Genomic DNA, 70,433 nt, shown 5'->3' with positions numbered 1-70,433 from the left:
TCTGCTGGACCACTCCCAACATAAATGTGCTACACAGCCGGGGGGAAAAATGTCCTTTGTGTTGTAGCAGTTATACAGTACAGTATATGAACCTACTGAGGTTTTTTCTTTACACAAAAGTACATTCAATTGTTTGGTACAAGTTGTTCCACTTCACAGACTGCAGGATGTTAATCAGCTCTGTTCCTGCTCTGCTCTCCATGCTACACAAAATGCTCTTGTTATGTAATTTATATAACTGTATCCTAAGTTTATATTTCCATAACATAAGATTGTTGCGAGAATTTTCTATAGTCATGTCTCGTTTTTACCTCCAGTGGGTACGTGACGTTTTCAGGCCTGTTTGTCTGGTGGTTATCAGTTATCAGGGTTTGTCAAAAACCTGTTGATTGATTGGATGGAAAATTGAGCCAAAGAACAAATGATTTGTGTTTAGTGTAGAGCCAGAATTTCTCAACAGTGAAAACCAGGATGTTTGCTAGTTTCCCACTAACTACTGCAGTTTTAGGAATTGGCAGATATATGGTGTATTCCCTACAGATCAGACTTCAGATGAACATTTCTAAAGATTCGGTTCATCTGTTTCTGAGTGTTTAGGTTTTTTTAAACCTCACAAAAAGGACACTGAAAAAAAAATCTAAGCACAGAAAGTGTGATGAAACATGATAGTATGTCACCTCACAAGAGAAATACAATGCTGTAAAAAGATACTCAACACCCTCCTGATTTCTTCTCTTTCTGTGTGTACCTCAAACCGATCTTCTAAGATCTTCAAGCAAAAACAAAGACGACAACCTGAGCAAACACAAAATACAAGCTTTTAATGATAATAGTTTTTACAGAGGCAAAGAAACTTTAATCGGATTCTTCTGAGCCATTCTGTAGTGGACTTTTTTATGTTTGGGATCATTGTTTTGAGCTTAAAGCCACAGACTGATGAGCTAAAGTTCTCCTCCAGGATTCTCTGGTAGAAAGCAAATCATCCCCAAATCATCACACTGCCACCTCGGTGACATTTGTGCGGAACTCTGTGTTAGGACCACTGTCCTCAAAACTGTTTAACGTTTGCCTCATTAGTCTGAAGGAGATTCCCAAAAAAGGTTTAAGGATCATCTCTGATGTGATGTTGCAGTATTCAGATGAGTCTTTAAAAGTTTCTCCTCACCACTTTCCCAGGATGCCATTTCTACCCTGTGTCTTTCAGATAGTGGAGCCATGAACACTGTCTTTTATTAAGAGGGAAGAGGCCAGCGGCCCCTTGGATGTTTTCCTTGAATCGTTTGGGACGTCCTGGATGAGTCATCATTGTGCTCTTGGCCAAATTTTGGAAAGTTGGCCAGTTTTGGGAAGGTTCCCTATTGTTCCATGTCTTCTCCATTTGAAGATAGTGTCTCTCACTGTGGAATTACAGAGTCCCAGAGCTTTAAAAATGCTTTGTACCTCTGACCAGGCTGATGGATTTAAGTGTGGTAGTTTTTTGACAGTGGTAGTTTAAAAAGAAGGATACTTTTTCCCACAGGTCTAGTTACATCACACTTTTCATTCAGTCAATACAATTTTCAGTTAAACTAATAAAATAACATATTATGTGTTTGCTGCCAATGTATTTTGTTAAATTCAGTTTGAACATCTGAAACAATTTAGTATGAGATAAAAACAAAAAGAGAAGAAATCAGAAAAGGGGTTGAATAATTTTGCACAGCACAGAATGTCCTGAGAGCTGCATAACTTTTTAAGAGGTTGGAGTTTTATTATGTTCCACAATTGTTTTTCTAAGTGTGCCGCTCATGCTGCGGTGAATAATAGCACCTTATCCAACGTCACAATAATGCTCATTTCTGATTGGCTGACAGATGTACTCAGTACTTATGAATTTATATGTATAAGTAATGTCATTTTCATTGTTCCTCGCAGAGTCATCATTTCCTGTACAATGCCAGGGCATTAGATGTGATTATTTAGAGAAAAGCTGATGGATGCAGGCTTTTCAGCATCACTGACTGTGTTTTCTACTCTGTTTTATTAAAACTACACTAGACTACACTACACTGTGGATTCTGTCAGCCCACTTTTTGCCTGTTAGAGACAGATTCTGATTCTGTGGCTCCAAATGGCCCCAGTGGTTATGTATCATTTGAGTGGGACTCAGGAACTTGTAATATTAAAAGGCACTTGGAGTCACTATGTGAAATATTAGAAACAGTGTTCAAATTTCATCAGGTACTCACTCACTTATTGTCACTGTCCACAACTGAATCACACCTGCAGTACAAGAGGTGAGGCACAATCAGTCCTTCATAAACGTAATAATAATGCTCATGTTATGTTTTCATCTACACTGGAGAGAAGATCAAGACAATAACATAAATAGACAATAAAGCTGCTAGAGCAGCATTCAAGTAACTTTCACATTTATTTAAGATAAATCCGGGCATCCCATTATGAAATTCTTGAACAACAAATTAAGATTTACGCTGTTCTTATCATACAGGCAGGGGCTGGTTTAGAGCTCTGTACAATCAGTTTTGAACCTACAATCCTCAAGCTGGGAGGCGAGTACTAACCGTCGGGCCACCAACTATGACAGCTGTGCAGCTGTGACAGTATTGATCAGACTAAAATATCATATCATAAACTATTGCCTTGAAATGCTATACAAACATTCACGTTGCCCAGTTGAAGACAATGTTTAATTCTAGTGATCCCCGACTTTTCCTCTGACACCACCGTGAGCTTGATCGTTGTGGTTTTGTCAACCATAGCATGAATTGCCATAAAGTTTGCCTGAACTATTCAATCTCAGTGACTGCAGTGGTTCACTGACATTTCCTCCAGAACTACTGATCGGCCAAAAGGAATTTAGTGAAATATCTCAACACCTACTAGATGAATCGGGACATAATCTGATAAACATAATCTAACTTTTGCCTCTATAGACATTAGCAGTTCAAAATGTTTCAAGTATTTGTCCACTCCCTGGAAAACTAATGGCGTCCCAACCATTTACTTTAGTACCAATGAACTAATATGACAGACATCAAAGACATCAAGCACTGCTGTACCTGCAGCATCACAAGTCCACTATAGTGGACATAGTACATATATAATGTTTAATGACCCTTTTGACCAATAATGATGGATTTAACTAAAATGTTTGTCAATTTCACTACGTGTCTACACTTTGAAATGATTAGAAATACAATTTTGCAAATTTCCTTTTAAAGTTATACTTCTATAACGTTACACTGTTTTGTCTGATATAAAGCACATTGGGAAGACAAAATGTTACAAACACCACTCGTGTAGCACAGCAGAGCTTAACACCAGCACATACAACAGCCCCCAAAATGACCAAAAGGGTTGGAAACCAATAAATAGTTTAGAAATAAATAAATAATGAAGCTGTTGGAAAAATCACTGAAGGTGATGTATTCTTCATTTTGTTCATTAGTGCACACAGTCACTTGGATGCACTAGTCCAAAATAAAAGATTATATGTGTGCACACTCTGCCGCAAACGAAACAAATCATAAACCTGCATAGTTGTAACATATATTTTCATAATTTAACCAAATTTGATTTTGAATTACACAGTGCAAATTGGAATTTTTTTCCCCTTGATGCCTCCACAGATAATTTATCTGCAAGTGCACAAACAGAAAGTAAAGCGGTTTGCTACACTTGCATGTTTGTGTCGCCTTCTTTATTGGATTATGCTGGATTTTCTTACATGACCATCATGTTTGTCTTGTAGATCAAACTTGTTCAAAGAATATTATGCTCAGGATCTTTGTCTTTTCACACTCTAGTCAGTCTGCGGGTCTTTTACGACTCTGTTGTAAAAAGATGATGTGTAGCTCTGCATCTGTGGCATTCCTTTGTGTAGACAACTTTGCAAACTCAATCCATTAAAGCTAGATATAGTTCATCAAAACCTTCTACTATTGTTGCATCTTGAGAGTGTTTTTAACAGGACACAGAATTACTGTAACAGCGCGACACCACCTGAGCTTTATTGTGCAGAGATTCCCTTTTCATCACTCATCAGGAGCTATGAGCCAATGGGACATTACTCAAAAAAAGCCTGATGTGTTCTTCCACTCACACCACCAAAATCTTCCCTCTTGTGTGCCATTAATGGACTGAAAAGCATCAAGGCAAGAGTGTCACAGGGCAGTGCAATGGGAGCTGGAATAGATTCACAATGTTCCGACTGCTGCTTTCATCTCATGCTGCACCAGACCTCCAAACCTTTACTTGCAGGGTCAGTTCACCCAGATTACATAAATAAAACAGCAGTATCACACACACACACTTTAGATCCATCTCTGAGATTTTCACGTCCATCACAATATAATGCAGGTGCATGGCATTTTCAATTTAACAGAAGCATGTCTTTCCAGAAACAGTGCCTGTGTGTTCTCATATGAGATGAGTTATTTTGTAATTTGGGTGAGTTAACCCTTTAAGGAAAACTATTTCATTACAAGCCTTTCACAGGCGTAAAAGTAAGTATCAGCAGTAAAATGTTCTCTAGTTCGAGTAGTAGCCTCTGTTCCTCAAAATGTGAATAAGACTATGTGGTTTCTTCCCACATCTGTATTTTCCAGGTATTAAAATGAGGAATTTGGGGAATTAGACTTGGTGGCGGTAGAGAGTTTAATTCTGGAACCATGTGCGATGACTTGGTCAGCTGTCAAAGCTGCAGTGATGTGTGGCTTCACACTAAAAGATCTAGTTTTCCTTTGTAACGGGGACTTAGCCTTTTGAATGACTTAGATGACTCTACAGAGCTTATAACCAAGATATATCTGTACACTATCTGTCTAGAGTGAGCGGAATGCTAAACCAAGACAAGCCCTGACAAAATCATCAGCTTCTGTGACTTCTAGCTCACTGCGCCTGCTCCATAATTCATCTGGTATATGTGAAGGTTCGGTGGCTTGCACCTTTCACCTCTTCCCCTATTGGCTGCACCGCCCTTTAATTACCTTTACTCTGTGTTTATTCCATTATTTGTTGACACTGTTACTGTAACAACAGATTAAGATGTTTAAAACTTTAAAACTTGGTTTGTTTTACGGTGCCAGAAACCATAATTCTCTACAATTCACTGGTTGGAAGCAGATTTTGCTCGGAGATGTTGAGATAGTTCCAAACCTGATTCCCTCCAAATCCCTCCAAATTCCCATGAGGCAGATAAATATTTGTACTATACATAAATGCTCAGATCAGCTAAAAATGTGTTTCAGAATGGTGAATGTAAATAACACAAGCATTCAAACTGAGTGTCAGGCTACAGCCAACAAATGCTCAAACTGTCTATTAGTATAAATTTAAGGCATTTGTACTTTGAAGGGTCACAGAAATTTGAACCGTTAGTATCTCTGAGAACTACCTCAATCTGTCAATTTCCCCCAACCTAAAGGAAAAATCTATTATTTGTGACTGTGTTTTCTTATGTGACACCAGGTGAAAATTAAACAAAATCATAAAAAACATTGTTAGTATTTCTGATGCTGAAGGTTTGGGTAGTCTCAGTTAAGAGAATTTTCATTTTCCTAACACTGTGACTGGCTCCACTAATTTGTGTGGACCATTATTTCAGTAATTACAAGTAAACATACTTTTGTTGTGCTATTATTTTTTTGTGTTTGTTTCTGCAAATAATTTTAGGATCCTGAGGATTTAGGAAGAAAGGAACAACTTCCTCATAAGGAGTACGTTATGAAATATTTTATAAAGATGTACTTTATAAAACTTTTAAACTGTACCTAATCAACGTATTCATTGTTATAGTTAATTTATCACTCGCTTTATATATCAGTTGTAAACATTAGAATTTTCAGTTGCAAATTCGTTTTACCAATAAGAATGTTAAATTATAGATAAATAATCTACTACAAACTCTCTCTCTGTGCTTCATACTACAAAGGGGATGTCACGGTGTCATTGGCCAAGCTTATTAATAGAAACACAGGGAAATTGCTTCCATGGCCCCTTTAACGATGCACTGTAGGCTAGTTATGATAGTCATGCTCCCATTCTTTATGCTAAGCTAGATGCGCTCTGATTGCAGCTTAAGGCACAGATATAATACAAATAAACATAATTTATATTATTCTTATTTGACTTAATAACATGTAAATGGCCATTCACATAGCGCTTTTATGCAAAGAAATCTTGGTTAACAAAGTTGATTCCCATTCACCCATTGACACACACACCGCCATGCAAGGTGCTCACCTGACCCACCGGGAGCAACTTGGGGTTCAGTGTCCCGACACGTAGCCGGGACCAGGGATCGAACCACTGACGCTGTGGACAACTGCCTTACCAAGTGAGTTACAGCCACCATACATGCATTACCGGGCTGCAGTAACTTTACAACTGACAAAGCCATTGATTCCAGCTATGGGGGGATACAAGGATGTGTCATTTTGCACACTTTGCTTATGCATTCAATCAATGCTGCGATCATGCACTTGGTTTTCTCACTGTCTGTCTCTCCTCATGCACAACCAGACTGTGCGCCTGCACAAGCCACACTCCCCACTCTTTATCACACAGTTCATTTTTCACAGCAGCACAACTGCCTCACAATGTTTCCAGTTTATCCAGCACTTGAAATTAACGCTTGATCATAAAAATTGTTCTTTTTGTGACAAAAACCGAATGACTGTTCCACAACTTGAGGAAACGTTTATTAATATATTATCATTGCTCCTAAAGTTGGAGAGAAAGCATGATATTCCATGCTGCTCACAACATTAGGCTGCAGCTCTTCTTTTCTCTGTGTGATGCTTCCACGGAGTGAAAAACACTAACTCTATGTTTTTGTGGCTTTAACATTCCAAAGAAAATACTTTACATGTCTTGTGCATAATTTTACACACATGTCCCTCACTTTCCACCTGATCCCCTGCTGTCTTTGGAAGCTTTAGGATCTCCACCAAAATTCAAAATAAACTTCTCCCCATTTGAACAAACCCCGGCTGCACAGCACAAATTGTTGTTGCACAGACAAAACTCTTTTGGATGTTCAGTACAAGAGAACTGCAGGGGCAAGTAAACTACACATACGAGGTCTGTTTGGACTGAGAGGGCAGCCATTTGCTCTTGACCTCTGTGCCCCTCTCTCTCTCTCTCTCTCTCTCTCTTTTTAAAAAACGCAGGTGGTGGTCTTCCGCAGGCAATAAAGCAGCAGCAGACTGCCCACAGCCTAAACATTCCTCACTAACTACACCGGAATAAACAGGTTTTCCCTGCACCTTTTCCAGACTACCCGTGTTTATACCTACTCTGACCTCGTCCTAAAATAGAGGAGTCTCCTATTGCAGCACTTAGCAGAACAGCTTTCATTAAAGTTCCCAATAAAAACAGACGCATTTGATTCTTTTCCCGTTAAAACAGAGGTGTACATCTGATTGTAGATCTTAAACAATGTAACCAATTTGTTTTCATCCAATTAAGGGAATTTCCTTCTGCATCCACAGGAATTTGTGTTAGTTGCCTGTGATGTGCTTTAATTTGAGATAATGTCACAAAAAGAAATCAACTGAAAGTTGTTTGAGGGTGATCTGGCTCGCGTTTGGATTTACCTGACCACCCAAGGCCTTCATTTTTCTAGGATTCAACACTTTCAATCACACTTTCAACCACTTCTTCTGCAGCATGAACTTACTTCTCCCGCGCCCCTTTATGAAAGTAAGGAGCATTTTGTAGTCCTTCATGTCGTCCTCGTACGGCTGGGCCTCCACCGTGATGTTCATCTCCTCCTTCAGGTTCAGGAAGATCCCCTCCGAGAGGAAGTAGTGCGGCCGGTCGTCGTGCCGCACATCGTGGAAGATTACCAAAGCCCGGGACGTCCAGTTAAAGTGCGTGTGGAGGACGTTGGCGAAGTCCCCCAGCTTGGTGGTGGAGGGCCCGCTGCGCACGATGGTCTGGTACTCCTCCTGCTTGTCGAAGCCGTACGCGGGTCCACCGGCTGTGATAAGCGGGAGTTTCCAGTGGGATGCGAAACGCCCCACAGAGGCAAGGGGGTACACGCAACCGGGTCCGAAGAAAGCGTCCGGGCGCATATAAAGCTTGGCATCCACGGCCACCACCTGCGCACGGCTCTCGGCGCACGAGCCCACGGCAGGGTCCTCGGTGCTGTAGTTGAGGATGTTGATGAAACTGCCGAGCAGCAACCCGTGCTTGACGTGCAGGTCCTCGTGCGCCATGAGGATAGCTGGGAGGACGCGCGGCAGAGCCCACGGGTACTTATGGTGGTTGTCCGGGAGCATCACAGCCACGGTTATGTTACCTCTGCAGCCCGGGAGGAGACAGCAGGACAACACCGCAAGCATACACCATCCCAGTAAGACTCTGCTTCCCATTTTGCGTCCCAGCCGCTTGGAAGTCCCAGACAGCAAAGTACGGCCAGTGAGAGCGCACCGTTTGGAGAGGAGACACGGCCGGCTGTGGCACACCGACACCAAACCATACGTATCTGCTTTCCACTCTTTCTGTGAGTCTATTTCACTGTCTCTCAAAACTCAAAAAAAGTCGCTAAAGGCATGATTTCTCATGTGCCAGCCCGGCTGTGCCATGCGTCCGCGCTGCTTAAATCCACGTCAAACAAAGTTCCCGTACTTCCCTAAGCGAGTGCTCCAGCGCACCGCGGCCCTTCCACTAAATGAAAATCTCCATCCAGATGACTGCAACTTAAATCAGAGCAGCCCTCTGCTCGGCCCCCGCACGTCACACACTGCAAGAAATGTCCGCTACTGGGGAATCACCGGCGATTTATGGATGGTGCAAGAAACACACGGTGAGTCCAAGAATATTTCGCTTACTTGAAGGTTTCCAAAGGGCCAACAGGATTTTGGTAAAGGTTTAGCAGCATTTCCTGATAGATCCGTCTCCATCCAAAATAATCAAATTAAAAGTGATATTTGTTTTAAGATAAAACAGCCACAATTTGAAACTACAATAAAAGCTAGACAAACACAAATGTTTTTTTTTTAAATAATAAGATTATAAAGCGAAGTTAGACAGCTCTATTACTTTTTAAAATGTCTGGCATTTTTTGCAGTGTAATCAAGTTTTTATCACAGGTGTGAGTCTCCCCCTGGCGGTCATGTGACAACCATGACAGTTTTACAGGGTATATAACCAGCTGCTGAGGCCTCTAGTGCATCACTATTGCTGAGCAATTAGGACTTTTTCTAGAGTTTCAAGAACGTGCAGTTATTTGATGCAGTTTATTTTTACCAGTTTTTGGGTTGGAGTTTATGGTTTTATAGCAGGCTTTTAAGAAACCTTAGGTGTCAGCTGCTACTGATGAAAGTGAGCAGTAGTTGAGTAGTTGACAACACTGTACACTGGTGAATTGATAAAGGTGATAATCAACTCACTGCTTGTGAGTTGGGTGTGATTGATTTTGACAAAGTGCCAGCCTTCACCAGCATGTCATCAGGGTTAATAATGGTAAATGTAATAGCATTTTTTAAACCAATCCACTGATGTAACAACTATATGAGCTTTTGTTGATTAATTGTATTTATCTGTTCTCTTCTTAGTATTTCTTTTTGACTGTATGATCAGCTCAGTACACCTTTTTCTAGAGCAGATCATTTGGCTTGTCAAAGCACATGTATGACTGACAACTTAAATACTACTACTTTTTGTTTCAGTGAGCTAGTTCCTGTACCATGACCCTGAGCATGTTGGTTTGCTTTATACATTTACTGGGACACTAAATATACTCCAACAAAACAGAGTCATCATTAATAAATTTGTTTCACCCATGCGTTTGCCTGTATTGGGGGAAAAAAGGCTTCCAAAGAGGGTAAAATGTTTCCTGCTGTCATCTCACTCACCTCCTCCATGGATCCACTTCACCATAAACCCTTTTTTTATTTAATCCAATCTGAAGGTAAGTCAGTAACAGCCAGAAGCTGCATGGTCTCCTGTTCAATCCTGCTGTTAGTTATTGTTCACTTCATTGTGACTTGTGATTTACTTGTAGCTTAATTAAATATTTTTGTTATGGACCAAATGGCTAATTTAATAGGCCTGTCTGTGGTGAACTGGTCTCTAGAATTTGCAAAACATTGAGCATCAGAGTTCAAAATGGTGTTAAAAAACACACTTTCCTCAGCAGGTGATGTGTCACACTAAGCACAGGTGTTGTTATTTAACAATGACTCTATGTCACAGTGAGCAAACATGAACAACACCAGGACCCCGAAATTGTAGCAGCCAAACACACTTCATCTTGAATTTTGTTACTTACACTTGTGTTTTTACTATTGTGGTATTAGAAATGCTTATTAATCTTATTATTATACAAATAAGAACTCACTGTTTACATAGATGTTACATTAAGTCAGCGATTGTATACAACTTGTTAAACATACAAAGGTTCTTTTTTTTTTCAGAAATGTTAGAAGTCACTTCTTCCTCCAGAACATCCCTTAAACCCTTTATCATCGGAATTTACTTTTAACTTGACTGCAATAGTTGTAACAGGTTACAAAAGTTTTTCCACTCAACTATAACCTGCTCTCGTAATTTCTGTGCACAGAAATGTGAAAATATATGACTTGACATGTAGCTGTTCAATGTGGAACTGTGTTTGCTTGGGTGCAGTTGATTGCTGGTTGTAGCTCTATGTTTTGTTTTTGGTTTTTTTGTTGTTTTTTTTAATCCAGTTGCAATGGCCTCCACCCACACAGCAACTTAAATTAGAGATTCATGATTCATTGTTATACAGCTTTTCTAGACCCGCTCAGAAGCTGGCAGTTAGGTCTGTACACACTGCAAAAACATCCACCTGATAATTAAAGTTAGCATCAAGCTATTTAACTGTCATCACAACAGAACTTCTAACAGATGAAGTTCTGTTACATGTCTACGGGAAAAAATATATATATATACACATATATCCTCTTAAAACCCAAGCTCTAATTTGTGTAAGAAGAATTAACTACTGTGGAAATATAACCCAAAATTTGATGTAAACGCATGTGGACGCCAGGTTCTAAGAGGATATATATATTTAAAGATATTTAATACAGGACTGCTCATGTTATGATATCTGATGCTAAACATAAAGAGGCCCATGGTGGCTTATTAAGCAACACACATCAACAATAAACACACTTAGCTCTGACTGAATAATTTTATGAGCTTCTTAGGGAAGTACAGTGATTGAACTAATGCAGCGGAATGACTTAATTTAATGCAAATCCCAGTGATACACAAGAAACACGTCCTGTTAAATTCTCATTGTTCAGCACAATATTAACCCTTCAATCAATCACCTAAAAAGAAACAGAGTGGAAACAGAAGTCCCTTTAATCACAGCTGCTTATTAACCAATAAATGGAGAGTTACATGAATCCCACTACTGAAACTGTTCAGAACACAAATAAAGGTCTAAACACTGACTGATGGCGTCTATTCATATTCCTATTTGGCTTAGTGCTCTTTGTTAGCATGGCTTGTAGTTTTATACAGACCTAAAGGTCTGTTCATCCTCAGATCTTCTTTCTTTACTCCTTCAGCCAGGTAAGCAGTTCAGGTGTGTAGTAAGTGATAATGATGTCAGCACCTGCAACAGAGAGCAGTGAAATACAATTTAATTGTCTTTTTTTTTAAATTATTATTATGTTTTAAAGTTGTCCATCCATCTGTAACATTGTCATGAATACATTAACTGAGGTAGGTCTGGAGGTAAAAATGATAAGAATACAACTCTAAACAGACATGCATGTACACAGCAACAGGGCAGTCATTCTAGTTTTATCACTGTCATCAAATGACTGAACATAAAATAGCAAGTTCTCTGTGGGTCATGCAAACTACTGTACCCATTAACCCAGCAAGTAACACCTTCAGTCCAGCACATTAACATCTATTTAAATATGAGTTAATGACACACTGTGCTGTTTGCTCCGAATGCTCAATTTCGCAGCACAAACCTGCAAACTTTGAACCCCCCAAAACAATCAATGTGTAAATCAGACAATCTGCTGTGGCAACCCCAAGCATGTTTGATAGGCCAAAAGGAAAGAAATTCAAAGCCAGACTGACTTTTGAACCTTTACCTGCTTGGATTTTAGGTGGAAAAATAGGTTAGTGTGTACACAGTCTACATTCAGAAGAACAGAGCACTGACTCCCTGCACCTCTTACCTGCTCTGCGGAAGGCCGTCATGGCCTCCATTACAGCAGCCCGCAGGTCAAACGCCCCAGCCTTCGCTCCGTGCCACATCATGGCAAACTCTCCTGATACATTGTACACAGCCAGGGGGTGAGTGGGGAACTGAAGAGAGAAAGAAATTATATTTTAAAATGTTTTAAAAGGCCATCCATCTTACATTTTGCTAAATGTGCTCTGGACTTTTTTGTAAGTCCCTGAGTTTTACCAATTAATCAAAATGTCCACAATGAACAACAGCACTATTTTTTTATTGACCTGGATTCATATAAGCTGATTTAGTTACAGACCTTGTCCTTGACTTCTCGCACTATGTCCAGATATGGCAGACCTGGTTTCACCATCAGCATATCAGCTCCTTCTCTCACATCTCGCTCCTGTAGCAAAAAACAATGCTGAGGTCACCTACAGTACCGATGCTTTAATTAGTACCTGAACACACACACACACACATCTACTAACCACAGCTCGAATGGCAAGTCCTCTTGCTCCAGGAGGCAGCTGATAGCAGCGTCTGTCCCCAAACGCAGGTTTAGACTGTGCAGCATCTCTACATACAAACACAATGCGAGCTTCAGACTAATGTCAAATCAAGGAAGCCCGTCACTGACCTGTCAACACCTAAACCTTAAGTGCTTACTCACCTGAAAGGACCATAATAGCAAGAAGCAAACTTGGCACTGTAGCTCAGCACTGAAACCTGGAGCAGCAAACACAGGTAAAAATTAAGAGAAACTACTTTTTAAAAACATTGTCTTTATCAATGAACATGCTGTGCCTTATTTTGTCAATCCAAAATACATAATGCAATCATCCACAGATAGAACAAGTCCATATAGCTCCTTCTGTAAATAGAAACTACAATGGAGAGCAGTGGTCCTAATACTAAGTAGGCATGGAGCTAAGAGCCAAAGACATGGTTGGAAAGCCAGAACATATGAGACAGACTAACACAGGATTTTATTTCCACGGTTTCCAACATTTTCTATCACTTACCTTGTTTCCCAAACCATTGGATATCAGCGCCTGTTTTATAGCTCTGACTCTCCCATCCATCATATCAGAGGGAGCAATGATATGACAGCCTGCATAGCAACACATAAGGCAGAGCAGCTTTTAAGGAGAATGACAGAAACCCGTTTTTCATTTTTCATTTGCACAAACCTTACATAAATTAGAAATAATCATGAAAAAAAAAAAAAAAACACCAGCTCACCAGCCTGGGCATAGGCCAACGCCACTTCTGCCAAGCGCAGGCAGCTGGCGTCGTTGTTCAGAGTACCATCATCGTTCAGGATACCTGGGAGCCAAAGCCCAAATAAGTGCTGCATGTTATTTCTATCTTTTTGCACTGCTCTGCTGATTATGTGAAATAAACAGAAGGGAAATAGACTGACCACAGTGTCCATGTGATGTATAAGGACATAAGCAGACGTCGCATGCCACCAGCAACTCTGGAAACAAAGATCTGATTTTCTTCACTGCCAGTATAGCCGGGGTATCTTCTGTATCAGCACCTGAAGCCCTGTCATCCTAATGACAGTACACACAGGATGTTAGTGTGTGTTAGAGTGGAAGGAAATTGATTTACAGCCATTTGGTGTAACTCATTCCAAAATCTTGAGCATTTATCTGCGGCTCCAACACTCTAGATACTTCCAGTTTGAGGCTCTCCGCAAAATTCTCTAACACTCTGTAACGCTGCAACAAATTGCTCCCACTCAGCCTCAACAGCCTTAGTGAAGTCAAACACTGATGTTGGATGATACACACTCAACCTAAAGGTGTTGAGTGAGGCTAAAGTGAAAGTTCTGCGCAGACTGGTCAAATTAATTGGGACATTGTCGAGTAAAAACATGAAAAACAGCCCCAAGCACTTCCAAAGTCCAAATATTTATGGCCAAACAGCAAATCTTCATAATACATATAAAAAGTTTGGGTTATAAGTTGGATATCATATACTATGCTATATTTAGTTGAATATACAGACTGTGTAAATTAGAAAACAACACATTTGCTCATTTTCAAAAATGCACGTACTAGATATATAGATAGGTATAGTTGTAAAAACCATTGATGTCTGAGGGAAGAAAACATGGCAGCTAGAGTGGATTATATGTAATTTCCCCCTCTCTTAGTAGTACATACCTTGGCTATTTTTGCCGGAACACCAAAAATCAGCACACACTTCAAGCCTTTCTCTACAAGGGGCCGCAGCATTTCCTCCAGCTTGTTCACCCCATATCTATTAACAGGAACACATTTAATATAAATGTATTATTAAACTATACAAGGACCGTTAAGACAATGTCTGAAGTTATGATGAAAACTATCACCTTTGTCTATTTTCACTTAAGGAACATTTTCTCAGGGAAATTATACTCCTTGTTTTTACAAATCTTGACACAATGTTTGGCATGTTAAATTGGAATTTAATTGTCTGTGTTTTTATAATTAAGTAGCAAACAAACTTTAAAAACAAGTAGCATTTTAGTTTTCCTTTGTGAGGAACATAAAGGTCTAACGGATTCTCTTCTTATCTGAGTCCTTGCACAGTGTTTGTCCCTGGGTCCACCCTGCCTGACTGCTTTTATCAGCAGGCAACACCCCCAGAAGGTTCACAGCTGCAGGGTGACACTGTGTGTATGAGACATGTGATTTTTGTTTAAGATCAACACTATTCCTCCTCCCTCTGAACCTGTGCAGTCATGGGATTTATATGATCGCATGAGGATGCCGCTCTAACCTGGCCTGTCCCGGCAGGCTGCCGATAGGTTCCACTGCATCTGCGCTGTCTCTGTAGGAGAGAGTGACAAAGAAGCAGAGGTGAGAAGGTAGAGGTCCACAGAAGAAAGACGATGTCAAAAACACTTGCTTTACTGTATAATTTACGTGATGAAGATTGGGTAGATGAGATTGTCAGGTCTTAAATCAGTGATGCAGGTCTGCCAGTATCTGAGGGTCGGGTGGAAATATCCACTGTGGATGATCGACTCTGCAGGTGTCTGCATCTTAACACTAGAGACAGTGACCAGTATTAATAAAAGAATAACACAGTGTAGAGCTCTATTTTGTCTTCGGTTAACATGCAAAGCAAAAATACCACTCTCACTCTCGTGATTCATCTAAATTCAGTCACCGTTAAATGTGACCAAGCATGCGTGAAACTCCTTATCTAAACTGAATCTTGGCTCAGTCTCACTGCAGAACCTTTTATATTCATAGACAATGTTTGGCAATTGTTTTTCTCCGTGCACATATGCCACATTGTCTGAGTGGCCCGAGAAAGACAAAGACAATTCTGAATAAAAAATGAAGGCATTTTTTGGAAGGGGCAGTGAAGCTATGGCTACATACCATCAGAATTGTTTGGATGAATTTATTTGTGTTTTTACTTATACATTTATCACAACAATACCAAAACTCTTTCAGTTCCAGTCAGCTTACCTGTTCCAGTTAATATTAATCAGCAGTCACTTGGCAGACTCTAACTACATGTGACTCACACAAAAAAAATTTTAGGACACATAATAGGAAGTTATGCACAACACCGCATCATATACACCATTTTGTGACACAAAGATCTGACCCTGCACTAAGGTTCTTTAACGTATCACCACGGACAGAAACTAAAGTAGCAGCCGTAAACAATGAACTACAACCAACTTCTCTGCTACACTGAGCTTTATTTGGACTCATCCTCAAGCACAGTAATACTGCCCACTGCGACTCCCTTTTGTTTTTGTTTTTTGGGCATTTTCACACCAGACTACTACTGAGCCATAACTACACCCACAGCAGTCCAACTAAAACTTAATGCATTGTTAGCATTACGAAATATCATATGTCAACTTTGCTGGAGAAATACGCTCTAAGAAAACTATGGAAGGAACGTGCACCTACAAAACTACAACCCACGCAGATTAATGTGTTATTCATATCGTTCAGATTAAACCCCAAACATATGTCTACAACTGGCATAAATACTAGAGAATGACTGCGTACTTACCTGTGAGCATAACAGTCCACGACTTCTCCACACTTGTATCAGCTCATTCACAGTATTTTATCTTTGCTTTTGACCGACGGTTCGCTTCAGCAGTGACTGGGCACTAGCGCCACCTACCGGCTGGAGTCTTGTTACTTCAAACCAAAGTGGAAATAATCAGTGTTAGGGGAATTACTTAGATTATATAATACATTTAGTAAAAAAATAAAAACAATACTACACAGTAGAAATTACTCTAAAAGCACACACATATTGGCTCAGAATCATTGTCAAGTTTTCATCACTCGAATATATAACAGCAGGAACCGATGTAACTGTTTTATAAGTAGAGGGAGAAGAAGAAGAACAAGATTTTTTTTATTCTATATGTAATTTGATATACTATACACGCTGGGTTTACAGTATAATAATAAAGCGTAATTGAAAGCCAACTGTCTCTGCGCGATTTAAATGGTCTAAAATAAGTACTCTCGGCTGCCGTAGACGGCATTGTTATTCCTCTCGCGATACTCGTCGGACGCGAGAAGAGAAGCTGCTATGATGGTAACTACTACTTAGTTGTGTGTACTGGCCGTTTCGCATTTAGTTATTTCGAGAGGAAAACGTCGAATTGCTGGTAGTTTGAGGTAATTTGTTGTTGCAAAATAATACACCTTGTTCATGTGTATACATCCCTCGCGTTGTTAATTAGACGCCCAGGATCGTCTGTAGCCGTCTCTGGTTATTAGCTTGCATTGTCGTTCAACGATCGGCTACAGTTTGTGTCATCTACGTACTGTTAGTTTTTCCTTGATTTGACGTGTAACATTAAAGTGATTCATTATGAATTCAATTTATGAGTATCAGCCAGTGAGTAGTTGATCTTAATTTGGCTGAAAACTGAACTGACAGTGGGATGACAAGCTATAGGGAGAAATCCTTGGCCAACTTCAGCAGCTGTTCCGTAATTTGGTTAGCTGTGATTCGGGCCTAGTCTGCTGTTGGGTTATAGACAGTGTGTGAGTGTTTGCCTTGTTGTTTTCTTCATCAATTCTGTCAGATGCCATAGGGTGACCTCTTTTCTAATGCTTCCTTTTTCAATAATAAGACAGGGTTTGTAGAGAGCCTGGGACTGGGAGCACTTCCTGCAGTCACTTCCCCCATCATCCTCTTCACGGTGGATTTGAAGATGTAGCCATTTGTGGTTGGGTCATCTCTGCTGTACCTCACCATTCATGCACTACAATAATTTGTGTTTGCTCACCAACTGCCGCCATAACTCTGGAGCATTTTGACCCCTAACTAGGGCTGCCTAGTGTGTCACTTGGCCGTCCTAAGTCAATCCTGCCCTGGTTGGAGCCATGCTTTTCTCCCTGAGGGAACTGGTCCAGTGGCTGGGTTTTGCCACCTTTGAACTCTTCCTCCACCTGTTAGCACTGCTGGTCTTCAGTATGCTGGTTGCTCTGCGAGCTGACATGTTCACACCAATGCTGAGCTGGTGGCTGGTTTTTGTCCCACTATTTGCCGCTGATGGACTCAGCACCTACTTCACAGCCATTGTGTCCATCCGACTTTACCAGGAGAATGAGAAACGTCTGGCAGTGCTACGACTCCTCTGGGTGCTGACCGTGCTCAGCTTGAAGCTGGTGTGTGAGGTACTGTTGTGCCAGAAGCTGGCTGAGAAGGAGCAAGCCAAAGACCTGTGGTTTGGCCTCATCGTCTCACCACTGTTCATCCTCCTGCAGCTGTTGATGATACGAGCATGTCGTGTTAACTGAGGACAGGCAGTTGATAATTGCACTCTAATATCAGCAGGAGCTTCATCTGCAGTTAGAAATTTAAAACCTACCAATGGTGTAATTTTTCTTTTGGCTCATAGTCACCTTTTACCCCCAAAAAATGTTTTTTATACACACATTCCAGGTCACACAAAACAAACTAAATTGTTGCTTAAGTTGTAAGGCAGAATTTCAAAATAAAGGGCAGACAATATATTTTATGTTTTAGCTAAATGCTGAAAAGCAATGTCAGGCTGCAAAAAATGGTGGGTGTATATACATTTGTTCTGGTTTGAAGCCCTTATTAAACAGAAATCGTAATATAACTATTGCTACATTGAACCTTTAATTGATTGTGAAGACAGAATGGAGGAAGAGTGATCCTGGTTTTCAGAGTGGTTTTGATACTTCAAGGACACATTTACATCTTTGATGTCCTCCCTTTGTATTCCTTGAAGTATTTGTACTGCCTGTAAATTGTGCAATCAGTGGTAGATAATGAGCCCTGGGAAAAATTTATACCGGAGTTGTGTTTTAAATCACACATGCACAAAACACATGGAAATTCTATAAACTGGTGAAACCTTAAGGCATTAATACATCACACCTTTTAGACATCTTTCTTGGCTTCCAAAGCCCAAGGAGCTGCAGCAGCACTGTTGCTCAAAGTGGTTAAATGTATTTTTTTGTCTCACTTTGTTGCCTGTTGCTGGGAGTGTTGCTCACACATCCCCACCCCCTAAATTTCCTAGTTTGCCAGTGATTAATGGCATAGACTAGAAAGAAGCTGATTCTGAAACTTGTGAGTTTAGAGAACACATTCAGACAACTGAATGTGATTTCCAAAAGCAGTGAGTTGTGTGAGCACACATTCTTCCTGAAAGTTGCTTTTTTATTTATAAAATATGTAATGTATTTGATCTAGTAATGAGCTTACTGTGTGTATGCACTGCGTGTATTTGATGCCTCATTTAAAGTTATTCCTGATGTGTAATATGTATATGTTGACTTTTGGAACGAATTCCACCAAATGCTATTTATGTTCTTGTTTTGGCACCTTTATTGTCACTGTATATACATGTAAATAAATCATCAACATTTAGCTATTGTCGTTTAATCAATACCATTGAGTCTGGTAGTGGGATTTCTCTCAGTGACCACAAGGAGGCGATACTGGCGTTTTACATGGGCGTGGTGAACCATGGGAAGGTTCGTTCCGATTGTTTTTTTTGTTTGCTCGTCCTTTGAATTTATTCAGAGTGCTCTCAATACACATTCGTGATCTTAGCTAGTCCAGCATATCACTGACATGTCTCCAAATCGCACCTTTACATTTAAAAAATTCTTTAACTCAGTAATATTTTGCTGCTTGCATTGTGTAGTCATGGTGATGTGAAAATCTTGCAGACTGAAATAATACTCCTCGGACTGGATACCCTTCGAATGCCACACATTAGGTCGTTGTGCTTCTGTCAAAGTCCGTTGCATGTTCACTGATTGTAGTTTAAATTTTAATTGGATTCAATTCTTTGTCTACTGTATGTAATGCTGCATATTGGCGGTCCCTTGGTTAAATAATACTGGAAGTCAAAGATCAAAAAAATGACTATATAATATTTTTTATTTTGGAAAAATCGTTTAACTGTGGTTTTGCGGTGGGCAGTGTAAATTGTTCAGGTATCTGTTTTTCAAAAGTTACAATTTAGAAAACAATACCCAAATATCCCAATAAGCCTAACAAATATGTGTAGTAACCAAATGTAAACTTCACTGTAACCCCTTCCCCCAATCACTTCCCAGAAATATAATTCCAGTTTGAATGAGGAAATTGAGTAGGATACATTTCACAGAGGCAGTTTATTTCTGCATATTGTTATTTTCCTCCTCTGCGCTCTCTCTTGTTGCAGTTCTTAATTATGGCTTGGTGATAAATGTTTGATGAGGTACAATAACCTCCTCTAGTACCCAAGAATAGCCCTCTTAGTGCTGATTCATGTGCAGTACTTATGTATCGTTCGCGAACGAGCCTGCTCTAAGAGCCGATTCTTTATAGCGAACGAGAAGAGCCAGATCTCCTCAGGGAGCCGAATCTTCAGCCGCTCCTGCTCAGTTTTGCTGAGAGTGCGTGCAGACAGGGGCGGGACTTTATTGTGATGGACACACCATGTGACCTATCACCTATGAGGACAGACTAGGATCATACCATTATGTGAAAGGGGCAGACATGTCATAATAAGACTTTGGCCTTTTTTTATTTAATTTGTTTGCTGTGGTTCTTGTTTAGTTGTTCATTTAAAGGTTTGAATATGTTAAACAATAGTAACAGTTTTTTATGAAAAAAAACATAACAATTAGGTATAGAAGCAGGTTTACTCGTGTCTGGTGGTCCAAACATTGTATCTCCACAGCTACACTACCACCTTGAAGTCTGTTCATTAGCTCCAGTAACTCAACAAACATTGTTTCCTTGACAGTTAGGGAAACGTCAAAGGCAGTTGTCATGCACTCTTATTCATACATCTGCCTAACCTTTCAAGACACGTCAAAGAGAAAACCCTTGTTGGCCAATACATAAGACTTTTATGTAAACACTGATTAACAAATTTCTTACAAACACACAATCCATTCATAATTGCTAAATTACGCTAAAATATAAGGCTCGGAGTGATACTAAATTAATAGCCATTTGGGAGCCGTAAGAGCCAAAAGAGCCCAATCTTTGAAAAGAGCCATAACTCCCATCCATAATATGCAGCAGCTACTCCTCAGCTAATGTGTTGACCACAGCCGGATTATCGACAGGTGGCAACATTAGAAAATGCTGAATGACCCAACACCGGATATTTCCCACTTATATTGGTTACATGGATGTTAAATGTGGATTTGAAAGTAAAACTATCCAAATGCCATAATAACTATTTATAGGGAATATAACAGAGAAGGCAGAAAGAGGAAATAAAAAATTTAAGCAAAACCGAACTGAGACATTTGTTACCGGTATGTCCAACAATAATGATATTTGGTACATTTCTTGTGTGATAAAGTCGCAAGTATGACAGTAAATGAGAAATAGGTGAGTGCTTTAATTAAACGTTCGATTAAGCAGTATTAGTACAATACTGACAAAACTCTAGGCTATTTAATAACTTAATTTCAGATATATCCACTAATGGTGTTAGATGTAGCGCAAATAAGGTGGGGTGTGTCGAACCTGAAGGCAACACTTGATTGACAGGTATTCTTTCCCAGTCAACAATGGAAACGGGTGTGGCCTGTGTATCCGTGCGCCGTTGTAATGAAAGAGAAGGGACTTGTCTATAATCCACAACTACCAATCAAGAAACGGATGGGACTAAGAAGGGGCGGGGTCGCATTCAAGGGCTATGGGGGCAGAGAGAGGCAGTGAGTGAGTAGTCACAGTGGGGAGAGAAAAAAAAGAGACGGAAGGGATGTGTGCGAGTGTGCGGTGATCGTACAGCAGGTACAGTCAGAGCTGGATACAGGTTTTATAGCCTCACCGGACCGCGGCTGGACCGCTTCGGAGCCTGCCCCTTCTCCTCTTCATCCCCTTCAAACAACTCTCCGCAATGTCTGGCGGAGGAGGAGACGTACGCGTCCTCCGCCAAGAGGCCGGGCAAGAAAGCCCGAGGATGCCGGCCTGGAAGCGAGAGATCCTGGAGAGGAGGAAGGCGAAGGGCAGCGGGTCTGGAGGAGCCGGTGCCGCTGAGACAAGCCCGAGCGGTGCGGGTCCGCAGCGGGCTAACGGCGAGCTGACAGGGAATGTGAACGGCAGTGGCAGCGGCGGACCCAGGAGAGATAGTGGACCGAGCGGCGGGTCCGGGCGGAACTACACCATAACCACGGCCAGTCAACACTTTGCGAACAACAAAGAGACACGGACGGCACCGAGGGAGGACGACAGAGAGGAGAGCCTGGTGCTGCAGGAAAGCCTGGGCCCGCTGGAGGAGAACCCGTTCATAAAGCTGGAGAAACAGCGGAGGAGGCGACAGGACCAAGAAAACACCGCTCGTCCCGTTCAGCACATATTGGAGCTGTATGGCAGCGTACCCGGAATACGGACTATCCGCGCTGACAATATTATCATAATTGAATCAGATCCAGATTACTTTCCGGAAGCTGGAGGAGTAAGCGGGTCCAAATGGCAACAAAACGGTGTCAGTAGTTATAGTTCTCTGAACGACCTCCTTGACCGGAGAGGGAGTGCTGTCACTGAGATAAGAGCCAAGGAAGTGGTAATTTATGACACTACATTAAGCAAGAGCGAGGAGAACTTGAGCACCCTGGGCCGCCCTGATCATGAAGTCTCACCATATGAGAAAGGTGAGGGCCAAGGCAGGGTTAGCCGGATGCTGCAGAAGTTTGACAGTAACTATGGGAAGCTGCAGAAGAAGTCTCACAGCACAGAAAACCTGCTGGAGCTGGATTGTAATTCCAGCAGCAGGCCAAGACTCTGGCCTAAGCCACAGCCAGATCTGGTGCCAAAACCCAGGCCAGGCTCATCGATCAGTAGCCCAGGCAGCAGCCAGCCATCATCACCTGTCTTCCAGAATCCCTGGTCTTCCAAACCAAAGTCACAGCCTGCTGTCTCTGAGCCAAGCAGCCCCCAGCATACTGCTGGACCCCCTCACTCTGTGTCTTCCTTCCGTCAGAGGTTTGAGGAGAGTGGGGGTCGTGGCATGACTGTCACCCCCAAAGAGGAGACAGACAAGGGGACAACCAAGCCCGCCAGAGAGAGAGACTGGGAGGATGCAGAGGTGCCACCCAAACCCAAGTTGCCATGCTCTCCAGAAACCCGATGTGCCCGTGCCGAGTCCCCCTCAAGCCCCATCTCATCTAAGGTGGCGCGCTCCTCAACTGAATTTGAGATCCGTCCCTCTCCAAAGCCAGACCTTGCCCGAATCCCTGATGGGGACACCCAGGCACGGGCCCTCGCAAATCTGCGCCTGCAATCCCGAAACTCCTTCACCGTGATCCCCAAGCGCCATCTTGCTACATCATCTGCAACAAGCAGCCCGGTAACATCTGGCCCAGTCAAGTCTTCCCCTCCCCACAGAGCTGTAGAGGTGTCCACACCAGGAGTGCCAACCTCCCATGCCCCAAAGCCCACTCTGACACCTTCAGACAAGAAGGATGAGAAACAGCACAAGGTGATGGAGAGGTTATCAAGGCCACCCAAGCCTGAACCATCTCCTACTGTTGCCACAAGTCCTGCACATCTTCCGACCTCAGAACCTTTGTCACCAACTCCTGCTCTCACCCCAGCTTCCTCGTCGCCACCTCTGATGTCTTCGCCCTCCTCTTCTCCAACTACCCCATCTTCACCTCTTTTCTCCCCACCTTCGCCAGCTCCCATCCCGTCAGACACTGCTGCCTCGTCGACTGTCCCTGTTGCACCCCCCTCGGCTCCAGAACAACCTCCTATGGACCGGCTGCCAGTAACCAACATAGACGATATTGACGTGGAGCCCCCACAGAGTGTCCCCGTTCCTAGTCCCTTGGTACAACGACGAAAGGGGAACACTTTCACTGTGGTGCCTAAACGTAAGGTGGAGTCCGAGGTCCAGCCAAGTTCACCTGAGCCTCAGCAGGAAGCCTTAACAGAGGCCCCACCAGAATCCACGCCCCCTCAGGCTCCGTATGCACAGCTGGGCTCCCTGCTAAAGAAGCGCTACCCTGCTGTGGAGGAGATTGAGGTCATCGGTGGGTATCTTTCCCTCACAAAGTCCTGCCTCTCCAAGACGGGCTCCACGGGCAAGAAGGTAAGACCACAATCTCCACCAAGAGGATTGAGTGTATATTTATTATTATAACTGTACTCTGAGACACAGAGTTAGGAGACACATTCATTAGTCAAAAATACAGCTTTTCGGTTTTATATTGCTGTTAACAGAATATATTACCTTAGTGTCTGGGATTTGTGGTGTGTTTTTTTTTTTTTTTTGGCTTGTTTTCTAACCAGTTATTTATTCAGTACATGGATATAGTTAATGTTTGTAGCTATAATTCCTCAATCATCATCCTTCAGTGAAAAGCAGTCAGAGTGTAGTGATCAAATGCATAACATGAGCCAAATCTTTCCTGGGGGATTATTAAAGTTTCTTCTGGTCTATATTTAGTATTCTTCATTACACAGGAAAGGCTCTGTTTTGTTGTCATCTCTGTGCATCTGCCACTTTACTGCTCATAGCCCGAGCCAGTGTCTCTCCAGGCACCTGTGCTTTTTAAGCATTCAAGCAGTCTTTCCACCGTATGGTTAATCCTCACAGTTATTTCCATGTGTTGTGCTGTGGGTGTCTTGCTCCTCTAAATCCCCACGTCCCATCACTTGACCTGCTCTCAGGCCTTGATGCCTAAGTGGATTAAAAGCGCATGTTCACACAGCCACTTGGAACGGCACACGGCACCTTTTCCTGTGGATTGCCGTCCCACAAAAACATTTTGTCACACAGCGTATTACGGGGTTAGGTGGCCCTTCAAGCTTATTGATTGTACAATCTTATCAAAGCTGTATTCAGCTCTCAGGATTTGTCTCGGGGATTCAGGACAGCTCTGACCTGTCCCAGACTCCAGAGGAACGTATTTATTCCTTTGTGTACAGATCAATTCATCTGTGTTCCAAGCTCTCAAAGAGATAAAGCCCCAGCTTTGGTTACAAATTATAATTAAATCATTGCAAACAGTGTGTTTTGGGCATCATGGTTATCTTCCAAACATAATCAGATAGCTGGTATTTGATTGTTGGAGGTTCTGCTGCAGATTGCCTTCGTTTCATCTGTATTAGGGATTAATTAAATAACCGAATGTAACTAATTAATTTTGCGAATGCTTCAGGCTGCGTTCACATTCAGCCTGCTTGCAGAGCATAATTTTTTGAATGTCGGTGTTTATGTTGCTCTGTAATCGCCCTGTTAATGAGGAAAGAGCCAACAATCAAAGCCACTGGCTTAAATCTTTACTTGCATTATATGTAGCTGGTTTAGATGCTCGGGGTGTGGATCATGTAACCACAGCATCCTGGGTTTCCCCCACCCATCTCCACTCCTCGTCTCTGGTCGCTGAAAGGAAGAATTTTTACCGGTTTTAGACACAGTTACATTACAACACAGCAGTACCGCCTCACCTCCTGAATATTTTGACCTGTTTGGCACTTCTTCCATGTAGGCCGGTGTGTCAGCCACTCAGATGCTGGTGCACAGTCCTGTTTCCTTGACCATGTCTGACATTATTCTCTGCTCTCCAAACTGAGGAAACTCTGCAGCCACACAGATTTATTGTGCCTGCGATAATACAGGCAGATGCGTAACAGACCCAGTATGTTTGATTAATTATCTCAGTGAATATTCTCAGAACAGTTTCCTCAGGTTTACCCATTATAGTATAGACATATACTATAGTATATATCTATGCTGTTACTTCAGCTTTTTTGAAACTATACCACATGTGCCTTGCTTAGGCCTGGATATCAAACCTCATTATTTGTTCATACATTAAAATTTCTCCAATGTAATACATTATTGTTTTTGCGACAGAGACATAGCTAGGTATTTTCCTGCTAGTTAAAACATTTGAATATCCAGCTTAAGTACTGTTAAATTTGTAACTGCTGCATTATTCCTTTAAATGGGAATCTAAAGATGTCTTGTTCAGCCTTTTCTTCACATTTCCCTGTAATTTAGCTTTATAAATTTAGTATCAATGTGTGGGATTTTAACTGCAGTAGAACGTGACATAAAAGTTCTGTGGGTTTGAATGACGCTCGCCTGCACATTGTGACTGCACTTAATGATGAATCCGCAGGCTGCAGGATTCTCTGTGCAAGCCGTTTGTGGTGTGTCTTGTGTCAGGGTTTTTTTTTTTTTTTTGCATGTGCACCAACACTGACTGTGGTCATATGACCATAAGACCTGAACACATCCTTTCTTTTGTCTTTGTCGCTCACAAACCAAACAGTTTCAACTTCTTAGTCATCAGCAATGTCCAGATTTTTCTTCTCTCTCTCTTCTTTTCTTTTCTGGGCAGGGCTGCATAGGCAATTACAAAAGCAGCAAGGCTTGGCCAGGCCTGTATAATTTGTGTGGAATTTCTGTTTGGTGCCGCTTCTGTGTGTGAGAGCAGCCTTAGAGAATGGCCCGAGCTCAGCGTTCTGGTTTGAGATTTCTTTTTTTTTTTTCTTTTTTTTTTTTATGAGTGCATTTTTTTTCTTTTTCTTGCAGAACTTGGCTGGAAATTAATGTTCCATTTACACATCAGTGCTTGAGAACTTGACCAAAACAGATTATCAACTCTTCCTTTTCAGTCTCCAGATATATTTTATTTTATTCACACTCTCTTGCAGCATGTGCTGCTTCTTGAACCCTGAAGACTTGTACAAGCGCTGAGTGCTGGACCCCATCCAGCACCATCTCTCCTGTACTCTCCTGTCTTTATCGCCTCACAAGCACCACTGTGCTTGGTTTTGTTTTTTCTCCTCTACCCTCAGTGCACTGATTTATTCCGGCACGGTGGTGATTAATAAGGCTTGTCCCCTTGCTTCCAGCTTCCTGTGATCTCCTTCTCTGTATTGGGGAAGGAACAAGATATGTAGGTCAAGTGAGGCTTCTGGTACTGCATCACTCTTGCATTTGCATAAAATCGACTCAGGCTTTCTAGTGATATAGACTCGGTCTCCATCTGCACTTTGATTAGATTGGACTCTCTTGACTTTGCAAAAGCAGAATTGACAGATTTTTCTTCTTTTTGTTTTTCAAATTTCTGCATGTTAGATGCTGCTGCTCTTTGTCGAGGAAAAATGCAGCTGGCAAGCATGGGAGGGGGCGGAGTGGTTTGTTTTTGAAGTCTCTGCCCCCTATGACCAGTTATAATAGGAATACACAGACCCATGAGTTTGTTAGCACAACATCCAGAGAGACGGAGAAAAATTATTTTGCCAAACTCGTCTGTGTATTTGCAAAGATTACTAATTTTTAAACTCCTGCAGCATAGTTGTGTGTAATTATGATCATTCTGTCAAGATAATGAATAGGTTTACTAAAGAGGATCATGTGTTTATTCATGTGAAAGCCATAATTATACAAATAAATGATTATATTATTAAATAATAAATTTTTAAAATAAAATGTTTGATTTGGGGAGATATCAATTTATTTAGTTCCTATTAACCTTAGATAAACATAGGCCTGACTGCACGTAATGGTACTTTCACACTGCCTGGTACTGCCACACAGCGCTGGCAGATTTATTAGTAAAAAAAAAAATCCCCTGATAATGATGATAAACTGATGAGTCATTTTGTGCATTAGGGCCAACACTCATCTGCACAATATATTAGTATGCAACGATTAAGTTATGTAGTGCAGGGCTAAAATAAGACAAAATACACACAGAAAGTTTGACCATGAGCAGAGTTAGAAGGCTGCGTAAAACTGGTTAATTGAGCTCATATAACATAAGTTATTTGGAAATTACCAATGTGAATACATTAAAGAGTAATATCAATACAACATGTTAAGGATTACTATATATTCAGGAGATAAAGTTATGTTACTATCCCGGCAGAATTTCAGACACTGCTCTCGATTTGCAGCACTAACAGTCAGAGCCTCTTCTGGTAGTTTGAAAGTCAAACCCCAACAGCAGTTATAACAGTGGAAAAGTAAGTGGTTGGCTCTGAGTGTAGGTGTGGTTCCAAGCGGAATCAAATTCAGTTAGTCTGCGTTGGAAATGCAAAGAGACCAACCGTAGGAGTTTGTGATGCATTTGTGACAAAAAATGGACACACTCATGCGATGTGAGCAGCTATAGATCTACCATCTCCAGTGGTTTCTCACTGTGAAGAAATCTCTGGATAATTATATAATAATTATAATAATGAAACATTATTAGAAGTAATTAAAAGTAATTGATGAGTATGGATGGATTAAGAGAAAATGGGCCCCTGGTCACAGCCAGGCTCAAGGCCCCACTACTCTCTCTTTTTGGTTGTTTTCAATCTATTAATGGTATTTTACTTTTGTTTTTTGGATATTTTGTGTCTGTTTTGGTGAATTTGTGGACAGGTTTGTGTTTTAATTGACCGTCTTTTACCGATTATGGATAGCCCCGACCTCTTGGGCGCGTGGGCCAATGCCTGGTAGGCCTCTTCAGTAATCCCTCCATGTTGACAAGTTCTGGAAAAGTTTTGACACATTAGGAACTAAGTCCAGTTGCGGTTCTATTCAGTTATGGCTTTGTGAGTTGTGAGAGAAGATAAACACATGAGGTACAGTAAAAGAAGTAGTTTTCAAAATTCCCCAGTAGGTTCGCACAGAATGAGATCTCTTACACTGTCAGTCCACATGATTTCATTTTTACATCTCTTGGTTTGTTTGGTTTTTGAACAAAATAATGGGCAACATTTAAAAGGCAATCATTTTTACACCTTGTTGTGAACTCCATAAACTGAACCAAAGCACTAAAATATACTGTAAACCAACAACAAACAAATAGTTCTCACTTCGCTTTATTTCTCACACAACACTAAATATTGATTTGTTTAGTGCAGTTTCTATTAGTAAGACTTGACATGATTACTATCTTTTTCACCAGTCATTTCAAAGTTATGTTTTTGCAGTATAGGTACATTCCTCTCTGCGTGAATGTGAAAGGCATTGGGTGGTTAAAGAACCCACACTTTTTTTTTTTTTTTTTTTTTTTTACATGTGGTAAAATGTCATGCATATTGCAGGTTAAAAATACCCAAACCAAAATGCTCAGACGTTACACAGGAAGGCCAACGAAGGGCACGCTCCTACATTTACATTGTGCGCCTGAGCTACAGGTGTGAAAGTCCATTGTGTTTAATTATTCACCACCACGTAGACGTTCCCTATCTCTCCTCCCTTACACTTCCTGGAACCTACTACAGCAGCCCTCTTCTTTTTTTAAATTGATAAAATGTATTATGATCAATCAGCCATTGTTTTGTTTTTTTTCCCCCTTTTGTCAAGTTTGAGATAAAACGAAAAGAGAAAATGCTAGAGATTAAAAGGTCACTGTAGTTAAGTGGTTATTTTTTAGAATCCAAGGACATTCATCTCACATTATCAGGAACCTGGCAAAGCTTTATATTGGCCGAAATAGATTTTGAATGAATTTAAATGTGTAAATATATTTTGATACTAAATGTGTTATCAAACAGTTGCCTACATGCTCATCCAGCATTAGCAGTAATGGGGAGTTGTGATTCTGGAATCTTGATACATAACCTAAACGGAAACGATGAGCTGAAAGAGACTACAACACTGACTTACATGGTGGGATGTACACAGACAAGTAATCCTTTTCTGCTGACACCACTTTTACATGACACATTATACATGTGTCGACCTCCAAGAGGTTGGACAGTTTGCTGAGCCATCTAAGTAACACTTGGCCCTACAGCAAAAGTGGTTTAAATTTAAATAATTAAAAACTGAGACATGGTCTTGAAGGCCTAGATCCAATTTGTTCTAACTCCTACCTCACTTACTGTGCTCCTTTATTGATCCTCTGCATAACTTGGTACTCTTTTCCTGTCTCAGAGAGATCTAATTACTGTATAAAAGCTTTTGGTTATCGGCTATGAGTCATGTGTGTAACTCTTGTCTTGTGCTCTAAAAAAGAGAAACTTTGTAATAAAGAAAGCTTCACCTTAACATTTAGATGAGGGGTGTTTTTCACTCACTACCTAAAAAGCATGTTTAAAAAAAAAATGACTCTCAAGCTGTCACAATGACTTTTTCACTTAGTCCTTCATGACACGGACACTAGTTTTGCTTTCATTTTTGATGTCACTGATGATTAAAAAGATGTTTCCTTTTAACAAGCTTGCCATTTCTTCCAAAGAAATTGTTGCTGTAAGATCCGGACACACACTCACACACACCAAATGACACACTTACGAACACCCACTTACAAACCTGTACTTATTACACAGTCTTTAGGCACATGCACAACCCTGGAAATTCGCTGTAATTAGAATTCAGGCAGCAAAGCCCCACTACCATAGTCATGGTTAATTCAGTGTGTGTGTGTGTGTGTGTGAGACTAAATGAAGAGACTAAAAGCACAACTGTTACAGTTGGGGCTTTTTGAAAATGTATAAAAAGAAACAGTGGGCGACTAAAAGAAGCAGTCACAAGCCACTGACATTTAATTTCTAGTGTTTGTTCCACCAGCCACTTTGACACACTTGTTTTTTGGGTGAGTTAGTTGATAATTAGAAGCTAAAATTTCAGAAAGACCAAGCAAATTGCTGTGTTTCACAAATACATGTAGTTCAAGCTCCGCCATTACAAATGCAAAACATTGCTGGAAAACTGGGGCTTTTTAGTACATAATGTAAATTTTATTCAAATGATCTCTGTCTCCGTGTGAAGAACCTGAATGTTGTCGGGGCTAACCAGTCCTCATGGCACGCCTGAGAAATGCAGTATTTAAAGTTCTGTTTTAAGTTGTGTTTAGTCTGCCTTCGCATGAGCACCTGATGCTCCTAATAAGTCGTTTTCCTGTTTACATGACCAAAAGGCGTCTGTTTCACTGCCATGTTTGGCTCTTTCTGACTCTCTTCCTTCTCCTCCACTCTCCCGTTTCTCTCTGTCACATATTCATGGCGGCGGTCACCAGGGCAACACGAGCCGCAGCCATTCTATCCTGTCATTAGGATTCCAGGATAAGGACACACAAACTCTCTCTCTCGCTCTCTCTCTTTCTCTGACACATATATACACACATTGTGACATCAGTGCTGATGTTGAAGATTTTGAAAGTGACAGATAAGTTCACACGTAAGTGTAGTATGGTCTTATAAAGATGTTTGATGGGCTTACTTGGTGGGCATATTCTGCAATCAGCAACAGTGTTTCTGTGGGTGGAGACAGACAGCTCAGGCCTTTCATGTTTAAAAGAAGACTAGCAGTGTGTTCTCATTAGGCCCAGTGTGAAGGCAAAGGTCAGTCATTTTTAGTAAAGGGTTGAACATCACTCAGTACGTGTTTCTGTTTCCATGTGACTGCGTGTTAACCTTGACTTGCATTGTGTCTTCTTCCCTCTTATTGTCTACATGGTAGATTTCTGAAACCTCGTCTGACCTTGAACATGAGACCTTCACTTCTAACAGTTTTTGAGTGAGGCTCACCCTTCTGAGTTTCAGTCATTTCTGCTTGATTATTATGTTTTGGCGCATTCTCGTTTATTGCAATTTCATAATGACAACTACCTGAAGCATTTGGCAAAGCGTAGCAGAGCATAGCACATCAGGGAGAGGAGGGGCTGGATGGAGCAGAGTAGATTGATTTCAAGGGTCATGATAGCAGTACCTTAAACTATTGTAGCGTAATAAGCTACGGTTATTAAAGCGCTGTGAAATTGATAGAATATCTGTCTTGCACTTGCATGTTATTTTATGTGTTGATTTATGCCAATATTACTATGTGTGTATGTTTATGGCATTTTAGACTTGTCATTCCAAGGTAGAGAATATTTAATATAATACAAAAAAGCTTGAGGTGCAGCTCTTCTGCAGCTTAAAAAACGTGTTTTTCTTGTCTATCTGGTACTTACTGTACATCCAAGGAAGAAGTTTAATGGCACTTTGCTCAGTGTCTTTGCTGATGGCTTTGTACCTCACTTTTTACTCCAGGTTGTTTTGGAATCTGTCAAGCATGTCAATGTAAATGTAAGCAGAAATAGTCCTTTACTTAGTTCTTTTTTTTTACATTGGGTCAGATGAGAACATTGATTTGGTTTCACAACTGCAGTCAGTGGAGTGAGATCGGTTCAGGGATGTTTAGTCTAGTTAGCACAAAGACGAGGTGACGAGAAACTGTCTAAACTAAACTGATTGTTAAGTGTATAGATAATGTGAACCTGGCATCACGCAGTGTTAACTGTCGGGGGATGTGGGTGCCATCTTGTGATCTATGCAGCCTGTTTACCTGCGCGGTTGAGGTATCTGCATAACTTCTGTTGTTTAAATCGTTGAAATTTAGATTCAGATGCAAAAAGATGAAGAGGAACAAAAGAAGAAATTCACTCTCAATAGGAAAAACATGGGATTTGGGAAAGACTAAATACCGGTAAAAATACTTTTCATGCGGCTCTGCACAAGTTCTGCTAATTTGAGTGCAGTTGTACTTGCAAAGGTAAGGTGGCACTTCTCCTCTGAGCTACTGTGGCAGCAGCGTAGTGACTCTACAGACTCCAACTTGTTAAAAAAAACAAGAAAACAAAGACGGGGAACATCTTCAAAGAGAGCGCCTGCTTCCCCCAACAGTTAACACAGCGTGACATCAACCTCACATGCTCTAGTGATAGCTGGAAAGGAGACAGCCTCTAATAAAAGAAAAAGTTTTAGAGCTTTTGAAATTATTATTTTTTATCCTTTTGACCAGCAGTTTCCCCTGGCATACTGTTAAACTAGACTACACATGACTTGATCAGACTTTTTTAAATGCAGAAATAAGACCGTGATCCAACATTTTGACCTTCAAAGTCTTCATCATTCTGCTTCTTTTGTGAATGTGCACACGTTCTACCTTTTTTCCTATGTGACAACATGCTCCCATGAAATGTCAGTCACTGGCTCCTCTTTGTTCCAAAGTTCACTGAAGTGATAGCCTTATCACCAATTCCCAAATCCAGATGACTGTAACACTTACTAGTGATCAAACTGGGGATCAATGTGAGACACACCCATTTGATTTTGTTCCAATCTATTCCACTTCTGAACAGACAGGGCCTTAGGAAGCCACTCATTTCGAGCATGTGTTCTATATATTGACCCCTGTAATCCAGGGACGTACCCTTCTTGCCCTTTCTTCAGATTACTGGCAGAAACGATGGTGTGTTTAGAAATGATTGCTTACTATATTTGTGTGTAGTAGGTCTGTGCTAGGTTTTTCTTATCAACAAAAATGTTCTCAGATGGGAAGAATTTAAACAACTCCCCTGGTCTGAGGTGGATATATACAGGCGTCCAGAAGGAGACCTAGACACACTACCTTTGTAGCTCTGTTTGTGTGCATGTGCGTGCATATGTGTGCGTGTGCATACTATTACGGCAGTGACTCACACAGTCTTGAGACATGGCAGTGTAAACACACGTTTTCACGTTTGCCAGAGCTCACTGGCCATGTTGTGAGCACCAGCCACATAAACATGTGAAGAGTTTTTACAGTTATGTCAGTGTTGTGATAGTTGATCACTGATGGTTGTAGCGCTTGAAATGCTTCCACTTAAACACTGAACTGATTCAGCCTCCCGTGTGATGACAAATCTGTGGACACCTACATAAGGGCATTGACCTGAAACAACAGCTCAGCTTCCAGCTACAGTATTTTACAGTAGTTGCACTGTGGTTTCAACTCTAGTGTTCACGTTAACCTTAGTGCTGTAATATTAAAGGGTAGTGATAACCTACAGATCTCATGTTTGGGTTCGAGGTGGACGTCATCAGGCTGGATCCCTGCATCCACCTGGTTATTTTGTGCTGGTCTTGTTAACCTCAATAAAAGCAAATTTCTGCTAGAATGTGTCAAATTAGCAACAGCCTTTTGCTGGTATTCCACAATTGATGTAACATACTGTGTTGATAGTTGTGTCACTATTCTTTGCACCAGAGAAGAAGAGACAGTACTAATTAAAACAGATTTCATCATCTTGTCATTGTGTTTAGTTACTGTAGCTGTTCATTACACTAAGTTCCTAATCATTACATATGAGTGGGAAACTGATTATTCCACTGAAACATAATGTATTATTATCATACCTTAAATGTAATATTGTCACCACCTATAGAGGGGTAATAAAAACTGTATGTATTCAGCGTGACATTTATTCCATTACTGGGTTGACTGTACTGTAGCCCTCTCAATCTTGTGCGGTTACTGTTTCCTACGTACGTGTGATGTCAGAGTTTCGTGTTGGGATCAAGTCAGACAGAAAGCTAACCAGCAGGCATTGTGCGCTGATTGCCAGGCCTGGCTAAAACCAGCCTTTTATGATGGCTTTGATGGTGTCAGGAGGCAGGTGTTTGTGTGTGTATAGGATTTATGACCCACCCTACAGGTACTGATGCAGCTACAGTTAAGCTCCTCAACCGGTTCATTGTGGTGCTGTTCTAATATTAACTGCAGATTAGCTCTAATCAGGCACCTGGTTAGGCTCCTTCGAGCCGCTACACACCATTTGTCCTTTAGCCTTAATGTGTATTAGTTATAGTGTTTTGGAAGATAATGTGATTTAATTTAGGTTTTTGTATGCACCAGAGCCATCAGATGCTTTAATACACGTACTAGATGTGAGCAAGGGCACACCCATTGCCGATGTGATTGTAAACACCACACCCTGTGCCACCTGGTGATGTGAAGATAAATATAGAAACATATTTTTAAGGGATACACACCCAGTCGGACACATCACGTGAATACCCACAGCGGTTTGCAAGAACTGCACCGTTGTGTTGGAGCCTCAATGGAAGTCCACTGCTTTGGAGTTCAGTCCGAATTCTGTGTGTGTGTGTGTGTGTGTGTGTGTGTGTGTGTGTGTGTGTGTGTGTGTGTGTGTGTGTGTGTGTGTGTGTGTGTGTGTGTGTGTGTGTGTGTGTGTGTGTGTGTGTGTGTGTGTGTGTGTGTGTGTGTGTGTGTGTGTGTGTGTGTGTGTGTGTGTGTGTGTGTGTGTGTGTGTGTGTGTGTGTGTGTGTGTGTGTGTGTGTGTGTGTGTGTGCGCGTGTGCGTGTGCGTGTGCGTGTGTGTGTACATCTCCATTCAGTGGGAACCACTTTTCACCAATCGAGGACAAACCATGTTGGGTGGCCTGGAAAATTCCTGGCATTGGTCCCGTCTCGCCATTTGCTGAGATACATCCATGAGGACAATCTCATCAAACTGACAGTTCTCTTCCTGTCTCTCTCACTTCATCCTTTGTCTGTCATCCTCGAATCCCTTTGTGCCTCATACACAACATGCAAACAACTGATGTAACTTATGAGACTAAATTCCATCAGACCTATCCTTTACTCAGCTCACTTATTTTGTAATCCGCTTCAAGTCTCGTCCTTTGTCAGAGCAAGCCAAAAATCTGCCACATAGCTGGAATGATTCTTCCTGCTTCCTCAGAAATTTGTTTCACAACTATTAAGTATAAAAAAAGAAAGGAGATGAAAGTCAAGCCAGAAAAGCAAAATCTCCAAATATCCTTGAATAAAAATAAAAAAAACTATACATTTCACCTTTTTGCAGTGCAGACCATTCCAGTTTTGTTACATATATATATACACATAAAATGGTTTGTCACAGAACAATAATGAGGTCAAAAGGAAGTTGTAATATACACACCAATGAATTGCTTTCAACAAAAAATCGGGAAGGTATAAGTGAAAGACAGGTTTCTGAAAAGTATTTCAAAACTTATCACACAGGATGTCCTGTGTATTCATAAATCCCACACAAATACATGGAAGTATTTTTCTTGAGCAGAATATTCCTGTGCTTTTCTTAGATTAAGTCACATGTCAGAGTAAAAATATTTTATCTCAGTCCGTCTTTGAAAAATATAAAACAAAACTGTAATAATTAGCAATCCACAAAAAACAGGTGGAAAACTGCAGTCACAGCATTATGGTTTCTGTGTCAGATCAAAGCTGCTACGTAAAGTCATTGAGAGGACAACAAGTAAGGAAATGTGTAGGAATCTCAGCTAATGGGTGTCTCGTGAGAAGAGGACAAAAAGAAAAGTGAAAGGCAGTGAAAGAGGAAGCGAGCCCAGCGGCTAGCCTGATTTATTGATAGGCTCGCTCTTGGCATCCAGAGACTTCCTCTAAGACAGGATCCGAGTTTAGATAGGACACATTTTTCGTAGTGTTAAGATTTAACAAATGAACTAAAAAAAAATTGAGGTTTAGGGAATAAAAATAGGCAATACGTGGGACTGAGGGTCCTATTTCAAGATTTAACATTGAAAGCTTGACTCTAGAGGATTTGATTTGAATTGTGGATTGTGCCGTTACCGTGGCTGAATACTAATGTTTTCCTTTGGCTGTCAGGAGAGTAAAAGTAGGAAAGAGAGAGTGATGTTTGGATGAAAATCCAGTGTCTGAAAAGCAAAATGTGTCAGCATCAAAAATGGTTTGGTCAACATTGACAGGCCAGTGTTGTTACTTGACCGATTCTATAAATACGTTGGCTTTGTTATTAGTCTATGCAGTTATCCTTTTATCTCAAACCATCCATATGCACTTTAGATCCTCTGTAAGGAAAGCCACAATTTCATTTTCTGCCATTTTATTTTTTTCCAACTAGCAGACCAGCTTCATTGGATAGGCTTAGAGAAGCCACGTGTAGCTGAACATGGTGGCATTCTGAGAATTATTTCTAGCAATAAAAAAAAATGTTTTATTAAACCACAAGGAGATTCATCTAATTGATAATGGTGCTTGACCCACAGTGGTGTCCTATAGACCTTCAGACTCAATCTATAGACTCTAGTCCTGAAGTCTTCTGTTGTATTTAGAGTCCTAAATTTGTCCTTGATCTCTTACCACATAAACTAATTCTCATCCTTCACCCATTGTCTTTAAGCTGAAGACCTGCATGCAGAACCTGTTGAGCTGTGACTAGTGTCTGTAAATCCACTGAGTAATAATAATGCAATTTGCAATTTTAATAATGTAATTTGTCGACTCATGTTCTTAATTCTTCATCCTAGTCTATGGACCCTAGTCTAGAATGCGTCTGTCCCTAATCTATAAACATCACTATAAATCAATAGACTCTAAATCTATAGATGTTTGACTGTTGTTCTTCACTCATAGACCATTGTCTCAAATTTGTAGATTTTATTGACTTTATCTACCCTTCTTCACAAAATTTTGGGGTTCGGTGTGTTGCTGGCTTGTGTCCTTGGGATGAAGATTAGTTAGATCACAGTTTGCTGAGTAGATGGAGCCAGGTATTGTTCATTAAGAGCAGTCAGCTGACAGCCTCAGGGAAGACATGGACAGATCTGCTGCTGGTGGTGGTGGTGGTGGTGGTGGGTGTGTGTGTGTGTGTGTGTGTGTGGTGTGTGTGGACATTAATTATTAAGAGGGCCACAAGTTGCATTTAACTGAGGTGTAATCAGTTTAAGAATTGACAGGTATTGACTGCTAAAACTTTTCTAAAAGATTGCATTCCCACAAACCTTCAGAGAACATAAAACATAAATAATGTAAAGAAAACTTAGTAGCAGTAGTTACATGACAGAGAAACTGTTTTAGTCCTTCAAAATGGATGAGCCGCTTATTGACAGCGACAACCACTGAGATTTTTGGCTGAAAAGTTCCCATTCATGTGGGATTACACTGTGCAGCAAAGTGCGAGGGCTTGTCTCGCCCCACAAATCCATGTTTGCAAACCACCGCAACGATGCCAAACAGACAGGTCTTACAGCAAACATGGAGAAGATCAATCACAGGCCCTGAGCTCCTGCAAGGATACCACCTGCACCACTTTGAGGACACACAAAGTACAGTACATGCATTTGCAGGCGGGTCTAAACTAACTGCAGCTGGCTAACCAAGAATCTAAATTAAAAGCTCTGTTGAATAAGTTATGAGGTTGTGTTGAGCTAACCAGGCATTACTGCAGTGTGCACCCAGGGCTCAGACATGTGATGTGATTCACAGATCCCGTAATCAAAACAGTAAGGAAGTAATAATGAGTTAGTTTTTACTGTACTCATAAAGTGCAGTAGTCCAGAAGGAGTGTGATATCAGTATTCTAATGAAATCTGTGTTTTGAAATGAGAAAATGTTGGATGTGTTGAAATCTTGGCTGGTGCCTGTAATATTTGGGTTTTCTTGCAGCCAGTAAAGTGAGCAAACAGTGAGCAGCAGGTGGTTTGTTTTCTGTGTAAGCAGACTACAGATGCTTAGGGCCCCTCAGTTACAAGAGGTCTCCAAACAAATAGGAATGTGAATTTAAAGACAGAGTTGATTTGTTTTTCCATTAATTTTAATCGGCTTCTAAAATGATACATTTATATTGTTTATGCACTTTCAACAAATTTGGGGGTCTAAGAAAATACCTAATTTGGGTTTATTTTCATAAAACAATCCTAACTTAAGAGCCACCTATTAATATTTGTATGTGTTTTAAACCAGATCTTGTGGTCTTTGGTGAGGCAGGAAGTCTGCCCAGTTGTCATGGAGATGGCCTTATTGTCATCACATGATCTAAGTATCGAACTCAAGCGACTGTATTACTTTTGGTCATATATGGCTGTAAATGGACTAGGATTGTTGCAACAAATGAATCATTTTGGAATCACTGCAAATGTTGTGGATTTCAAGGTATGATTTGTTTTTGTTGTTTTTTTTTTGTTAATAACCAATATGGCTGATGAGTCTTTACAGCTGTAAACTGTGGCTGTAGTGGAGGGAAGTTTCTGTGAAAACAACACTTCCTGTGAGGAAAGTGTCACATAAGTGTGACACGAACATTACAACTCTTCATGCTCACTGCTACATTTTTACATCATATCTCATTTGGGTCATTCCTGTTTGCAGGTGACAGATCTGTCATAACTGACGTCCTAAAGTGCAGCAATATGACACGAAAACAAATTACATTTAATTTGTTCGTACTTTTTGGGGGAAAATATGATCTGGGTCACTTGTAGACCAAAAAATAAATAAATTATGAAAAATTTAATTGGGCCAAGTCAATAAAAAATGTGAATGTAGCTTTCTTGTTTCCTTCTTTGTACCCGCCAGCTGGATTTTTTTTAAACCAAGCACTCTCAATTATGAACAGGCACCTGCCCAGTTTTACCAGCTACAGCCAAAATTTACAAGCGTTTGGCTGGTTTTATTTTGTTCTGTCATGATGCCAGTGAAGGGAAAATACAATATGGAGAGACAATATGTAAAATGAGTTTCACCATGTTTTTACAACATGAATGGAATTGATACTGGTTGTGCTGTTTGTTGTTTCTTCCTGTTATAATTTTTATGAATTAGGAAATACTCGCAACAAATAATATTCATATTAAGGTAGTTAAACATACCAGAAATGAGAAGTGATAACTAGACACATTTTTTCTATGTTGCTTTCAGCTGAAGATTTCATTCAATGAGTCAAGTCTCCAGAGTACGTATGAGTATCCATCAGAGAGCAGCATGTGGGACAGCGGGGAGGAGGACGAGGAGGAGAAACAAGATGGGAAGGTAGTGGACGAACAGCCCAGCATGGTGGGACGCATTCACATCCCTCGACCCAGTTTGACCAGCTCACCTACGCACACAAACAGCAATGGTGAGACAGACTAATTTATTTATTTACAACCCCAAATCAAAGAAAGTAGGGACAATGTGTGAAACCTAAATAAAAACAGAATCCAATGAATTTCAAATCTTGTCAACCAGTATTTTATTCACCATAGAACATTAACATTTCAGATATTGAAACTGACACATTTCATGGAAAATATTAGCTCATTTTGTTTTTTATGGCACCAAAACATAAGTAATTGCAGGACATAAAAAAACAAATTGAGAAACATTTGACAACTAATTAGGTTAATTGGCAACAGGTCAGTAACATGACTGGGTATAAAAGCATTTCAGAGAGACAGAACCTCTGGAATGTAAAGATGGGCAGAGGTTCCCCGATCTGTGACAAACTGCATCTAAAAACTGCAAAATGTCAAATTGCTAAGACTTTAAAGATCCCACCATCTACAATATATAATATCAAAAGATTCAGTGAATCAGGAGGAATCTCTGTGCGCAAGGGACAAGGCTAAAGGTTAAAACTGAATCTGTGTGATCTTGGGGCCCTCAGGTGGCACTGCATTAAAAACAGGCCTGATTCTCTACTGGACATCACTAGATGGGCTCAGGAAAACTTCCAGAAATCACTGTCTGTGAACACAATTCACAATAAGTTAAAACTGTATCACGTAAAGAAGAAGCCATATGTGAACACGATCCAGAAACGTCACCGTGTTCTCTGGTCCAAAGCTCATTTACCAGAGGCAAAATGGAAAACTATTCTGAGGTCAGATGAATCAAAATTGTTTTTGGAAACCATGGATGCCGTGTCCTGCAAACCAAAGAGAAGAGGGACCATCCAGGTGCAAAGCCTGCAAAAGTACATAGAGATTTTAGAGCAACATATGCTCCCATCAGAACAATATCTCTATCCATCACGACAGCATGGCTTTGCAGGAGAAGAGTCTAGGTCCCGAACTGGCCTGGCTGCAGTCCTTCCACCAATAGAAAACATTTTGTGCATTATAAAACAAAAGCTCCGGCCACAGAAGCCCAGGACTGTTGAGCATTAGAATCCAGCATCAGACAAGAAAGCGACAACAAATGTCTCCTAAAACTCCAGCAACTGGTCTCCTCACTTTCCAGATGTTAAAAAGAAGACTCAGGCTTGTGCCCCTTTGTGGGTGCAGTTCCCAGATGTTTACAGGCAGTTGTTAAAAGAAGAGAGGATGCTACACAATGGTAGACATCACCCTCTTCTTTTTTTGGGGGATGTGTTGCTGCCATCAAATTCAAAATTAGCTGATATTTTCCATCAAATGATAAAATATCTCTGATATAATAATTGTGTTGTGACAAAAATATGGGTTGATGAGATTTGTAAATCACTGCATTCTGTTTTTATCTACACTTTACACATCATCCCACCTTTTTTGTAAATTGGGGTTGTATTTATTGAGGTGATCATGCAGGTCAAAATGCCTCTTGTCCAATGCTTTAATTGAACAACATACAATAACCCAGTTCATGAATCCCTGATCATGTTTTTAATGCCCTCAGTTGTCTTCTGAAGCTGCCATTGGGTCAACATTTTTACTTGTGTTGCACAAAAATCAAACTGTCTGTCAGTATCATTGTTGATTTACTGACAGTATCCATGTCCCTGAGAGGATGAGCAGTTTGGATATATAGTAGTTTTTAGAGGGAAATAATCAGAGGGCTGAAATAAGTAAACCTCTACTATTTCAGCACCTTCCCATCACTAAACACCAATTACCACATAGAAGAGGTTTTGAATTCATCTTGGTGTAAATGACACTACTGCTAAATCATTCCATAGTATATATGGGTGGACCCAAAAAATGTACCCTTTTTTTTTATTAATTTATTTTTTAAATAATGCAAGTGTGTAACCCAATGGACAATAAGTGTGATGACATAGACCCCTACTGGATAAACTGTGAACTACAGTGCAGACACAGTTCACTCTCAGATAAATTATCTTATTCATGTACATTCTTTTTTTAATGCACAACAAAAGACTAAAATACACAGAGCATTTCAAAAGCTTTATAATCAAGGATGGAAAAGATTAAAAAAAATAACATAACATCAATCATTTTAGACCTTTCTAGCTACATTCCCAAGCACTCAGTGGACTTCAATGCATGGCAGGAGCACAAACGTGATGAAAGTGTTTACCAGGAAGATACCACTGCCCAGCAGACACAGATGACAGAGGAGGTCATGGTGAGTGAAAAGCTGTTTAATTTGCTATGGCCTCTCGGCGCGGAGGTCCCAATTTAAATTCTGTTAATTTTATGGAATAATCAATTGCTTAGTCTAAAAATTGTCAGAAACAGTGGAAAATGCCAACAACTTTTTCTTAGAGCCAAGATGACATCTATACTCACTAGCCACTACTGGGTTGGTTAATTGTTGATGACAACAAGGGACTTGAAACATACCTAAAGGTGTTTAGACCATATTGAGAACATAGTATCACTCGCTGCCGATTCATCTGCTGCACATCCAGATGTGATTCTCTCGTTCCACCACATCCCAAAGGTGCTCAATTGAATTAATATTTAGTTACTGCGGAGGCCATTCGAGTACATTGAACTCATTGCCATGTTTACGAAACCCATTTGAGATTATTTTTGCTTTGTGGCTTGGCACATCATCATGCTGGAAGTAGCCACCAGAGGGTGTGTACACATTGTCAGCCATAAACAGGTAGGCTCTGGCATTTAAACGATACTCAATTGGTACTAAGGGGCCTAAAGTGTGCCAAGCAAATCACTCCCACACCGTTACACCACGACCAGCAGCATGGATCCATCCTGCCAGGTTAATACAAGGGAGGATGGATCCAGGATTTAATGTTTATGCCAAATTCTGGCCCTGCCATCTGACTGTCGCAGCAGAAAATGAGTCATCAGAGCAGCCGATGTTTTTCCACTTTTTTAATGTCTAATTTTTGTGAGGCCTTGCAAGTTGTTGCCTCACTTTCCTGATCTTAGCTGACAGGAGTGGCGTGTGGTGTGGGCTGTGCTGCTGTAGCCCATCCACTTCAAGGATCGACATGTGCTGCATTCCGAAACGCTCTTCTGCTCAGTTGAAACGAGTAGTAAATTGAGTTACGGTTGTTTGAACCATTTTTCCCTGATCTCTGGCATCAATTAGGCCTTTCTGCCTAGAAAACTGCAGCTCACTGGATATTTTCTCTTTGTCACACCACTCTCTGTAAACCCCAAAGATGGTTGTGCACGAAAATTTCAGAAGATCAGCAGTTTCGGAAATACTCAGACCAGCCCATCCGGCTCCAACAACTATGTTTGAATTTCAGTAGATCATCTTGGCCATGTCCATATGCCTAAATGTAGCCATGGTCAGGGGAAGAAAACAGAGCTTGACATATAAGCAGTATTTAATTCACATGTGCACAAATACTGTATACGAGTCTATTACTGACAGAGAAGTAGTATCAACTATCAAGGCTGTAAACATACTGTAGGACTTAACCCAAATATTGAATCCTTGTCTTTTCTCCTCAGCTCACACCTGCAGACAGCTCTTCCCTGTCTGACTACAGCAGCGAGCCGGCTCTTTACTTCTGATCAGTCGGACCAATTACCTGTACAGTAGCATAACAGCATCACACCTATGGGACCAGGTCTAAACTGTCTTCAGCTCTACACTGCAGCCGTCTCTAAGCACACCTTCCTGATCAGAAAGGAAAAATAGTACGGTTTTTTTTTTTGTTTTATTTTTGCTAATTTCCTGCCACGTTCCACTGCACACCACATTCTCAACAGCATATCAGAGGAAGACACTTTTGTTAACAGGGGACTGGTGCTCTACTCCTACATTCTTGCTGATCTGACACAGCGAAATCTCTAAGCAGCTGGACTGTAACCCCCACCCACCCCCACCCCCAATCCCTCAGCGATTGTAGACAGTTGATCTGTCTGCCTCCTCATCTTCACTAAAAAGACAGAATCCAGTCGATTTTCAAAATCTTGGGGAGATGTCTTTCTTCCTCTCCAGAGTCGGGAAGAAGTCCACTGGCTTCATGTTTTCCTGCTTTCCAAGTCTGCGTCTCAACCTTTTCTTCAGGTTCTGAAAGATGTCAACAAGTGAAGGAGCTGAAAGCAATTTGAGACCAACTCCTTAAAGTAACAGGAAGCCACCAGTGCCCATGTGTAGATGTTGCCACGGTGACAGAGTTCAGTGTTAGCATGGAAACATGTCATTAGGATGATTCCTAGAAATGTAACTCCTGAAGGACAAGGCCATTTCCATCCAGTAGACCAATGGCAGACTCAAATAAAAACTCAAAAACAAAAAAATAAAGGTTAAAGGGTGCCACAATGTTAGTTTGTCTTTTTTGTACCTGCATGTTTTGACCTCAGTTAGTTCTGCTTCTGTATGCCTTTTAGTTTTTGTATGTTTTCTGGCAAACTATGCTGTATCAAAGCTGCTGGACATCCTTCAGAAGAGTCTTTCAGCAACAAAACGTCAACAGTCTTCCCCGGTTTGTGGCTGGGGAAGAAACATATGCACACCTGGGAAGATTTCCATCACTCCGTAGCAACTCTGATCTCTGTTTAACTGCTTGAAAAAGTGACCTTGGCCAATAACGTCTGTATGTCCATATTGCTGGTGACAAACATGAATATCATACTGTAGAATGTATCTGTAAATGCTCTATCATAGTATTTGTGTCATGTTTATCAAAAAGCTGTTAGACCTCCTGACACTTTTCTCTGCTTTCTTGTGTATTTATTCCTGCTTACAGGTGAAAATTGCATGTCTCAAACCTGCTCATGCATAAAAGGAAAAAAAAAAAGACATTGTATGTACTTTCACATTCCAGAAAGATGCCGGTCTGTTAAAGTAATGAAGGCAACAGTGATGATGATCATTTATGATAATGTTCGTGAGAGTGAATGTAAGATTTTGTGTTTGAAAGAATATGTAATGGTTTTTTAGAGGTTTGTGTGTGTGTGTGTGTATGTGTGTGTGTCCGCACCAAGTTTCCAGATACTTTTTTATCTACTCATAATGCCAACTGATTAAAGTGTTGCTGTAACAGCCTCACACTCCTTCTTTACACTCCCAGCACAGAGCGTTTGGCCAGTATTGTTGTACAGTTCCAACCATATTTTCATAAGTACAAAGATTTGTTTCTTATAAATCTGTCTTCTTTTCTATTTCTCCAATTAGATGGCATTGGTTTCAGTCTGATTTTGTTGTACATTAACAGTCTTATCTTTGTCTGATGGATTTAGGAAATATCTGTTGCGTCTGGAGTCTTTGATGTTAAATGTGTTTGCACTGTCATGCTTTTAGCTTTGTTTTGCACCTCATGAGAGGAACAGAGTAGAATGAATGAATAGACAGAGGAAATGTGCACTTAAAAGAGCACGAAGTCTCTGAAGAGTTTTGTTTCAAAAACAACCACTGTGGCCACCTGTTTTTATACAACCGGGAACTGTACATCAAATGCAGTTGACAAATTAGAATTGTGAGCAATTTGTCAGAAGAGCAAAAATTTTTTAGACTAGAGTTTTTCTTTTTCTAATCAAAATGAATGAACAGCAATTTGGAACGCAACTCTTCAAGTGTACATGAATGCAACCTCTTCTTTTTACAGTTTGCCACATCCTTGCATCATAAGTCTTATGATTGTCGGTCTGGTGGCTGCGACAAAAAACAGTGGATCAAGTGCAGCTTTCCACACAGGATACCGCCCCTTAAAGAACCATACCACTGATGTCAGCCCTTTGATTACAATTTCAGTTTCTTTTTTAAATTGACTGTATTTTAAGCTAATTCCCATTGATTTCTACACACATAAATATCTAAGCTATTTAAGTTTGAAACCTGTATACTGTAAGACACGAGAATGAACATTAAGTGCAAGTATGAGTTAAATTTAAGTACCAGCAGCCAGAGAATTTTGCCTTGGTATAAAACAAATTTATAGCAGCTGCAAACTGTATAAGATGTTTGCCATTGGAAAGTTGACAGAAAATAAACAGGAGTTAACATGATTTGTAGTATAGACCCAAAACTTCTAAAGAATCTTATGGTCCTTTAAGATGAAGAACTGCTATAGAAAGTTCTACTTGACCCTTCAGTGGAGCTGTGGTGGTCACATGACATGCCTGTGGATCGTCAGCAGTAACTGCTGCCTTGAACGACAAAAACCCCAAAGTGGGTATCTATTCTTTATGGGAACTGTTTGCTCTCTGTCTTTCTGTGAACTGAAGGACCAAAATTCCAGAGTGAAATGTGGAAAACTTCACTGATTGTCTTAACTGATGCCAGCAAGAACTTTTCTGATGGTAATTACCAAGATAGACACAGATGACCAGGTTTTTAGTTGTACATGTGGGTAAGAAGCATTGCTGTCAGGTATCACCTCTGCCCAGTGTTTTTTTTTTTTTTTCCCCCCCCCCATCTGTCTCCTCCTGTTTCAAAGTGAGCATCTTATGTTCCCACTCCCCCATCTGTGAATCTACATTGCAGCAGATGTGCTTACTGTAAAGTTATTGTCAATGATTTGGGCAAATAAAAAATGCAAAGTGATGTCATAATTGTATAAATGAAGCTCAATAAATAGACTTGAACAAATGTAAATAGTATCTGTTTTTTCCCTCTGTCATCCATTTTTTTTTATTGTGAAATTCAACTGGATTTTGTGATAAAAAATATATTCATGTATTTCATAACTACTAAAACAAAACACATTCCTATTTCTATAAGGGACACGTGTTTGGAAGTTTCAGTTTGCCCTGTTGTCAGCATTCCATCTAAAACAAAGTCATCAGCGTCATAATAAACACATTTAATAGAAATTACAACAAATCAAATACATAAAATGGTCCAGAGTGGAGGATAAACTGTGTACAAAGTGCAGAGTCAGGTGTGCTGCTGTGCTAAAAAGGAATGTGCTTCAATCGCCATTAGTGCTCCTTCCTCCGGGGCTCTGTAGCCTTACTGAGGTTTCCAGCCTCCTGCTTCAGGACGCTCAGTAGAGACTGGGAACTCTCCAAGATCTGTAGGTGGGAAAAAAAAAACAAGTAAAAACATTACCTACATGTGAAAAAGCTGAGCGTGGTAAAAGTAGATTAAAAAGAGGCCACGTTCCTGTTGTTTTTTAATAATGTTTGCAGTGATTAGTGTGAACACTCAGGGAGTTCAGCATCATTGAGTGGGGTGCGCCGGCACGAGACAGCGCACTCCAAGTAAAACAGGAAACTGCGTCACTTTTTACGAAGTACAAACCATCAATCATCTACTCATTTTATCCTTTTTCAGGAATCTGTCATTGGGTGAAAGGTGGGATACACTCTGGACAGGTCAGCCATTTGTCTCCAGCAGAATACAAACCACCAACAAATAAATAATGATTTTTCCAATAGGCAGCCGAGCTCATCCATTAGTCTGTTGACGCTGATTTTCTCTATAGATATACTAAATTATATATTGATCATTAATGGGCATCAGGCACTGCCACCCTAAACCTACTGGGTCCTCTAACAGGTGACATCACCCTAATCCTGACCAAACCTGGTCAGAACTTTTCTCTGTATTGTGTCAGATTAGACTAACCTGTAAAGGTTGGTCCAGCTGTCTTGACAAAATGCAATGGCACACAGTTGTCCAGCCAATAACACTGTTTATCTAACTCCCACATCCGCCTCCATCTTCACCTGCAGTTCACTTATGTCCAACGTGCCTCCTAATCACACTATAGCCAGGATACGCTGTCGGAAAGTCTGTTTGTCAGAGTCCCAGGTTGTATTTACAGCTGCCTTGTTTTGTCTGACCAATAGCAAACATTCTCAGATAATGAATTCCAAATAAAATTAAACAAAACGAAATAGATTTTTATATTTAAGAGGCTGAGCCCCCCACCATGCGAACTAAAAATACAGACAATCAACCACAGCGGTGGACTTTGCTTAGTTTAAATGGTTACAAATAGTTAACACATCGGTACAAAATTGACCACTGCTTTTTTAATACAAATTACTAACAAGACACCAGAGCTGCTCATTTTTATATTCTTTACACTTAGCATGACCAATAAAAATGTATATGTTTTATCAAAGATGATAAAACATGATAAAACATATGTGGTCGAACTTGTTGATATTTTTCCCGATGTCTGAGGTAACAGAGGTAGCGATGTAGCTGAATTACTTCTAAGTAACTATAATTTCATTAATTTTGAAATGTGCATTTTATACAGACTAAATCCAAAACACTTGATTCCAGAAACACATTTCAGCACAATCAGTGGACTAAATCAATCCAGAAGGCTCCTTGAAGTCCTACTATATTTCAGTATTGATGAGCAAATTAGATAATATTTAAATTAGATGAAAAACACACCTTGGTGTATGCTGCCTCGGTCTCAGCAATGGTGCGATCAAAGGTCGCACGGGCAGCAAGTCTTTGTGCGAGGCTCTCATTGACTCTGCTGAGCTTCTCCGAGAGGATGCGGATGTCGTGCTGCAGTCGTTCCTTCTCCTCTTCCTCCTGCTTGATCTGACGGTTGAGCTCTTCCCTCTTTGAGCACAGATCCTCAATACCTGTCAGAGACATCACATTTTTATTACACCAGTGATGATTATTTGTCTGTGCCCATGATGGGGTTGTCTGAAAAATGCAGTTTTGATGCATATTTCAAAAATACAAGAACGATTCCATCTGCGGTGAAAGGATTAGTCACAAGTAATCAATTAGTCTACAAAGTTGGAGTAAATGTGGTTGACGTTTACTTATGTCAATTAAAAACATATTTGTAGTTCCTGATTGTACTTACTAAATAAAACCTTAAAAGTCACTGTGCTTTAATTGTACCTGCACAGTTTATTTAAACAAAGATTGTTGCATTTATGAATAATCTTTTGAACATTTAACTTCATACAGTGTTTGAATTTATACATTTTTGACCAGTTGCACCTCAACCAATCATAAAATACAATTATTCAAATAATAACCTGTCATAGTCAGACAGCAAACAGATTAAATGACTACCTAACTAGTGTCAGAGTGATAATATTCTTGGATGGTGGGATTTGTTGGTCCTTATGGGAAAAGACCAACCACCAAATTGGTTCTACGGAGAAAAGACCTTATACATCAACCTTGCAGGATGTAATAACAGCTGGTAGCGCAGTGCACTATGTGCTCTGCAGTGGGTTGAAGGCTGATTTCCAGGTGACAGACTGTATAATCTGCAGAGGTTAATCAGATTGTACAGTACCGTCCTGTTTGATGCTAGTAGCTGCTAGTCAGGTCAGAAACAGGAACAAGCAGAGGAGAAAATACTCGGAGTAAGACTGGTGCAAACTTAACTTTACATAAGGGGAAAACATCTAATGTGAACTTTAATCTAACAAAACTTTTACGTTAATTAATGCTACGGAGAATGTGTTACCTCCATGTTCTAACTGGGAGGAGACTTTTGAAAAACAAAGAAATCGTCTGCCAAAGTCAGCAGATAAAGTGAGCCAACAGGATCAAACTAGTTTTACTAACTACTAATCCTCCACATGAACCTTACTAATAAAGCACGTCACTTACATTTGACAAGTTCATTGTTGTAGGTCTGCAGAGCAGCAGCCTGCTGGGTCATGATAGCGTTAACTAGCTTTGTTAGCCTTCTTCTGATGGTAACAAACGAACTGCTCGTACTTGGCGGGTTTCCCGGACAACTGCACCAAAGATGTTACCGGATATGATGCGGAGCTGCCGACAATGGTGGACTCTTCTTCTTCTTTTCCTTCTAATTGTAGGTGCTTCACACGCAGCTTGTGGCGCCCTCATCTGGCCCTAATACAGCAATCTAATTCTAAAATTTAATTCTATTTTTAATTCTAATTCTAGATCTAATTCTAACTCGAATACTAATTTAATTATAAGAAACCCCTTTGTGCTTTACAATAAACTGCATTGAACATGCACACGCACAGACACAATCTACAGACACAGACAGGAGCAGACACACAGAAAAACCTTAGCTATTGTTTATATAAATACAAATGTCTCGCACAGTCTGTTTCCTAATCTGGCAAATTTAGTGTGATAGTATAAGCTGGTTCAGATCAATGCATGGACTGGTTCCTCAGTGTTAAGATGTAAATTATCAAAAAGTTATCTAATAGGGTGAATTGTGTCTCTGGTCTATGCTTTGTGTGCTCATCCATCTGTGGAGGGGGTGCAAGAAGACAAAGTTATTAACTGATATATATACCAATGTGAAAAGTGAATATCACTGTAATGTTCCCAAGCTGTCGAAAACAAACTAATTTATTTCTACAGGATAACAGAATAAGTCTATCTCGTGCAAGAGTACCACTTGTGTCTGACCGTCTTCTACTCAGGTCACTGCACATTCTCATTTTGCATTGCTGTGTGTTATGATTTTTACTTAAACTAATAGGAACTCCTGCTTAATGTTCCAGCATCAGGCATAAAGGTTATTTTAACTAGTGTTGGAAAATCTGAATGTCTTTATAAAAAACTTCACCGTAACATGTCTTTCATCGATCTATCCTGTTTCTCTTGTCTATGATGGCAGGGTGCTGTAGCCAATCCCAGCTGTCATTATTTAAAAGGCTGTCACACCTACAGCACACCTCACCAAAGTCTTACAGCTCTCATACATCACTCTGCACCACTAACATTTTTCTCTGCCACTCCAGACTTCCTCATACAATACCATAGTTCCTCTCTCTGCACACTGTCATACGCTTTTTCTCAACCAATTTTAGAATTTTCCATTCTTATCTGATACCACAACTACATGTCAGTTACTGTAAATTAGTCAAGAATAAGTTTAGTCATTGGTACATGCATTCAAACACACACACACACATACCTACACAAAACATACAGTACATGCACACAATCCATACACCTAATGCTTGAACTAATAAATTGATTTTTTTTTTTTTGTCCTTTCAGCTTATCCCGTGACTTCAGGGTCACTATAGCGGGTCATTTTTCCAAATGTTGATTTGGCACAGGTTTTTCTGGAATGCCAGATGCCCCTTCTGAAGCAACCCTCCCCAGTTTCTACCAGGTTTGGGACCGGCACTGCCCGGCTGGGGATGGGCTCGTGGGGTTCAGTGTCTTGCCCAGGGACACTTTGACATGTGGTTGGGAAGAGCGGGGCGCAAACCTCCGACCCTCACTATACCATCTGAACCACTGCCTCCCCGAACTAACGAATGCATTTAACTATTTAAAATACAACCAAACATGAAATACAAATCTTTTTCTATTAAGCTTAATTATTGTGTGTCCATATTTTACCTAAACATGCCACTGGAGAGAAGTAGGGGTTTTTAATATGTTTCAGGTGCCAAAATTTCCCTTGGTAACATGATAATAGCAGAGACCCATGACTGCTTATAAAATTAAAACTTAAGGAAGTCCTCAGGAGTAGGCCTACATGCATATATACACATTTTTTAATTGTAGTTTGTGTGTTTCTTTTGTGTTACTAATAAAGAGGTGTGTGTGGGTCAGATGTAATTATCAGTCTACAGGATAGTGATAATTTGGTTCTTTATCAGTGATGCCCGCCTCCTATAAATGATAAAGAAAAGTGCTTTGAACGGGAAAGAGGGGCTTATATTATGTGGTTGGTTGCTCAGCCTCAACTCTAGCTATGACAAATTCTACCACCTGTAAAAAATTTGGTGCTATTCTTAGCCATCTGGCAAAGACAAACTTCTTTGGCTGGACGAGTCTGACAAGTCCTTCACAAACTTATCCTGACTATCTTGAAAGACAAAACATGTACTGGTTTTCTTCATTCTTGATGTACTTACTTAATGGTGTTTTGTGGTTTTCAGGTGACCTGTGGTGAAATGGAACTTTCTTATTTTGGTCTGTGGTTTACTGTAATTATTTTGAGCACGATAGTTCTGATGAAGGGAAATCTCAGTTGTAGATATTACAATAATATTTTACAGCATACTGTGACTCCGATATTGCAGCAACATTTGAGGAAAGAATCCAAGTACACAAAGCCATGCGGGCCCATGTAGTGTGGAGGAACTTGACTCCCATGCGCAGATCCCTGACCTCAACCCTATCCATAATTTTTAGGATGAACTGAAATATTGAATAACCTAACGCCTATAGCAGACTCCATTAATGTTCCTGTGACTTAATGGGAGAAAGTCCCTGCAGCCAGTTTGTTATATCTGGATGCCAACATACTTTGAGTGATGTAATGTTCATGAAAATATTTTTTGTAAGCTTCTTTTCTGTTTACATAAATGTTGTCTTGTTTCTTTCACAACACTTCCGAGACCTTTCCGAGAACCAGGCTTGACAATACTGTCAGTCAGTTTGGGATAGTTGTCTCCAAATTTGTGTTTTGTATTTATTTTGAAGCTCAACTTCAAATCTACAGTTTTTATTCTCTTTTTATTCTCTTTATGCCTATTGTTTACATGTTTACATATAGCATGTAACATGGCAACTTTTTAGAACTTTTTAGTACCACAATTTTCTGTACATAATCAGCCGCTCTATGGTCTTAATACCTAGATATTATTATTAATAATAATATTGATACCCAAGCTCCCAGGTGTGGCGTTACACGGTCCGCAAATCAATAAATGTGACGTCATTGGCGATGGGCGGAGTTTACGTCCAGGCACCATGGCTTCGGTGGGGACCGAGGTGAGTGTCGGAGCTTTATCACCGGCAAGCTTGTTTTACTTTCACTGTTTTCCGCGCTGTGGGAAATATATTTCTTCTCGGCAGTCACAACCCCTTGTAAACAGGCGAATTGTCGGTGTCTTGGTGTCGGTTTGTCGTATACTGCCCGCTTGCAGCCTGGAGTCTCTTGCTTTTGTGCTGGACCGGAGGGCAACTGAATGTGCAGGAAGATGCTGTGCCCCGGAACCTGTATAGTCTGTGCGGGCGCGATGGAGGTGCTTCTCCTGGGTTTGGTCATACATGGTCCAGCCTGCTGTCACTGCCCTGCTTCTGTCTAACTTCAGCGTTTCAAAAATTAATTTTAGATTTTAGATACACATGCATTCGTTTTTAGCCGACATGTTTCGTGGTTTAACCAGTTTTTTAGTCACCGGCTCACAGATGGCTAATTTATACACAGCTGCTTAGCTAGCTGCTAGCAGCCGTGTTAGCTTGATGGCTGTGCACACTTTCTTAAATGCACTTAAACTGATTTTTGAGGTTAGCGTGTTCTTAAAACACCGACGCTACTGTGTATTTCACTTGGAATAATAGGGTTAAATGCTTGGCTGATAATGTTATCGTCTTGCTGTGCTGCCTCTTGGCTAACGTTACATGACAATTGATGCAGTCAAATGAAGGCAACACTGGCAGCAACGTTACTGCTACTACCTGCCTCTGTAAACATATGGCGCGAGCTCCTAAAACGGCTTTCAAAATCTTTCTATTATTTTTTTTTCCACATTAAACTCTTTTTGGGATTTATTCCCCTTGTGTTGATTTGTCTTTGTTTGCTATCTGCAGTTATCTTTCGTCGTCCAGTGGTTGTAAACCAGTGCAAGTCACAACTAGAGTTGTTCTGTCAGGGTTTTGTCATTAAAAATGAACTAATCAAGCTGCTCTCTCGGCTATAGTAGCTAAAAGTTGTGCAAATGTATCAAAGTCTCAGTCTTTGTTTCTTTTTCTTTTTTTTTTGTGAGATAGGATCCAGTGGTGTTCGGCAGAGGTCGCTCGAACAGCGTAGTACTCGTTTCTCGTCAGCAGTGCCTCGAGCATCTGAGGGTGCTATCAAAGAGAGGTGCTTGGTATTTAGCTTTGCGCCCACTTCCGTTTGCACGCATAATGTCATGTGTCATATATTCATAGCAGTTATCCATAGACACAATAAATGGCCTTAAATGGTCACATCACCCTAATAATACACACAAAAAACATCTGTTTGTGCATATGAGTTTTGGTTTAATCTGATAATATTTTTGTATATGTCTTGTCAAATGTCTGCCACCATCCCAATAGATTGAAAGCAGTATTCACTGTGATTTGCATTTATTTGTGTTTTTTATTGCTGCAGTTTAGATATTAAATATTTGGCTTTTCCCTCATGGTTTGATGTTCTATCCATGTGATGTTCTCCCTGTTGGTCCTTCAGTCAAGCATACATAAAGATTTTTGAACTAATTTTCTCTATCATCTCTGTGCAATATGCTTTGCTTCTTCGCTCATGCCACGTGCTAAAATTCATAATATTTTTTATACTTAGTCAAACCCACAGCAACTGCAAAAGGTGAAGTGTGTGTTAGCTACCGCAAAGTTATAGTTGATTTGTTTGAAATGGGATGGGATTAAAATTGCAGAAAGACTGCACTTCACATTACTTCCTTTTGACAGTTGTTGTTGCTAACCGACTTCATTTGCATTGACTACAAAGATAGCAACTGGCTGTCTAGGAGCGGAAAATGTGTGGATCTCTGCCCAAGTTAAGGAAGTATTATCTGCAGGGTGTCTGTAAAGCAGTTTTTAATTATACAGACGTTTCAACTTTCCTGGTCACTAAACATATAGCATGTACGTAATAGTAAGTGTGTATTTCATTCAGCGTTCAGTTCATTCAGATAGGAGTCACAGCTGGAGAAGAGGCTTGTTTGAATGTCAAGCTGTGCTTTGGGGCCCTAGCTGAAGTGCATTGTTGAGGTGAAACAGCCATTATTGGTGTTATGACTGATGTCACCACCTGATGTCATGTCCTCTCATGCATCTACCTAGAAATCCAGCAAATGATTGTGCCTCTAAAGGACTGTGTGGAACAGTTATGGCAGGATACTTCTTTATTAATGAGTAAATAGGTACAAAATTCTAATAAGTAATAGAAATAATGCAAATAGGAGACAATTCACTATTTATTAAACAGAGCCCTGGTCAACCGGGCAAGTTATTTAAAAACTGCAATTGATTACTGATTGATTGATTAAACATTACTCATTGTAAAAGATAATCTATTAATCTGTTAATCTACTTTAATAATTACACAGCATCAGTAGTATTGTTGCATTTGTGGTTTATTACCTTTAGTTACTCAGTCATTGGCTCAATCAAATTTACCCTTTCTTTGTTAATAAAAAAGTAATAATATTACTGTAATGTAATAAATGTGCCACGCCAAGCTAATTTCAAAGAACTAGTGAAGGTGAAGGCCAGATGTGGCATTGTCTGAGGCCATCTTTTGCCTGGGCACTTATACACACTGCAGAGATGATGGCTGACAGGTATGTAGCATGTGTGTTCTGTGCTTACATGGCTGAAAGAGAAAGCAACAGTGGAACAGTGTATAAACAAACCATAACAAAAGCAGCATTTACTTTCTATTTTACTATCCATTAATTATCCATAACTGCGAATGCAAGATTTGTCTAATAAGTAGTTAGGAATTGTACTGGTATTCTTGATATTGAATTCGTGATATTCTTGTGCAGTGATTTGCTATGCTCATCAGGCAGTCACAGCAGTCTCTCAATGACAGGACAGACATATTTAATATGCAGAATTCGCTGAAAAAACTAGGTCAACAAAGGCTTACTAAAGTTGGCTGACACTGACTTTTGCCTTGATGTGTCAAAGCCCTAACTTGTTAATTCTGGACACTGGCCCTGACATGATGCTAATGGTAAAAATACCTTTCTTTATACAAGTTGATGGTAGTAAATTATTAGATTTTTGTTTTTAACAGTTCAAATGTGTTGAAATAATTATAAATTAAATTAAATTAAATAATTATTTTGCTATATGCATGGCACATGCACAAAGAAACCACACAAACTTTCCAAACAAGAAATGTTTCATCCTCAGCAAATTAATTTAAACGGTAGTAGTGACACATGAAATGTTTTTACTTTACTGGAAACAGAAGCGGTGCCATTAATTGCACAACATATTTTAGGGAGATCTGGCCTTTACTTATTGAGACACTTTTTACATCATGGTGCTACTAGAGAAAACGTTGGGTTACCAAATGTTTAATAACCGCATTCTGAGAACCAAGAATGAAAGTCAAAATTCTTGGTTTTGATATTTGTGTAGACGTTCTATATCTTGTCCTAAGCTAAGTGTTTTGAGAGCGTGACAACAGACATCATCCTAAGGGCAGCGACTTGTTCAATCCAAACGGCCATGTAATAATCATATTGTAATGTTCACATGAGATGAAAATATGTGGCAACGTTATTGTTTGTGTACGTGTTTGCTTTGTGTATCTTCTTGTTCACTGATTGGCTGTATCTTCCCGTTCAGTCAGAGTGGTCTCTTTCAACAACAGTCGCTGCTGATTCTACAAGTTGCATTGGCTGAAAATGCACTGACAGGGATCCAACAGTAATCACTGGCTTGATGTGTCATGGCCCTTAAAGCTTGATTTATAATCCTGTGTTGAATCGATATAGAGGCAACGCCATAGGCTACGCAAGTGGCACAGTTTGGCCCGTGCACTCGTGTGCCTGTGTTGAGCTGCTAGTACACTGCCAATCTGCAAATTGGCTGAGGGGGTTTTTGTACCACAGTGTTCAGTTTTCATTGCCACTGTGGTGATGGAAAGTGAATGGATCATGTCGGAATTGGACCTCATACATGTTGAACAGCACTTGGGGTCTGCGGCTATGCACTACCTACACAAAACATCTGGTTTAGATTAAACACGGGAGTTTTAAGCCTAAGCAAGCATCATGTTTCTGTCACAAGTTGTGCACATACAATCGTGTAATTGAAGCCCAAATGTGGTGCATGCCCCTCAAAATGTTTAACTTTGTAGTTGGTATTCGAGGACCCTTTGTGGCTTTTCGTTGATTTTAGACTTACTGGTCTGAGCGAGCTCCGACCCACCACTTCCTTTTCCACCTTTTTCCAAAATGCAACACATAATAAGTTAACCAATGTATTTATAAAAACCAAAAAACATAAAAGCGGGTTGAAAAGCAATTACAGACAGGTTGTTTGATATTTACTCATGAAACCGCACATTTTTAGGACAAAACTTAACCTGCTTTGTTTTGGAACAGCGGCCTTTCTATTTGCCACAGTCCACCACAGTGCCAGTGCAGTGACAGTGAGCACCAACGTGGATCAAACTGTGGCTCCCATAAGTATTTACATCATTGCAGTTAGTGTGCACACATCTAAAGAGGACTTAACATGTCATAATTGAATAACAATCCTCAAATGTTTAATCTGTGGATGTTTTACACTTCTTGATATTACCGAACATTTTGTTGGTATTCTATTGGAGCATAGTTTTTGTAGACATTAATAACTTTGAAAAAAAACAAACATTGTAGCCTAGTTTTTAGTTCGTCTCAGGAAGGTATTAAAAGTGTTGTCTTGGTATCAGCACCAAAACTTTACTGTGACCTTTAAATCGATTTCCACATCTTGATTGTATTGAACTTCAAATTAGTGTCTGTTCATGGACATTATGGGTCAGCGATATAGTCTTTGATCTTGATATTTTATAATACTATGCGTGATTATCTTAAAAAAAACCTTTTTACCAATATTTTTTTGGCCCCAGTTCAGCATCTATTCTTTTTGTGGACTGATCAAAAACAAAAAAAAGCTTGAATATTAGAAAATATTAAACAGAACAGCCAAAGTCAGGAAGACAATATATGAATAAAAATTCACTGTATTTCACTGTATTTTATAGGATCCATTTTTTTACTATCATAATCCTTTTAATACCTGCTTGTTAACAGTTGGGATTGGTATTATTTCTGATCTCAACTGGCAAACAAAGGCTAGCTTCATAAATAAACAAAATCTTTTTCTGATCCAACGCTCAGACTACCTTAGCTATCTTACAAATCACCTCTTCAAGATTCAGCTGGATCAACTTGGTCAGAATGTGAGTAATGAGCTCTCTGAAAACAGACGATTCTTTAAACATTTATTCAAGCTGCCTCAGCTCCTTCCAAGAATTTTAAATGAAGTCGGAGATTCAGAATTTCTGTTTACTTTCTCCGTACTTGTGTTTTTGAGTTGGTATCTAAAACATGCGAATAGACAGAAAAAGGGATGAATATGAATTTGTAGGCATGTTATTTGCCTATTTTGGAGGTGGCAGTGGCTCAGTTGGTAAAGTGGCCCCCACCAACCATAGGGTCAAAGGTTCGTGCCCCGCTCTTCCCGACCACATGTTGAAGTGTCCCTGGGCAAGACACTGTCTTGGTATCGGGCAGCATTTGTGCCAAATCAACATGTGGACTACTGATCCGCTGTAGCGACCCTGCACTCACAGGATAGGCTGAAAGGACAATAAAAATTATTATTAGGATATTTCAAGGATGACAAGATTCCGCATGGCTGAACATAGGTGTGTGTAAGGTCTGTTAGCATATCTATAGCCAAGGCCTTGGGTCTGGCTAGAAATTTAGGTCCACATAAAAGCTCAAATAGGAACAAATGTTTGTTCTACTATGGTTGTGCGGGCCCAAGCGTTTCGTGAAAAATAGAGAACAATTTGAGGTTTTGCCATTATGAAAGGCAACAATAGCTCCTCGTTCTTTGTTTATGGATGGTGTCCTTTTGTATATTGAGGATGTTGAACAGCACATAGCAAGCTGTTCCTGTTAAACTGCACCGTAAATATTTCTTTGTCTACCTTGTTGGCTATCTCACCTTTCAGATATATGGTATCCAATATTTGTACTTTGCCACATTGGCTTCACTGGAAGAAAAGAGGTCATCTTTTTTTTTTTTTTTTTTTTTTTGCAGTGATTGCTGAAGGTTGATAAACCTAAGCTCATATGTTATTTTGTTGTTTGTCCGTGTTCACTTGTGAAACAGGAGAAGCCACTAATCTCTAAATCTGCATACCTACATGTGTGATCTCACCTGGGGATGAAACTGTGTTACGAACCTCTGCTTTATTTCTGAGTTTTTAGTTTTGTGGCTGCTTTTGAAACTTGAAACTTTTTTGAAGCTCTTCACCCAGTAGCAGCTTGGTCTGTTACTTCATATATATTACTAACTATATGTGATATACTATAACTATATGCCTGGCAGCATAGTGTTTTGCTGCCTTCGTTGGCCTAATGTTTAGTGGAGGGCAAAATACTCGCCTGTTAATGGATTGATCATGGCCTGACTTCCAACATTTGTCACATCAGGCTCCTTACTGACATTCATTTTGTTTCTGGGGCTTTTATCTTCCGGGTTTTACCACATTTTTCACATTGCTTTGGTTCTCCTGAAGTGGCAGTATATGCACACCAGCTGTAAAGCCTTTCTTCACTCTTCAAGACTTGGTTGACCAATATATTTCCACTTTACGCTGAAAAGAAAAAGACCAGAACAAAAGTAGTAGCACACTTTATGCTTAAATATATTTAGTCTTCACAGTGTGAAGAAAAAAACATTGGTGGGTTTTAGATTATGGAGAAGTTTTATGCATTTTGGGGATTTTGTTGGGTGTAGAGGATTTGTGTTGTAAGTCTGTTCCCTGTGCTTTATCTTCAATGGCAATGAGGTCTTCCACTTTGAAGGAATGGCGTGGTGTTACAGTTTGAGCTGACTGAGCATGCTCTGTGGAGACCCTCTGAAGGAGGACCGACAGAGGGAGCCACCAGGTCACATGACCAGTGAGGTGAATGTGCATGCGGGGAAAGAAAAGGGAAAGAGGAACAATCTGTCCGACACATTCTCACTCTCTCCCTCTCTCTGTCCTTCATTTTCTTTCTCTCTCTCTCTCTCTCTCTCTCTCTCTATCTGTCACTCTCTCTCTCTCTCACAAACACACACACACACTCACTCCCTTTCTGACGCCTTCTTCTCCTCAATGGAGGCCATGAGAAGAAAGCAGGTATGATGCTTCCTGAGAGCACACATAAGAAAAAAACATGTTAGCTTTAGACACCTATGGTTGGCTTTGACTGGTCTGAGGAGATGAACATTCTCGCTTCCCAATTTCATTTAGCAATTCTTTCTAAAAGTTACAATCTATTGGTTTTTGCTCTTGTTGTCTTCTCGTTGAGATGGTTTCTTTTTTGGTAAGATGCACTTGTGACAATTGTGGATTGCTCCTGTTTCGTGAAATCGAGGCCTTAATCAGGAGGAGCATTGAGTTTTGATGGTAGCAGTGCTGCTTTTTCAGACAGACATTTCAGTGTGACGTGTTAGATCCTGTTGTTGGAAAGACAGCTCCTTGTGGATTAGCCCGACAGCTGTATCTAGAGCTTTTAAAGCACAGGAAGTATTTAATTCTTGATATTGAAGATGAAAATCTTTCTTCCTGAAGATCTGGAAACTATCCTAACAGTAGAATTTCTGAACTCAGATATAGTTTCCCTTTGTCTAACCTTTGTTTTACTCCTTCTCTACTCGCTGTGTGTCCCTTGTGGTCAGTCTTTAATGAGGTGTCTTGAGACTCTTATGCATGAGCAGCCCAGTCTATGTGATCAGGAATATACTGGAGCACAAGCCTGCAGTGTTTTTCAGTCTTGAAGGATGCAGGATAGGCTGCAGTGTGATCTATGTTTACCAGCTGCAATGTTTGAACTCCTGAGCAGCTTTGTGTTTGATCCATTGGTTTGCAAAGTTGCTCACTGGCCAGGTAAATCATAGGCATATTCCTGAAGATTATGTAATATTCTGTGCAAAATTGTTTCATGTTTGGGGGCCATTTTTTCTATAATGCACAGCTAGTGGGTGTTAGTGAGGTGGCAGGAAATGAAGGCAAGGAGACAAAGGATTACTTGCTGGATTTAAACTTGGGCTTGTTGTCATTGTCAGGTCAATTCTTAGGCCACCAGGAGGTCCCCCTTACTTGATTTTATGTTTTGCTCAGCTCTTGACCTACAGACCAGGGTTCAAAAGTAAATGCTGCTTAATTTTTAAGCATAAAATGTTAAAAGCATAGCGTCAGTAGGTCAGGAAGGCAACTTATCTCCATTGTGTAATTTCTTATTGCGTATTCTCATTTGGATGTTGCCATGTTGTGCTTGTCACTTGTAACACTGGATCTATTAAGAGATTCTTTTGGATAATTACCAAGGTTATTGGGCCCTTAAAAGGTCCTGTCTGGAATGTAATCTCTAAAGCAGTGGAACCTTATTTTCGCAGTCATGGCTGAAACATTACTCTGTTTAAACATATTTTCATTTTTTTAATGAGTTCCTTGAGGCTCCTGATCAGCACTCATCGCATTGGTTTCAAAATGAGACCTTCTTTTAGCAGCTTACATATTCCCTTCCTGGAGGCTCCAAACCTCTACTTTCCCCATCTAGTGGAAAACTGCTGCAATGGCCACGTTGTGTCAGTAAACAATCTGGTTGCGAAATGGCGGAGATCTGCAGACAGCCTTCTCTGCCTCCCTTCCCCCTCTTCTCTCTGTCTTCAATGTGTGTGTTCCACTTTCCACCACCAGGGGGAGGAATGAGGCTGGTGTTCTTTGTAACTGGCTGTCTTCAATCCATGATTAAAAAAGGAACTGTTGGATTGTTCTTCTCTTCACCCTCACGTGTGCTCAGTAGGGTCCTTGAGATCATACACCACAGAGGATTGTCCCAGACAAGGTGTTCTTTGGGAAAGACCTCAGGTTTTATGTCCCCACTTTGGCTCTTGCACGGTCCTTGTAGTTGTTTGACAAGTTGCATATTTGTGTTCGGCCCAGGGACTCAGTAGCATGTGTTAAATAATTTGGAAAAGTCTGTCCTGGTGGCTCCTTTAGTTGGGATCTTGGTTGTAAGCAGGTTTCAAGACACATCTTTTGTCTCGTCAGGGCTCTTGGAGAAGAGTGTTCACCTGGTTGAATCAGTCTGTTTAAACAGCTTATAGTGATCTCTGTCTTTTGCAGGTCTTGCGATTGGACCACTCAGCTTTCTGATAACAGACCTGCTTTTTATTTTTCACACGATGTGGCCCCTGCCACAGTCAGCAAGTGTCTGTATATCCATCTTTATTCTCCTCCAACTGAGCATTGCATGGGATCAGGGAGGGTGTAAATCTTTGTGTTCAGTGCTGGAATATCTGTGGGTGGCTCATCTTCAAGGACAAACTGACCTACGTCCACTTTTTTTGACACACAATCTCCAAAGTTGCCTACATGAGTTTGGAACAAAGGGGTTGGCTTTGACAAGCAAAATTGGACTCTAATGAAAGCATGAAATTTGCCAGCTGCTGTATTTGGGCCTTTTGATTCCTTCTGGGCCCATTTTCCCAGAGTGTGTATTAGGTTGACTGTCTGCTTGAGAGCAAGAAAGTTTTTACATTTCCTGTTTTTGCTTCTTCATCTGCTTCCTCCTGTGAGATGTAAAGAGAGTCTGTGGGTGGTTGAGTTTTCTTTTGAAGCTGCAACAGGCACCTCCTGCTTTTCTGGTTGGCTGTAGCATAAAAAACGGAAGACATTGAAAGCACTCGGGGGTTGCCCTTATTCTCTGAGCTTACTAAATAGGCTTTGATTCTCACAAAGACGCATTACTAAAAAGTACAAACAAAGAGGGATTTTTGTGGTTAAAAAAAGTTTTCCTAATTTACTTTCTAATAAGCTAAATCTGATTTTCATTTAAAATTCTCTGATTCCAGTTTCCCAAATGTGAGGATCTGTTGCTTTTGTCTGCCTTATTAATCCTCATACGAACAATATTTGGCCTTGTTGATGCAAAACTTATTAGTATCATTGTTATCCCACAGCTGAGTGGGATTCTAATGACTGGTCAAGATTTCATTTTCCCTTTACATTTGTGTTCTTTTTCCAATAGCCTGCTGGTCTAGCCAAGGGCAGCCTAGAAAAAGGTGCACCTGCAAAAAAAGAAGGACTTGATTCAGCAGGCAATGGAGAGGAGAAAACAGGTACAAGTCCAAGTTGGACACTATTTTATTTATGAAAATTACTTGTTTACATTGTGAGTTATGTTTTATCCATAGATGGAGACAAAGAGGTAGCAGGCAGACTGGCCTCTTCCCCTGCAGCAGACGCAATGCTTAATGGCACTGAATGTGATGAAACGACGCACAAGAGCCCAACACACGGCTCCATAACAGAAAACAACAAGACTTTACTGTTGTTAAATGAAAATGGCATACCAGACCCAGATCCACCACACGGGTCTGTTACTGGAAGCAATGGATACATTCTTACTAAGCAGCAGAAGGAGGGTGACTCTGCACCAACGGAAGTACTGGCAGCTTCCCCTCACAGGACTAATTGGTTGCCTTCGAGCTCACCGACAGGGACACACACGGCCAAACTGCTCCCTGCCTCTACATCAGGGTGTGGACAGAGTTCAGGTTCAATAAGAACTGACCCTAAGACTATGTCTGGACAGGGAACATCAGACACTAAAAATGGAGCAGCCACATCTCCAGCACCCGTCATGATACACAGAGCACGCAAGACTATGTCCAGACCTGCTGTTAGCCCGGCACAAAAGGTAAATAACCAGTATCTGGGGCATTGTCCGAAGCTTATTGGTGTTTTCTTCCCCTGCTGTTTTATTCTTTTCCATTAGGATGATATAGTCATGCTGTAGCTTTATAAATGCTGAGCTCATCATTAAATGCAACAAATGCATTTGTCCAATATCATTATAGTCTAAATTATATGGACATCCACACATGGACATTACACCTGTATGTGGTAATCTGTATGCAAATCTGTGTCATGTGTTAATTCAACTGTATAATCATTTCAGAGGCTGTAGTGTTTGATGCTGTTGTGTTGTGTTGCCTTCTACTTCCAGGAGTTCAATGAAGCTGGGCTAAGTTCAGAAACACCTCTAGAGCAAATAAATCAGCTCCATTAAAACAGTTTCAACTAGGGCTGGGCGATATAACGTGTTAATTTTGATTAATTCAAATTTTAGTTTTTGAGCGATGTGAAAACGGCATTAATCTAAATATCGAGTTAATCACTTCTTCCGCTGTCACTCAAATGGCACCAGCTTCTCTGTGAAGCTATGACTGTCAGCTGTCACTGTTTTCTTGGAGACGGCTGCATGGGTGTTGACTCTGCTAGTCAACAATTTGGAGTAATTGCAGCCGCAGCAGGTGAAGACAACAAAATTAAACAAATGAAAGGTCATGTTATGTCGGGGATAAATAAATTGTAGACATCTTAACTTGTGTGCGCAGAGTTAACATTAAGAGAAAGTCACTCGATGGTTCTATAGCAAATATTTTTACACAAATTACTTAATCTGCACATGCCATTTTTCATTGCATATATGAGTAAAATGGCTGCAGTATAGGATGTAGATGTTTCTGAAGACATTTTTTTTATTAATTGGCCAGTGGGAGTGCAGACATCAGCCAATGTAGATTGATTGAAAGGTTGACATTTAAAATTAGTCGACCACTACTTTTACTGTAAATTGGTCAGTAGGACCATTATGTGTACTATTGTGTATAATTATGTCTTGATCTAAATTTTGTAATAATAAATCTGTTTTTGAAATTCTGTTTTGTCGCAAAAAGTGGTTAAAAAAAGAGTGGACCTTACTGAAACAAGTAGACTGACAGCAAATATAAGCAGGGGATCACTTGGGCCTAAAATGATTGGTTCTTGTCACCTGCAGCTTCTTAACAGGGAATTAAGAGAAGCAAAGAGTGCCAGAATGGAGAAGATGGAGACTCATGTTGCACCTGACGCACAGAAGTCCTCACAGCAGGCCTTCCTTCAAAACCATCTACCTCAGAGTCCACCGCATACGCCACCTTTAGTAGATATGGCTTCATCAGCTTCACCAGCGCCTCCACCAACTGCAGCTTCTCCAGCTTCTCAAGTTCAGACCCCAGCCAAGCCCCAATTAGGTCAGAGTTTTTAGTGACACATAAGGAAATACTGGCCTAGTATAGAAAATCTGCCTTTTTTCTTTGCTTTTTGTTTTGTTTTTCCAAGTAATCATTTTATTAGGATGTAGGATAGTCTGACAGTTTTGCTGTGTTGTATTGTTCTATTATGCTGCAGGCCCTTACTCAGGAGGGTTGTCATCACGTAAGAAGAAAAGGAGGATGGGAACATACAGTCTGGTTCCCAAGAAGAAAACCAAAGTGCTTAGGCAGAGAACTATGCTGGAAATGTTTAAGGAACTACACCAGTCCACCAAGAGCCCACGGGTTTGTGCTACTCACATTTGAAACAAAGAAAAATTCTAAAAAAAAACAATATCTTAGCTAAAATCACATTTTGGTACGAACAACGCATCTAACTGCTTAATTTGGTTAGTTTAAAAGTGCTAACGGGTACATCTTAGAGTTTTATTTATCCGTCTACCAAAAGAGAAATACACCACAGATACAAATCCTGAAGAGCATCACTGCATATGTGAACGTGTTGTTTAAAGCATTCCATGTCTCTACACGGAGCTGTGGAATGAGAAAGAGCATGTTGCCGCAAGGTTATATTAGCTGCCAAACAGAGAAAACAGAGAAAGAAATACTGCTTTTATTTCTAAAGTTCATCTGTTCATTGTGATTCCAACTGTTTTATAGTAGTGCAGTGTTAAATCAAAAAGTCTGATTTGCCAAAATAAAATCCAAACAAAATATTACATCATGTAGCATCCCCCCAAAGTTTACACGATTTCAGATTTTACCAGTAGGGATGGGGTTTATTAACGCTTATTAAAATCTGAATCCAGTTTCAAATTCTGAATTCTGGAGTATGTTCACTGTGCCTGTAAAAAGTATTTCAAAATAAGGTGATGCAAAAATTGTCATCCTAGTGCAAGCACTGTGAGAAGTGAGTTTAAAAGCTGTGCGGAACATTACTTATTGCTGTACCAAAATACATTTAAATTCTTTTGTTTATTAAAAAATAACTTGCTGATTCTTTTAACATAAATGGTCATTTGAATTGGGATTTAAGGACCAAAAAACCCTGACAATGATGCTAATATAAACTACTGTCAGAAATCAACCATGTGCATTCTGCTGAGCTGAGGGATTGTAGATCTTTCGCACATTTTATCCTCACTCCTTTCGCTTCTTACTTGGGAGCTGTTCTTCAGCTGCATCAGTAAAAGAAGCACAAAAAAAACTGTTGTCTTTTTCCTTCAGTGAATATTTGTAAAATACTGATATTGGTGAAACAGAAGAGGAGAAGTAAAGATTTGTTCATTCAGTTAACTTCAAATGTATTTGCATAGTGCCAATTTACAACATAAGTAATGTCAAGGAACGGAGAGAGGGAGACAAAGGAGGAAGCACAGAATGACATGCAACATAAACTTATACAGTCGCAAGAAATATTATTAACACGATTTGCAATTTCCTGTTTTTCTGTATCAGTTGGTCATTTTAAGTGACGCGATCTTCACCAAAGTCACAAATATCAACAAACACAATATTTCTGGACTTTATTTCATGAACTTTAACGGGTGTGTTCAACACACACATGAAACATACAAAGTGATGTAGGAGAAAATAAGTGCAACAGTACTTGCATATCTGCTCGAACCACCTTTTGGAAGCAGTAACCTAAGTGAGCGCTACCTGTAGCTGTGATTACACCTGCATGCAGTGTTCAGGAGGAATTTTAGATCATTCTTCCACATTTTGCTGTAACGTTGTTTTAGAGCAGTGGCTTCCTCCGTGGTGTCCTGTCATGGATACTGTACCTGTTCAATATTTTGCAGAGATTAGACTAATGAACATAGATGTTAAGTAACTCCACTGAATACATCAAGTCTTTAGTTTTTACATTATGGTTCTTTTTTATGTGATTGAACATTCTGTCTTGTGCCTTTTGGAGTGATCTTTGCTGGGCACCCACATCTATAGAGATTAGCCACAGTACCATATTGTTTCCATTTATAGACTGTATGTCTAACTGTGGACTGATGAATAATAAGTAACATTTATAATATTGTTATTATTAAGTCATTCAGATTAATCTGTGATCCTTTCCAGCTACATGTAAGTCAACAACTCTTGATCCTGGGTTTTCTCAGATCTTTTTTGCTCACATCAGCTGATGCTGCTTGTGAACAACACACTGCCACGTTTTGAGTGTTTTAAGTCAAGATGCTTCTAAATGCCACCCCTATTCTCATTCAGTTGATTGGCCCCAAGGGTTGCTAACACCTGACTCCAGTTGATGTTTAGTAAGATCAGAAGCCTTGTGTTGCCATTAAAAATTGATAAAAATATCAAATTTTTAAATCATCACAATTTGTAAACCTAAAGCGCTTTATTTGTCAATATACATACACGGTGTACAACGATTTTGCATCAGATGATCAGATGGAGGGTTAGTCGTGCTACTAGTTTAGCAAGTAAATATCAGTTTTTAAAATCCCTAATTTATCATTGAATCTGTTCCATGGATTAACATTTTTCTTAAATGTTTTTCGTAAATGTTGCTTATGGTAGACATGTACAAACGGGGACTGTGGCGGAGGAAGGTAGAGCGGTTGTCCACCAATCTCGAAGAAATGTCGGTCCTAATGCAGAACCCTATGTAACTCCTATGTAACTCCATAACTTACATTTTTTTGCATGGAAGAGTCATCATAAACATAAACAAATTGGAATCTGAGACACAATTTCTTTCCCCAGGTTTTAAACTAACCCAGTGCAGTTCCTTTAGTCTCAATGACATGTTTCAATCTCTGTAAATGAATGTGAAAGCAGCTTTTAGAACCCATGTGTATATCATTTGTTTCTAGCAAATATTTAGTGGAAACTTTTGGTACCTGACTTGTGTATTTCAAAGTATATTCTGTAAGTCCTGTGACCATCACAGTTCTTTTCCTCTCTTGTAGACTAAAGATGCCACTAATATAAATGGGGACAAGGTGGAAAATGCATCAGAGGAGGAAGAGTCTGAGGAGGTTGAATCTGAGGATGAAGAACAACAGCAGCCATTAGAAGAAACAGAAGAACCTGTCAGCGCTGTTCAGGAAGCAGCATCTGAACCAGTCTCTCAGGTTGAAACAAAACAAGTATTTTCCCAATTCTATATAGTCCTGACTTTGCATATGGTATTTTCTTTCCGATGCTTTTGCCACGTGCGAAACCTGTGGTTTCGAACTTTTTTTCTTTTTTCCGTGGAGGTGGGAGACGAGCAGGAGTCGGAAGAATCTGGGGAAGAAGAGGGAGAGGAGGAGGGCACAGAGTCTGACTTGGTAAGACTGACTCACCATCATTACTCCACATAATTACATCAGAGCATTAGATATCATCTCATACCGCCTCTTTTGACTGAAGACTCAGAACAAGTGAGTAAAGTTATATGTTGTGTTATTGTTATTAAATGACTTTTCATCTGTTGAAATCATCCTTGTGAATTAAATCTCTCTGATTTAGAGCACAGAGTCTAGTGTAAAGAAGAAGTTGAAAAAGAAAATTAAAGGAGACAGTGCATGGCTCAGGCCATCCAGGAAACGAAAGAAGAGGATAAAGACCAAAGGTGATTTCTGCTTCTGTCACACACACTCAATAAACTCACCAAAATGCTTCTCTCTGCTCAGGGAGATCTGGGAATTTTTCTTTCCTTTATAATGACTTTATTGTTCACTGTTGTTCAGAACTGGAGACTGCAGTTCAGCCTCAGGCTTCAGCTCAGGCCCATGCAGTAGATGGGAAGGAGTACACACAGATTCTCCCATCTGAGTCTGACAACCTCAACAATCCACATGAGCCCACTGTATCTTCACAGAGCAAAGGTGAGCATAGAAGTGGAACGAGGGCAATGAGGACTTGTATCATTATATCATTTTCTGTTAGAATATTCTTTGTTTTTAGAAAAACTAAATAACTGAGTCAGGGTTTTTGGTTTTGTGTGAAGCTCATTCAGTTTGACCCCATTGTAGAATCATGGCCATGCTTCGGTGTATGTCACATTTAGTTTTTAGCTAGTGCAAAGTTAGACATTTAAAATTTGTACACGTATGGTCTTTAAAAGGTTTTTTGAGATGTGCACAGTTTCAAGTTATTTAAAGAACCAATTGTTTTCAAATGAAATGTGAAATAAAATGTCTTTCCACAGAAAGTTATTCCTACATGTAATTCCTTCACTCGTGTCTCTGGTATCTCTGGCCCATTTTACTGTCCATAGACTGGCTGACCATTTAGTATTTTGTGTACATAATTAACATTTCTTAAAAATTTCTCTGTCTGTCAGTGGTGTGAACAGTAAAAAAACAAAATACATTACTTTTATATATAGTATAGTATAGGGCATAAAGTCAGCTTATTAAAAAAATGTAGTTACACTTAAATTGTGGAAAAATAAATTAGATTTTGTTTCTTTTTTTTACTTAAGGCATTTCAGGAACAGCAGTGGAGGAGGCTCAGGAGCTTCCTCTCTGCAGCTGCCGCATGGAGATGCCCAAGAGTCGAGAGATTCTCATCTTGGCAGACAGGAAGTGTATGGCCACAGAGAGCGTTGACGGACAGCTGACCCGCTGCCAGGGTGCTGTTCTGAAACATGAAATGATGCGTCCCTCCAACTCGGTGCAGCTGCTTGTTTTATGTGAGGACCACCGCAACGGCATGGTGAAGCACCAGTGCTGCCCTGGCTGTGGTTTCTTCTGCAGAGCAGTGAGTCGCTGATCAATGTTGTGCCTTCATCTGCAGATTTATTGTGTCTCAGTGGACTATCTGTTCTTTTGATTAAAGGTAAACCTCTCAAGAGCAGAATTGACTAATTGTAATTAGTTAATACACTAGATTGCTGTCTACACAGTACATAATTAGGAAGTTGCACTAGAATGATGCAAATTAAATGCTTTGGGGAAAATAGGGCAATCTATATAGTTGCATCCACCTATTAGGGGATTTAAAACAGGTTTGTGGACTAAAGCAACATTGTCACTGAGGAACTTGAAGTTTTATTTGGAGAATATAACATCACTCGTGAGAAAATACCAAGTGTCTGTCAAGAGTTTCCCCATTGAGACTTTTTGTTTTGCATTATGCAGGGAACATTTATGGAGTGCCAACCAGATGTCAGCATCTCTCACCGTTTCCATCGTGCTTGTGCCTCGGTGCTAAAAGGTCAAAGCTTCTGTCCCCACTGTGGAGAAGAGGCCAGCAAGGCCAAGGAAGTCACCATCGCCAAGGCTGACACCACCTCCACTGTGCCTCCAGTGATCGCACATGGACCTTCCACTCCCGGGGCCCTAGAGGGACGGGCGGACACCACCACTGGCAGGTAAACTACAAATTCTGGAGAACATGACTGTTAGTAGTTACTGATAAGTATGCAAAAACTTCTTCTCGTTCTATAGAATAAATTAAGTCCTTCATACTAAACTCAAATGTTTGTGTTCCAGCTCTTCCCGTCCGTCTATGGGGACAGAAGTCAGTGGCAGGGCCGACAGCTCACTGTCAATTCGTTCTGTAAATGCTTTTGATACCTCTGCCATTCCTGGGTCATCCAGAGCTGCAACATTGCAGGCTGGGACCCCACCCACAGTCCTTCCAGGAGCACCTAGAGAAACTCTCGAGGGCATCCTGGTAGCTCTTGACACAGAGAAGTAAGTTCAACAACAATACTGTCATCTTTATTTATCTTAACAACCAAAAATATAGAACTTTGAGACAAATACATCTTTTTTTGTTCATGCTTTGATTAGGCCTAAGAAGCTGCGTTTTCACCCCAAACAACTTTACTTGTCAGCTAAACAGGGAGAACTCAAAAGGGTCTTGCTCATGTTAGGTATGTCATATATAAATATTTCAGCAGGTCTGCTTCATAAAATCATCTGTATCGGTTTTCTATGTAAAATTATTCTTTACAGTATTAGCATCTCATTAGTGTTTTATCTGTTTTAATGTTTTCATTTGCTTTCCAGTGGATGGTATTGACCCTAACTTTAAGATGGAATCTCAGAACAAACGCACTCCTCTCCATGCTGCAGCTGAGGGAGGACACAAAGACATTTGTCACATGCTTGTACAAGTAAGATCATTAATATCCAGTTACTCCCTGGGTAATTAAAAGGGTTAATGCAGCTCCTGAAGGAGGATGTGAGTGGATGTTGGCCACTCACTGTCCGATGTGCCCCTACAGGCTGGTGCCAACTTGGACATGTGCGATGAAGATCAGCGGACACCACTGATGGAGGCCTGTGAGAACAACCACATGGACACGGTGCTGTACCTGCTGAGAGCTGGAGCCAGTGCAACACACAAGGTAAAACATCCATGAAGTTTACTCTGGTTG

The 70,433-nt window shown here is 40.3% G+C and overlaps 6 protein-coding genes across 14 annotated transcripts in view; 3 read left to right on the top strand and 3 right to left on the bottom strand.

Moving 5' to 3' along the window:
• The window catches only part of npr2 (natriuretic peptide receptor 2), a 51,280-nt gene extending 42,586 nt beyond the window's left edge, over positions 1–8,694 (bottom strand). Inside the window, exon 1 of the mRNA XM_067483422.1 lies at positions 7,685–8,694. Within this exon, the coding sequence (XP_067339523.1) occupies positions 7,685–8,381 (697 nt within the window). The 5' untranslated portion in view covers positions 8,382–8,694. The remainder of the gene's footprint in view (positions 1–7,684) is intronic.
• Positions 8,695–11,156: 2,462 nt separating this feature from the next.
• On the bottom strand, positions 11,157–16,373 carry alad (aminolevulinate dehydratase). Its single transcript, XM_067483423.1, has 12 exons — positions 16,220–16,373; positions 15,103–15,228; positions 14,957–15,007; positions 14,359–14,455; positions 13,608–13,743; positions 13,427–13,510; positions 13,207–13,295; positions 12,855–12,910; positions 12,673–12,760; positions 12,501–12,587; positions 12,186–12,315; positions 11,157–11,602 (listed from the first exon to the last, which is right to left on the bottom strand). Exons 2-12 carry the CDS (start codon positions 15,219–15,221, stop codon positions 11,544–11,546), a joined length of 996 nt encoding a protein of 331 aa, XP_067339524.1. The 5' UTR covers positions 15,222–15,228; positions 16,220–16,373; the 3' UTR covers positions 11,157–11,543.
• A 315-nt stretch (positions 16,374–16,688) lies between these two features.
• On the top strand, positions 16,689–19,078 carry tmem203 (transmembrane protein 203). 4 transcript variants are annotated; one of them, XM_067483427.1, is made up of 2 exons: positions 16,689–16,762; positions 17,307–19,078. In XM_067483427.1, exon 2 carries the CDS (start codon positions 17,560–17,562, stop codon positions 17,974–17,976), a length of 417 nt encoding a protein of 138 aa, XP_067339528.1. In that variant the 5' UTR covers positions 16,689–16,762; positions 17,307–17,559; the 3' UTR covers positions 17,977–19,078. The 4 variants fall into 4 exon arrangements, with proteins under 4 accessions (XP_067339528.1, XP_067339527.1, XP_067339526.1 ...); XM_067483426.1 differs by having other exon boundaries at positions 16,701–16,845; positions 17,311–19,078; XM_067483425.1 differs by having other exon boundaries at positions 16,706–16,845.
• Positions 19,079–21,147: 2,069 nt separating this feature from the next.
• tprn (taperin) lies at positions 21,148–44,361 on the top strand. 2 transcript variants are annotated; one of them, XM_067484253.1, is made up of 4 exons: positions 21,152–23,756; positions 39,107–39,305; positions 41,388–41,512; positions 42,820–44,361. In XM_067484253.1, the coding sequence occupies exons 1-4, from the start codon at positions 21,564–21,566 to the stop codon at positions 42,880–42,882; spliced, it is 2,580 nt and encodes an 859-aa protein (XP_067340354.1). In that variant the 5' UTR covers positions 21,152–21,563; the 3' UTR covers positions 42,883–44,361. The 2 variants fall into 2 exon arrangements, with proteins under 2 accessions (XP_067340355.1, XP_067340354.1); XM_067484254.1 differs by lacking the exon at positions 41,388–41,512 and having other exon boundaries at positions 21,148–23,756.
• A 1,742-nt stretch (positions 44,362–46,103) lies between these two features.
• ssna1 (Sjogren syndrome nuclear autoantigen 1) lies at positions 46,104–49,032 on the bottom strand. Its single transcript, XM_067484255.1, has 3 exons — positions 48,869–49,032; positions 47,672–47,871; positions 46,104–46,329 (listed from the first exon to the last, which is right to left on the bottom strand). Exons 1-3 carry the CDS (start codon positions 48,918–48,920, stop codon positions 46,237–46,239), a joined length of 345 nt encoding a protein of 114 aa, XP_067340356.1. The 5' UTR covers positions 48,921–49,032; the 3' UTR covers positions 46,104–46,236.
• A 2,910-nt stretch (positions 49,033–51,942) lies between these two features.
• Positions 51,943–70,433, top strand: part of ehmt1b (euchromatic histone-lysine N-methyltransferase 1b) — a 26,016-nt gene continuing 7,525 nt past the window's right edge. For 2 of the 5 annotated variants that reach the window (XM_067485213.1, XM_067485212.1), the window contains exons 1-15: positions 58,830–59,126; positions 62,023–62,113; positions 62,189–62,694; positions 63,838–64,072; positions 64,230–64,378; positions 67,027–67,191; positions 67,318–67,389; positions 67,571–67,673; positions 67,792–67,929; positions 68,529–68,806; positions 69,187–69,419; positions 69,541–69,744; positions 69,844–69,926; positions 70,063–70,169; positions 70,281–70,403. In XM_067485213.1, coding sequence (XP_067341314.1) covers positions 58,845–59,126; positions 62,023–62,113; positions 62,189–62,694; positions 63,838–64,072; positions 64,230–64,378; positions 67,027–67,191; positions 67,318–67,389; positions 67,571–67,673; positions 67,792–67,929; positions 68,529–68,806; positions 69,187–69,419; positions 69,541–69,744; positions 69,844–69,926; positions 70,063–70,169; positions 70,281–70,403 — 2,769 coding nt within the window. In that variant the 5' untranslated portion in view covers positions 58,830–58,844. Of the gene's footprint in view, positions 51,986–58,791; positions 59,127–61,837; positions 61,857–62,022; positions 62,114–62,188; positions 62,695–63,837; positions 64,073–64,229; positions 64,379–67,026; positions 67,192–67,317; positions 67,390–67,570; positions 67,674–67,791; positions 67,930–68,528; positions 68,807–69,186; positions 69,420–69,540; positions 69,745–69,843; positions 69,927–70,062; positions 70,170–70,280; positions 70,404–70,433 lie in introns of those variants that run through there. The other 3 variants (XM_067485215.1, XM_067485214.1, XM_067485216.1) reach the window with 3 other exon arrangements.

This window comes from Channa argus, chromosome 18 (assembly GCF_033026475.1).
Source record: "Channa argus isolate prfri chromosome 18, Channa argus male v1.0, whole genome shotgun sequence".
Lineage (NCBI taxonomy): Eukaryota > Metazoa > Chordata > Actinopteri > Anabantiformes > Channidae > Channa > Channa argus.
The sequence above is the reverse complement of the archived record's forward strand: the minus strand, read 5'-3'. Positions and strand labels throughout refer to the sequence as shown.

Excerpts from the sequence above, each read along its gene's own strand:
- ssna1 (XM_067484255.1), bottom strand. The coding sequence starts at position 48,920 with ATGACCCAGCAGGCTGCTGCTCTGCAGACCTACAACAATGAACTTGTC. Across the intron at positions 47,872-48,868 it reads CAACAATGAACTTGTCAAAT|GTATTGAGGATCTGTGCTCA; the intron begins GTAAGTGACGTG and ends TGTCTCTGACAG. Across the intron at positions 46,330-47,671 it reads CCGAGGCAGCATACACCAAG|ATCTTGGAGAGTTCCCAGTC; the intron begins GTGTGTTTTTCA and ends TCCCACCTACAG.
- tprn (XM_067484253.1), top strand. The coding sequence starts at position 21,564 with ATGTCTGGCGGAGGAGGAGACGTACGCGTCCTCCGCCAAGAGGCCGGG. Across the intron at positions 23,757-39,106 it reads CGGGCTCCACGGGCAAGAAG|CTGAAGATTTCATTCAATGA; the intron begins GTAAGACCACAA and ends TGTTGCTTTCAG. Across the intron at positions 39,306-41,387 it reads TACGCACACAAACAGCAATG|ACCTTTCTAGCTACATTCCC; the intron begins GTGAGACAGACT and ends CAATCATTTTAG.
- tmem203 (XM_067483427.1), top strand. The coding sequence starts at position 17,560 with ATGCTTTTCTCCCTGAGGGAACTGGTCCAGTGGCTGGGTTTTGCCACC.
- alad (XM_067483423.1), bottom strand. The coding sequence starts at position 15,221 with ATGCAGACACCTGCAGAGTCGATCATCCACAGTGGATATTTCCACCCG. Across the intron at positions 15,008-15,102 it reads ATCTACCCAATCTTCATCAC|AGACAGCGCAGATGCAGTGG; the intron begins GTAAATTATACA and ends TCTCTCCTACAG. Across the intron at positions 11,603-12,185 it reads GACGGCCTTCCGCAGAGCAG|GTGCTGACATCATTATCACT; the intron begins GTAAGAGGTGCA and ends TCTCTGTTGCAG.